This window comes from Pelophylax lessonae (assembly GCF_965119305.1).
Source record: "Pelophylax lessonae genome assembly, chromosome: 4".
NCBI classification, from domain to species: domain Eukaryota; kingdom Metazoa; phylum Chordata; class Amphibia; order Anura; family Ranidae; genus Pelophylax; species Pelophylax lessonae.
This window is the reverse complement of record NC_138771.1, coordinates 642,990,633-643,062,721: the sequence shown is the minus strand read 5'-3', so window position 1 is coordinate 643,062,721 and position 72,089 is coordinate 642,990,633. Positions and strand designations below refer to the sequence as shown.

The following is a 72,089-nucleotide window of genomic DNA, read 5'->3' as shown; positions in this document are numbered from 1 at the left end:
GTCGCACCAGGAGACTTGAGAGACCAGCTGGCACATCCACAGGCTGGCCAGAGACCCAAACAAAGCCTTGATCAGCTTTGATTTTGTTTGGGATGTAGTAACCCGGAAGCAACTTAATGACATCACTTCCGGTTTACTTGGTAGCCAATGGTGCCAGTTTTCAAAAATGGAAAAAAAAAAGTGCAGAGGAGGGGTTTGGGGTTTTATAGACCCCAGACCCCTCCATAAAGAGTATCTGTCCCTGCCTATTTCTGTCACAAGGGATGTTTATGTTCCTTGTGAGAGCAATTAAAGTGATCAAAAAATGTAAAGAGACAGTGTAAAGAAAATAAAATTAAGTCAATTAGAAAAAAAAAATACGAACGCACCCCATCCCTCCGTGCTCACATGCAGAAGCGAGTGCATGTGTAAGTTGCGCCCGCAAATGTAAACAGTGTTTAAACCACACATGTGAGGTATCACCACAATATTTAGAGCGAGATAAATAATTCTAGTGCAAGACCGCCTCTGTAACTTGAAACAGCTAACCATTAAAAATGTTTAAAGCGTCGCCTATGGAGATTTTTAAGTACCATAGTTTGTCACCATTCCACCAGTGTGCTTAATTTTAAAGCATGAAATGTTAAGTATTTATTTACTCGTGTTAAACATCATCTTTCAAAATTATACAAAAAAAAACTGGGCTAACTTTACTATTTTTTTTTTTATTCATTAAAGTGTATTTTTTTTTTTGCTTTTGAAAGACTGCTGCTCAAATATAGTGCAAAATAAAATATTGCACCTACCGCCATTTTATTCTCTAGGGTCTCTGCTAAAAAAATATATCTTATGTTTGGGAATTCTAAGTAATTTTCTAGCAATAAATACTAATTTTAATATATATGTCAAGGCTTACCTTGGTTGGAGCCTTTGGCGCAGAGATGTATACCCTTGCAGATATCCACAGTCCAAGGTGACCAGGTAAGGAAGCCACCTGGGCTGTGAATCTGTGCACAGGGGCTCGGCAGGAAAAGTACTCCAATTAGCAGTACCAGGAGGAATAAAATGAGAAGGATAGTTCAGGAATAATCATAGTCAATGGATGCCACAGATAAACATGGAGCGGAGGTAAGGTCAGAAACCAGAGTCTGTCTGGAAAACAAGTTCAGGAGACAAGAACACAAGAACTAAATCTGTCAACCAGGAACAATGAACTGATCCTGCTCTCAGGGAAAGGCAGTGTTTTATACCTTGCTTAAACGAGCAATTATCTTCAGGTGGACAATGAGAAACAGGAGCATACTAAGGCTTCCTGGTGACGCGATAGTGAAATGCATTGTGGTTTGAACATCTCCCAGACTTCCTGTTAACCAGTGACGTCACTTCCCCTGCGCCATGGAACGCACGTCGGCCACGACCATGGGATGATTAGGAGTAAGTGTATGGTATCACCTTTAGCAGAAGGGAGGCAGCATCCTATTTTGGCGATTCTTATCTGTGCCAAGGGGGCACTTTAACATGTAAGCACACATCCTTTTATTTACTTTTATTTTAATAATGTTTCCTTCTTTGGCATTGTTGGAGAGATATCCATTATTCACCCTCTAGGAGCCAGTCTAAGTTGTTACCAGCATTTACCAAAGGAAAGAGTGAAGGGAGATCACCCATATACGGTGTTTCTGGATAAACTTGTGGAGCAATATAGGTCCTAGTGACCTTGCTGGGTTCTAATGAGCATACTATTTATTACAGCTCACGAGGTGGATCTTTTTTCTAATCTTTTCTTCAAACACGGTGTTGGACACAGTATATGTAATTTGTTTGGATTTTCATCTGGCTCACTTTCTTGTATTTCACATAATTGTGATTAGAGTTGAGCGGACACCTGGATGTCCGTGTTTGGCGGGTTCGGCCGAACTTTAAAAAAAAGTCCGGGTCCGTGTCCCAGACTTTTGCCAAACTTTTCCCGGACACCGAACCCCGTTGAAGTCAATGGGGACCCGAACTTTCAGGCACTAAAATGGCTATAAAACACCAATGGAAAGGGCTAGAGTGCTGCAAATGGCAGCAAAACGTTGTTAAGAGCATGGCAAGTGCTCTGCAAACAAATGTGGATAGGGAAATAACTTAAAACAACAAAAAAAAACAGAAAAATAAAACAATGTTCTTCATCTCTGAAGGACGAGGCCCATATGGAGTAGGAGGGAGGTTGAGGTGGTGGGGGATGTGGCGGTGTCATAGGCGTGCGCACAGGGTGTGCCGGATGTACCTGGGCACACCCTAATCACCTAGGGCACATAGCATTATCGCTCTGTTTGCCAGTGAGGAGATGGGAAAGATCTCCCTCGGACCTGCTCTGCTCTATTTCACAATGCTAACCCTGCCTTCTGAGGTGCTGGCGGTGCCCTGGTTGCGTTGGCGACCTCTTCCTCCTCCTCCTCTGCCTTGTGCTTCCACTGTGGCCCCGCTGTCAGGTAGGAATGCCAGCAGCATGGCGTCTACCAGTGTGCGCTTGTACTCGCGCATCTTGCGATCGCGCTCCAGTGAGTGAATTAAGGACGGTACGTTGTCCTTGTAACGGGGATCCAGCAGCGTGGCCACCCAGTAATCAGCACAAGTTAGAATGTGGGCAACTCGGTGGTCGTTGTGGAGACACTGCAGCATGTAATCGCTCATGTGTGCCAGGCTGCCCAGAGGCAACGAAAGGCTGTCCTCTGTGGGAGGTGTATCGTCCGTGTCCTCTGTATCCCCCCAGCCACGCACCAGTGATGGCCATGAGCTGGCCTGGGTGCCACCCTGCTGTGAACATGCTTCCATCTCCTCCTCCAGCTCCTCCTCCTCATCCTCCTCATCCTCCAGAACTGTGCCCCTGCTGGACAATTGTGTCCCTGGCGTTTGTGTGTGCAGGAACCCACCCTCGGAGCCCCATGCGAATGACTGCCCTGAAAGCCTTGGAAATGTTACCTCTTCATCCTCCTCCTCCTCCTCCTAATCCTGTGCCACATCCTCTTCCATCATCGCCCGAATTGTTTTTTCAAGGAGGCATAGAAGTGGGATAGTTAAGCTGAGAACGGCGTCATCGGCACTGGCCATGTTGGTGGAGTACTCAAAACAGCGCAACAAGGCACACAGGTCTCGCATGGAGGCCCAGTTATTGGTGGTGAAGTGGTGCTGTTCTGCAGAGCGACTCACGCGTGCGTGCTGCAGCTGAAACTCCACTATGGCCTGCTGCTGCTCGCACAGTCTTTCCAGCATGTGCAAGGTGGAGTTCCACCTTGTGGGCACGTCACATATGAGGCGGTGAGCGGGAAGGCCGACGTTACGCTGCAGCGCTGACAGGCAAGCAGCAGCAGGGTGAGAACTCCGAAAGTGCGCACAGACGGCCCGCACTTTCTGCAGCAGCTCTGACATATCGGGGTAGTTTTTAAGGAACCTCTGCACCACCAAATTCAACACATGCGCCAGGCAAGGGATGTGCGTCAAATCGGCTAGGCCCAGAGCTGCCTTTGAGATTTCACCCGTTATCGCACACCACCAGGCTGGGCTTGAGGCTCGCTGGCAGCAACCACTCATTTGTCTGCTGTTCCATGCTCCTCCACAACTTCTGCGCGGTGTGTGGTTTGTCCCCCAAACAGGAAAGTTTTAAAACTGCCTGCTGTCGTTTACCCCTGGCCGTGCTGAAGTTGGTGGTGAAGGTGTTACGCTGTCCGGATGAGGAGGCGGTAGAGGATGAGGAAGCGGAGTAGGAGGAGTTAGGAACAGGAGGCAAACTGAAGCGCCCTGCAATCCTCGGTGGTGGAAGGACATGCGCCAAATTGCTATCTGCCTCAGGCCCATCCGCCACTGCATTTACCCAGTGTGCCGTTAGGGAGATATAACGCCCCTGACCGTGCTTACTGGTCCATGTATCGGTAGTTTGGTGGACCTTGCCAGAGATGGCGTTGCGCAGTGCACACCTGATTTTTTCCCCCACTTGGTTGTGCAGGGAAGGGATTGCTTGCCTGGAAAAGTAGTGGCGGCTGGGCACGACGTACTGTGGGACAGCCACCGACATAAGGTTTTTTAAAACTGTGCGTCTCCACCAGACGGAATGACAGCATTTCAAAGGCCAAGAATTTTGAAATGCTGGCATTCAGGGCCAGGGATCGCGGGTGGGTAGGGGGGTACTTCCTCTTCCTCTCAAGTGTTTGGGAGATGGAAAGCTGAACGCTTCCACGGGACATTGTGGAGATGGTTGGTGACCCAGGTGGTGGTGTTGCTGACAGATCCTCTGTTTGCGGGGTGGCAGGTGCCGGTATCACTACAGATGTGGCTGGAGTGGCTAAGACTGCAGCAGAAGAGGAAGCAGGATGAGCCAGAGACGTTTCTTGGTTTTGAAGGTGTCTACTCCACTGCAGCTCGTGCTTTGCACTTAGATGCCTGATCATGCAGGTTGTGCTCAGGTTGAGAAGGTTTATGCCTCGCTTCAGGCTCTGATTGCACAGGGTGCAAACCACTCGTGTCCTGTCATCAGCACGTTTTCTAAAGAACTTCCACGCTAGAGGACTCCTTTGAGCTGACTTTGGTGCGCTCGTTCCCTTGCTGCGTTGGGCAGTAGCAGGCGTAGTGTCTAGGGCACGGGCGCTCCGCTTCTGCACCCTGCTCCCTCTTCTGCTGTGCTGGTGGCTCTGTGCGACCACCGCCTCTTCCTCCAAACTACTCAGGTCACCTGCATGACGTTCATTCCATGTGCGGTCGAGGACCTCATCGTCCTCCACATCATCTTCCACCCAGTCTTCACCCCTGCCCTCCTTGTTGGTCTCCACAATGCTGAACGCCGCAGCAGTTGGCACCTGCGTTTCGTCATCATCGGAGACATGCTGCAATGGTCCTTGCATGTACTCATCTTGATAAATGAGTGGTTGGGCATCGCTGCACTCAATCTCTTCCACTTCTGGGGCAGGGCTAGGTGGATGGCCCTGGGAAACCCTGCTGACAGAGTCCTCAAAAAGAAGAAGAGACTGCTGTATGGCTTGGGGCTCAGACTGCTTGCCTGATTTGCAAGGGGGTGAGGTGAAAGACAATTGGACATTGGCTGCAGGTGCCAACTCTGACCTTTCTGCAGTAGACTGGGTGGGAGACAATGTGAAGGAACTGGAGGCACTGTCAGCAGCAAATCAATCTACTATCGCCTCTCTGTGTTCTGGCCTCATCACTTCTAGAGGCGTATGATGCCCTACCAAATACTGATGCAGGTTCTGTCGCCTACTAACACTGCACAGATCGACCACGTCCTCTCCTTGCAACAGGAGCTCTACCAGCAGCACCACGACCCAGGCCACGGCCCCTATTTGACTGTCTCCTCATATTTCTGTAATTTATGATCTTGACCTAGAAAGGTGTTTATTGAATAGCGGAACAAAACAACAACAGTATCGCATGGGTGTATCTGACAGTCAAATATGCAAACTATGCCGCAATTTAATGTTTTTTACCCCAAAAGGGTGTATATTGAATAGCGGAATAAGAAAAAGGATAAAAAAACGGTGTATCTCACACGTACAAATACAGACTAGGCCCCGATTAAAATTTTTTTGTACCCTAAAGGGAGGATGAGGAAGAGGAGTAGGAGGAGTTGGGAACAGGAGGCAAACTGAAGCGCCCTGCAATCCTTGGCGGTGGAAGGAGATGCGCCAAACAAATTTAAAAGGTGTATATCACACGTACCGATACAGACTATGCCGTAATTAAATTTTCTTACACTCCAAAAGGGTGTATATTGAATAGCGGAATAGGAAAAATGTTATAATACGGTGTATCTCACACGTACAAACACAGACTAGGCCCCCGATTACAATTTTTTGTACCCTAAAGGCAGGATGAGGAAGAGGAGTAGGAGGAGTTGGGAACAGGAGGCAAACTGAAGCGCCCTGCAATCCTCGGCGGTAGAAGGAGATGCGCCAAACAAATTTAAAAAGGTGTATCTCACATGTACCGATACAGACTATCCCGCAATCAAATTTTTTACACTCAAACAGGGTGTATATTGAATAGCGGAATAGGACAAATTTTACAAAACGGTGTATCTCACACGTACAAACACCAACTAGGCCCCGATTACAATTTTTTGTACCCTAAAGGCAGGATGAGGAAGAGGAGTAGGAGGAGTTGGGAACAGGAGGCAAACTGAAGCGCCCTGCAATCCTGGGCGGTAGAAGTAGATGCGCCAAACAAATTTAAAAAGGTGTATCTCACATGTACCGATACAGACTATCCCGCAATTGAATTTTTTACACTCAAACAGGGTGTATATTTAATAGCGGAATAGGAGAAATTTTACAAAACGGTGTATCTCACACGTACAAACACAATCTAGGCCCCGATTACAATTTTTTGTACCCTAAAGGCAGGATGAGGAGTAGGAGGAGTTCGGAACTGACAGGAGGAAGACTGAAGCACCCTCAAATCCTCGGCAGTATGAGATGCGCCCCAAAAATTGGAAAGGTATATCTCACACGTACCGACACAGACTATCCCGCAATTTAGTTGTTTATACCCAAAGGTTTTGATTAAATAGCGGAATAGAAAATATGATCAAAAAAAGTGTATGTATCTCACACGTACAGAAGCACACTAGGCCCCAATTACTATTGTTTGCACCCCTAAAAGGCTGAATGAGGAGTAGGAGGAGTATGGAACAGGCAGCACCCTCAAATCTTCAGAAGTATGAGATGAACCCCAAAAACTTGGAAAGGTGGATCTCAAACGTACTAACACAAACTATCCCGCAATTTAATTGATCCCCAAAGGTTTTTATTGAATAGCGGAATAGGAAATATGATCAAAAAAAGTGTATGTATCTCACACGTACAGAAGCACACTAGGCCCCAATTACTATTGTTTGTACCCCTAAAAGGCTGAATGAGGAGTAGGAGGAGTATGGAACAGGCAGCACCCTCAAATCTTCAGAAGTATGAGATGAACCCCAAAAACTTGGAAAGGTGGATCTCACACGTACCAACACAAACTATCCCGCAATTTAATTGATCCCCAAAGGTTTTTATTGAATAGCGGAATAGGAAATATGATCAAAAAAATTGTATGTATCTCACACGTACAATCCACACTAGGCCCCAATTACTATTGTTTGTACCCCTAAAAGGCTGAATGAGGAGTAGGAGGAGTATGGAACAGGCAGCACCCTCAAATCTTCAGAAGTATGAGATGAACCCCAAAAACTTGGAAAGGTGGATCTCACACGTACCAACACAAACTATCCCGCAATTTAATTGATCCCCAAAGGTTTTTATTGAATAGCAGAATAGGAAATATGATCAAAAAAAGTGTATGTATGGGGGCGTGGCTTGCGCGCATTGCTGAATGGCTGCTTGAGCCGATAGCTCTCTGGGACCGGCCGGGAATTCGTTAAAAAACGGGGATTTATCGATCGCCACAGCGCTACCACTTACCTCCTCTGATACCCCGAAGCCCTGGGACAATGTCCACCAGAAAGAGGAAAGAAAATCGGGGCCCCACGAAGCTCACGGCCTTCTTCTCCAGGCCGCCCTCACAGGCAGGAAGGATCCAAGATGGCGCCGCCGCGCCAGCAGGCCGCAACGATCCGGCGGCGTACACAGATCTCCCTGATGCTGACCCCACTTCATCGGCAGATGGACCCCCACCTCCTTCCCCTCCGGATTCCGCCACAGCGACGCCGATCTCGGGGAGTCCTGCCAAAACGAGGATGCGGATGGATGATCATGGCAGCTCAGGATCCACAGTGAGTAACAGCCTTTACTCCATTCACTCCCTGTCATCCCTGCAGTCCTCCATATCAGCTTTCCCTACTACAGGGCAACCTGTCATGGACACTACCCTAAAGAGCATGCTTATCTCTTTTCAATCCTCAATGATGACTAACCTATCCTCTATCATGGATAGATTTACACTGGAAATGAAGAGTGTGGGGAGCAGGGTGCACTACATGGAACAGAGAATGGAGGACTGTACAGATACTATTAACGATCTTGTGGACGCATATACTGAACAGAAAGATGACAATATATGGATCAAAAACAAGCTGGCAGATCTAGAAGATCGCTCTCGCCGCAATAATGTTAAAATACGGGGCGTTCCTGAAGATATTCCTCCAGCAGAGTTGCAGCAATATGCTACCACCCTGTTCTCCTCTCTAGTGCCTGCATTAACCCCTATTGAGCTCACTATTGACAGGATACATAGACTGCCTAAACCCAAGTTTCTGGAAGCCTCAGTTCCCAGGGATGTCCTCTTAAGAGTTCATTTCTATCCTGCAAAAGAGCAAATCCTGCAAGCGTCCCGAGCACTGGGCACTCTCCCAGCCCCCTACTCGCAAATACAATTGTTCGCTGATTTATCCCAGCACACGCTGCAACAACGCAGGCAGCTTAAAACACTTACCAAGGCCCTGGCGAACCACAAAGTTACATATAAATGGCGCCACCCAGCTACCCTTCTGGTCACGTACAATGGGATACCTCACACTATTTCCACGATGGAAGGAGGGATGAAATTGCTCCATTCCTGGGGTATTATCCCCGACCCTCCGAGGGGCCCTCCGGATTTCCCACATCGTACCCCGCCTCCATCCCAGGGGCATCATCATAGCAGCTCCAGGCAAAGGTTCACACCGTGACTCTACTGAGTTCCCCATACTGAGCAACACATGGCCCGGCCGGCCCACTTTTGAATGATTTCTGTGCACCTTTGTTTCCACCAGAGGTGGATTTACCCCCTGTTTATATCAGCAAGCCTGACCCAGGATACCACTTGCTGATTCTCACCTGTTACCAGTTTGTCATTTTTGAACGCAAGCTCACATTTTTTCCACTTGTTCTGTTGTTTTCTCTCCCTACATGTTTTATTGCAGAGTAGAGACATCTTCCACCCTCATCTGAACATATCGGAAGTTCCTGCTGGTCGTTACATCTGAGACATTTTCTATCGTCACCAGATAACCCAGAGATACCGAACCTCTGTGAAACCCGCCAGTGTCTGCTTTTTTCATGGATGATCATGGCAGCTCAGGATCCACAGTGAGTAACAGCCTTTACTCCATTCACTCCCTGTCATCCCTGCAGTCCTCCATATCAGCTTTCCCTACTACAGGGCAACCTGTCATGGACACTACCCTAAAGAGCATGCTTATCTCTTTTCAATCCTCAATGATGACTAACCTATCCTCTATCATGGATAGATTTACACTGGAAATGAAGAGTGTGGTGAGCAGGGTGCACTACATGGAACAGAGAATGGAGGACTGTACAGATACTATTAACGATCTTGTGGACGCATATACTGAACAGAAAGATGACAATATATGGATCAAAAACAAGCTGGCAGATCTAGAAGATCGCTCTCGCCGCAATAATGTTAAAATACGGGGCGTTCCTGAAGATATTCCTCCAGCAGAGTTGCAGCAATATGCTACCACCCTGTTCTCCTCTCTAGTGCCTGCATTAACCCCTATTGAGCTCACTATTGACAGGATACATAGACTGCCTAAACCCAAGTTTCTGGAAGCCTCAGTTCCCAGGGATGTCCTCTTAAGAGTTCATTTCTATCCTGCAAAAGAGCAAATCCTGCAAGCGTCCCGAGCACTGGGCACTCTCCCAGCCCCCTACTCGCAAATACAATTGTTCGCTGATTTATCCCAGCACACGCTGCAACAACGCAGGCAGCTTAAAACACTTACCAAGGCCCTGGCGAACCACAAAGTTACATATAAATGGCGCCACCCAGCTACCCTTCTGGTCACGTACAATGGGATACCTCACACTATTTCCACGATGGAAGGAGGGATGAAACTGCTCCATTCCTGGGGTATTATCCCCGACCCTCCGAGGGGCCCTCCGGATTTCCCACATCGTACCCCGCCTCCATCCCAGGGGCATCATCATAGCAGCTCCAGGCAAAGGTTCACACCGTGACTCTACTGAGTTCCCCATACTGAGCAACACATGGCCCGGCCGGCCCACTTTTGAATGATTTCTGTGCACCTTTGTTTCCACCAGAGGTGGATTTACCCCCTGTTTATATCAGCAAGCCTGACCCAGGATACCACTTGCTGATTCTCACCTGTTACCAGTTTGTCATTTTTGAACGCAAGCTCACATTTTTTCCACTTGTTCTGTTGTTTTCTCTCCCTACATGTTTTATTGCAGAGTAGAGACATCTTCCACCCTCATCTGAACATATCGGAAGTTCCTGCTGGTCGTTACATCTGAGACATTTTCTATCGTCACCAGATAACCCAGAGATACCGAACCTCTGTGAAACCCGCCAGTGTCTGCTTTTTTCCTGGACCGCAAAAAGTTCACATCCAAATAGATTGCCGCCTCTACATGAGCATTGGACCTTCAGGTACTGTCAATTCTTTGGAGATCACCCTCTCCACATAACGTGCTCACTGGTGCCTTTCTCACACTGAAGTCTTATTGCAACCTCATCACTTACCATGTCCATTAACATAGTATCACTGAATGTGCGTGGTCTGAACCACCCTGCCAAAAGGTCATCTCTATGGGCTACGGCCTCATCTCTGAAGGGGGACATACTTTGTATTCAAGAAACCCATTTTGCACAGGATGCTACACCGAAGTGCACCCATAAAAATTATCCATACATGTACCTAGCATCTTGCAAGAGGAAGCGGAAGGGTGTTCTTATTGCGGTCAAAGACTCCATAGACTTTCACCACCATGCCGATATACTTGACCCCAAGGGGAGATACATCATACTTCAGTGCACGATCTTGGGTAAACGTTTTACCATCGTGAACTTATATGCCCCGAATCAACACCAACTTTCGTTCTTTAGATCAGTAGTGGCCAAAGCTAAGGCCCTTGATTTTGGGAATCTCCTTATATGTGGTGATTTTAATCTCACTCCTGACAGCAACATGGACTCAACGGCCAAACCTAAACGTCCTAATGCTTCTCTGTCGAAATATCTTTGGTCTCAGGAAATGTATGACGTGTGGAGGTGCTGTCATGCGTCGGAGAGGGACTTTTCGTTCCTGTCCCCGCGTCACGGCACATACTCACGTATAGATTTGTGTATAACAGACAGAAAAATGTTGGAATATGTGTCCTCGGTGGAACTTCACACTGCTACCTGGTCTGACCACTCACCTTTGACTACCACGCTGACCCTAGGTCAGCATGCCCAATCTCCATTTGTTTGGAGGCTGCATAATCATCTACTAAAAAACCCCACCTACTTGTCAGAAGTGCAGCAACACTTGCAGAATTACCTATCGGATAATTTACTGGATGACTCAGACCCGCTGGTAGTGTGGAATGCCCACAAGGCAGTTTTGAGGGGGGTGCTTATGCAAATAGGTGCTAGAGAGAGGAGAAGGAGGTCGCAGCGTATGGACGAGTTGACAAAACAACTCTCTTCCCTTGATTCCCAAAACCAGCAAAACCCCTCAGGGTACCTCACCAATAAAATCTTCTCACTTAGACAGGAAATAAGAACCATGCTTTTAGAAAAATATAGCGACTCCCTTAAGAAATGGAAAACGACTTCTTACTCCACTGGGCAAAAGGCTTCTAAAGCCATGGCCCTTCGGATTAAGGGACAGAGGATTAAAGCTAGAATACCATTCGTTTACCATCCCCACTCTAAAGAAAAGCTTCTTAAGCCCAATCTTATCGCTAACGCATTTAGCGCGCACTATGAAACCCTCTACAATATCCAGGCTGATCCGGGTAGTCACCAACCTTGTCCGGCAGATATTGCCGCCTTTCTTGGTACTATAGATCTTCCCACAGTTCCCCCCGACAAACTGGTGGTCCTTAATCAGCCATTCACTGAGCTGGAAATTGGTACAGCAATTTCATCCCTTCCCAACCTGAAATCCCCTGGCCCGGACGGGTACACGGCGGAATATTACAAACAATTCTCTCATCTACTCACGCCACTTTTGACTAAAGTATTCAACTCTGCTGCTACCTCCTCCTCCTTCCCAAAGGAAATGCTTAGCGCCATGATAGTGACTTTACCTAAACCTGGGAAAGAACCCACTCAGACACAAAATTTTAGGCCAATCTCACTCCTGAACATTGATGCAAAATTGTACGCTAAAATTATTGCTACCAGGTTACTTCATATCCTCCCGACAATTATTCACAAAGACCAATCAGGTTTTACTAAAGGTCGCCAAGCTTCTGAAGCAACAAGGAGGGTTATCAATGCCATTCACCACGCTCGGAACAACGGAACGCCTTCTCTGCTCCTGTCTTTGGATGCAGAGAAGGCGTTCGACAGGGTCCACTGGGGCTTTTTATCAGCGGTCCTGCGCAAATTTGGATTTCATGGCTTCCTGTATGGTGCCATAATGGCCTTATACTCGAATCCTTCGGCAATGGTCCGCACTCCGGATGCGATCTCCACCCCTTTTACAATCACCAACGGCACTAGGCAAGGGTGCCCGCTATCGCCCCTAATATTTAATATGGTTATGGAACCCTTAGCTGAACACATTCGATCAAACTCTCGTATATCGGGGATTGATGTAGCGGGTGTTCAACATAAAATAAGTCTATTTGCAGACGATGTTATCCTCATGATCGCTAATCCTACTGGTTCCCTGCCTGAAATCCAAAAGATCCTGCAATGGTTTGGGGAAGTATCCTTGTATAAGGTCAACGAAACCAAGTCGCATATTCTTAATGTTGGTGTGGATGCTTCTACTAGTGCACTGTTGCAACTTCAGTTCCCTTACTTGTGGGCAGAACACACTATCACATACCTCGGTATTAAACTAACAGCGAACCCGAAAACACTCTTCCTACATAACTACATCCCTACTCGTGACCGACTTCAAGCTGACCTTAAACATTTGCAATCTCATTGTTTCTCGTGGCTAGGGAGGCTAGCAGCGTGTAAGATGATGTACCTTCCACAACTCCTTTACATTTTCAGGACCGTGACGATCCCAGTCCCAAAAAAGTTTTTTCGCTCAGTTCAATCACTTATCTCCTCTTATATTTGGCAGAGTAGGAGACCTAGATGCGCTCATGTTAGACTCGTTAAACATCGATCTCAGGGGGGGGCTGGAATGGTGGATATTTACGACTACTATTTAGCCTCTATCCTGACTCAGCTCCATGAATGGTTTGATCCCTCATCTCATACTTTATGGCGGACTATGGAGGCCTCTTACTGTAGCAGATCGGACCTCCCGGCGTGGCTGATGGCTACGTCCTTGGGGACAAAAATTCCTTCCCATTTTCCTCCCCCTATGGTGGCTTCGGCTACCGCTTGGAAAATATTGGTATCCCAAAACGAAGTAGGCCTAGATACTGTAGACCTTCCAATACCTATATCGGCCCTCCATTCATTAATACCGGATTCCTGTTTCAAATCTTGGCAATCCCGAGGCATAAACAGTATCAATGATCTCTATGACAACGGTATAGCTCTCCCTTTCCCTATCCTGCAAGCTAAATATCACCTCCCCGATGCTGACTTCTTCCTACACCTTAGAACACGCCATTTCTTGTCTTCTATTCCACAATGGCCATTGAAAATCCAGACTCAGGCTTGGAACTTTCTTTCCTCTGTCTCACCCCCCAGGGTCAAGGGCATCACTACTTTCTACAATATTCTACAGCAAAAATCGGTTTTCTCCAGGTCACTCCCCCATGTTCAATGGGAGAGGGACTTGGGGATGGAATTCACGGACAAACAATGGACAGAGGCACTGAGATTAATATATTCATCGACTTGTAACTCCAACCTGTGGGAACTGACTCTGAAACTCTCGCTTCGTTGGTATCTCACACCAGACAGGCTTCATAAATTTGACGTGAATAATGACGGTAAATGTTGGCGAGCATGTGGAGGAGTAGGTACTCTCTTCCACATCTTCTGGCAATGTCCCCATATACAACCATTTTGGCAGGCCACCTTCTCATTAATCTCAGACGTGACTAACACTCGTATCAACCCAGACCCGGGTATGGCCCTCCTATCCATAGGAGGTGAGCACCTTCACTATGATCTGCGACATACTGTGACCCACTGCTTACTTGCGGCAAGACAACTAATAGCTCGATCTTGGAGACAGGCAGAGACGCCACCAATCAAGGGAGTGATTGACACGGTTTCTACCAATTTCTCCTACGAGAGATCTCTATCACTGAAAAATCAATCCACTGCCCGTATGACTAAGCTCTGGCAACCTTGGATTTCTTGGCTTAATAGATCATAAACCCGCCCCGAATCTACTGAAGAATTTCGAGTCTAGCAGGCCGGGCCCTGGCGGCCCAGGCTTGGACACAGTATGGATCCCAATGGGGGTGTCCTTTCCTGGGTCGTAGGGGTTTCGGAAGTGTTTGATCTAACAAAGGGGTATACTTTTACTGTGATATGCTTTTGACGACATATAGTGGCAGCTAGGATGATTTTTACTTTGTGTGTTATCTGGTTCCCTTGGAAGAAGTCCTATGACTACAGGTCTCATGAATATAGTTACGTTTCTACTCATTGTTATTAATTCAACTAATGCTATGTTTGCATCTGTTATGTGATACAGTATTACTTGCATTCCTTGTTTACCTTGGGAATTGTATTCCACTGTTGTCAATGTTTCTGTGATGAAAATTTAATAAAAAGATTTATATAAAAAAAGTGTATGTATCTCACACGTACAGAAGCACACTAGGCCCCAATTACTATTGTTTGTACCCCTAAAAGGCTGAATGAGGAGTAGGAGGAGTATGGAACAGGCAGCACCCTCAAATCTTCAGAAGTATGAGATGAACCCCAAAAACTTGGAAAGGTGGATCTCAAACGTACCAACACAAACTATCCCGCAATTTAATTGATCCCCAAAGGTTTTTATTGAATAGCGGAATAGGAAATATGATCAAAAAAAGTGTATGTATCTCACACGTACAGAAGCACACTAGGCCCCAATTACTATTGTTTGTAACCCTAAAAGGCTGAATGAGGAGTAGGAGGAGTATGGAACAGGCAGCACCCTCAAATCTTCAGAAGTATGAGATGAACCCCAAAAACTTGGAAAGGTGGATCTCACACGTACCAACACAAACTATCCCGCAATTTAATAGATCCCCAAAGGTTTTTATTGAATAGCGGAATAGGAAATATGATCAAAAAAAGTGTATGTATCTCACACGTACAAAACCACACTAGGCCCCAATTACTATTGTTTGTACCCCTAAAAGGCTGAATGAGGAGTAGGAGGAGTATGGAACAGGCAGCACCCTCAAATCTTCAGAAGTATGAGATGAACCCCAAAAACTTGGAAAGGTGGATCTCACACGTACCAACACAAACTATCCCGCAATTTAATTGATCCCCAAAGGTTTTTATTGAATAGCGGAATAGGAAATATGATCAAAAAAAGTGTATGTATCTCACACGTACAGAAGCACACTAGGCCCCATTTACTATTGTTTGTACCCCTAAAAGGCTGAATGAGGAGTAGGAGGAGTATGGAACAGGCAGCACCCTCAAATCTTCAGAAGTATGAGATGAACCCCAAAAACTTGGAAAGGTGGATCTCACACGTACCAACACAAACTATCCCGCAATTTAATTGATCCCCAAAGGTTTTTATTGAATAGCGGAATAGGAAATATGATCAAAAAAAGTGTATGTATCTCACACATACAGAAGCACACTAGGCCCCAATTACTATTGTTTGTACCCCTAAAAGGCTGAATGAGGAGTAGGAGGAGTATGGAACAGGCAGCACCCTCAAATCTTCAGAAGTATGAGATGAACCCCAAAAACTTGGAAAGGTGGATCTCACACGTACCAACACAAACTATCCCGCAATTTAATAGATCCCCAAAGGTTTTTATTGAATAGCGGAATAGGAAATATGATCAAAAAAATTGTATGTATCTCACATGTACAGAAGCACACTAGGCCCCATTTACTATTGTTTGTACCCCTAAAAGGCTGAATGAGGAGTAGGAGGAGTATGGAACAGGCAGCACCCTCAAATCTTCAGAAGTATGAGATGAACCCCAAAAACTTGGAAAGGTGGATCTCACACGTACCAACACAAACTATCCCGCAATTTAATAGATCCCCAAAGGTTTTTTATTGAATAGCAGAATAGGAAATATGATCAAAAAAAAGTGTATGTATCTCACACGTACAAAACCACACTAGGCCCCAATTACTATTGTTTGTACCCCTAAAAGGCTGAATGAGGAGTAGGAGGAGTATGGAACAGGCAGCACCCTCAAATCTTCAGAAGTATGAGATGAACCCCAAAAACTTGGAAAGGTGGATCTCAAACGTACCAACACAAACTATCCCGCAATTTAATTGATCCCCAAAGGTTTTTATTGAATAGCGGAATAGGAAATATGATCAAAAAAAGTGTATGTATCTCACACGTACAGAAGCACACTAGGCCCCAATTACTATTGTTTGTACCCCTAAAAGGCTGAATGAGGAGTAGGAGGAGTATGGAACAGGCAGCACCCTCAAATCTTCAGAAGTATGAGATGAACCCCAAAAACTTGGAAAGGTGGATCTCACACGTACCAACACAAACTATCCCGCAATTTAATTGATCCCCAAAGGTTTTTATTGAATAGCGGAATAGGAAATATGATCAAAAAAAGTGTATGTATCTCACACGTACAGAAGCACACTAGGCCCCAATTACTATTGTTTGTACCCCTAAAAGGCTGAATGAGGAGTAGGAGGAGTATGGAACAGGCAGCACCCTCAAATCTTCAGAAGTATGAGATGAACCCCAAAAACTTGGAAAGGTGGATCTCACACGTACCAACACAAACTATCCCGCAATTTAATTGATCCCCAAAGGTTTTTATTGAATAGCGGAATAGGAAATATGATAAAAAAAGTGTATGTATCTCACACGTACAGAAGCACACTAGGCCCCAATTACTATTGTTTGTACCCCTAAAAGGCTGAATGAGGAGTAGGAGGAGTATGGAACAGGCAGCACCCTCAAATCTTCAGAAGTATGAGATGAACCCCAAAAACTTGGAAAGGTGGATCTCAAACGTACCAACACAAACTATCCCGCAATTTAATTGATCCCCAAAGGTTTTTATTGAATAGCGGAATAGGAAATATGATCAAAAAAAGTGTATGTATCTCACACGTACAGAAGCACACTAGGCCCCAATTACTATTGTTTGTACCCCTAAAAGGCTGAATGAGGAGTAGGAGGAGTATGAAACAGGCAGCACCCTCAAATCTTCAGAAGTATCAGATGAACCCCAAAAATCCCAAATATCATTCAGCTCTGCTGCAGGCCACAATTTAATTTTTTTAACCCAAGGCTGTATATTGAATAGTGGAATAGAAAAAAAGTGTATGATTTCTGAAACCACTCAATATTAGCACATGTGAACTGAACACAGCAGTGTATGATCAGTCACTCAGCACAGCACAGCTGAAGGAAAGATGCTGCACACAGTGCCTGATAGAATAATACTTTTCTCCCTCCTCCTCAGTGGGCAAAAAAGATTGTGTTTACTGCACCCCAAAAAGATTTTGTTCACTGCACCCCAAAAAGATTGTGTTCACTGCACCCCAAAAAGATTGTGTTCACTGCAACCCAAAAAGATTGTGTTTACTGCAGCCCAAAAAGATTGTGTTCACTGCAGCCCACACACAGCAAAATGGATGTGGACCACTGACACCTGCCTATCTCCTATCCCACACCACACAGCAATATAGATTGTAGTTTGTAGAACACACTGACCCTAAAAATCAGCAGACTCTCTCCCTAAAAGGATTGATAAGATCGTAGATCGGTCACTGCAAACCCCACCCCACACAGCAATATCGATTGTAGTTTGTAGTACACACTGACCCTAAAAATCAGCAGACTCTCTCCCTAAAATGCCTACAACTCACTCTGCCTAACACACCCCGACCTGCCCCTTAATTCTATCCGGACACAAATGTTTTTTTTTTCCTGTCTGTCCCTAATCAGCAGCCAGCACCCCAAAAAGATTGTGTTCACTGTACCTCAAAAAGATTGTGTTCACTGCACCCCAAAAAGATTGTGTTTACTGCAGCCCAAAAAGATTGTGTTCACTGTACCCCAAAAAGATTGTGTTCACTGCAGCCCACACACAGCAAAATGGATGTGGACCACTGACACCTGCCTATCTCCTATCCCACACCACACAGCAATATCGATTGTAGTTTGTAGAACACACTGACCCTAAAAATCAGCAGACTCTCTCCCTAAAAGGATTGATAAGATCGTAGATCGGTCACTGCAAACCCCACCCCACACAGCAATATTGATTGTAGTTTGTAGAACACACTGACCCTAAAAATCAGCAGACTCTGTCCCTAAAAGGATTGCTAAGATCGTAGATCGGTCACTGCAAACCCCACCCCACACAGCAATATCGATTGTAGTTTGTAGAACACACTGACCCTAAAAATCAGCAGACTCTCTCCCTAAAATGCCTACAACTCGCCCTGCCTAACACACTCCGACCTGTCCCTCAATTCTGTCCGGACACAAATGTTTTTTTTTTCCTGTCTGTCCCTAATCAGCAACCAGCACGTTGATGTGTGCTCTCTCCCTGAACTAAACAGCAGAATGACGCCGCAGCGGCGCTGCCTCGAACTTATAAAGACTTGGTCACATGCTTCAGACGGCCAATCACAGCTACTAATACATTTGTAGGCATGGCTGGGATGGCTTAGGCACACCAGTTAAACGCTTGTTGATTGGCTGTTGAAAGCCCACCATGAAAAGCGCGCCAAAGCATGCAAAACCCGGAAATAAAACGACCGAACACGGATTTTTACCCGAATATACAGTAAAGTTTTCGGGTCCGTGTTCGGGTAACAAAAATCCAATTATTCGGTACGAACACGAATAATACAGTCCGTGTTCGCTCAACCCTAATGGTGATATTAATTATTAAGCACTTAATTATTTTGGATTACTTTACTGTATCAGTCATATTTACTTGATTATATATCAATTGCACATTTATATTTATGGTAACTTTATTTTACCCTAACAGTGTTGAAGGATCACTGACCATTACAGACGGATTTATTAAACCTATTTTCACATAATATTTATTGATTATATATTTTTTTCAATTATTGGATTTATTCATAGGAATTGAGATATGCCCATACAGTATATGTTTTTTAGGTTGATATCATTGAACCAGCGCCTACCTTTTTTTTTTTTAAATCATTTTGTCTATATTTGTATCATTTACACATTTAAAGGGGCAGCAGGTCATTGTCATTTTGTAGCTACGTAAAGGACCAGGCGTCCCCACACAGTTCTAAAACATAAATTGAATACCTAAATAAATGTATTACAAATGTTATTTTCTAATGGAATTAAAGCTCAGAAAATTGTTGATCAATTTTCCAACAACATTTTTCAAATCTTTATTCCTCAGGCTGTATATAATTGGATTCAGCAGTGGGGTCAATACAGTGTACAGTAATGAGAAGAATTTAGTCATATTCCATGACTGACCCCTACTGGGTACCATATAAACACTCATGAGGGTAACATAATAAAGAGAAACAACAATGAGGTGGGAGCTGCATGTGGAGAAAACCTTTTGCCTCCCAGTAATAGAAGGGATTTCAAAAATGGTAAATATGATATAAGTGTAGGATATAATGATAATAAAGAATGGTATTACACCTACAATAATACCCAAGTACAACATTTCCATTTGAACGATTAAAGTATCACCACAGGCAAGTCCCAATATTGGATCAAGATCACAGAAGAAGTGGTCAATGACATAGGGACCACAAAATTGCAATTTGGATATGGTTATGGTGTGAATTAACACAACCAAAAAGCTTAAAACCCAACAGGTAACAACCATAATCCAGGATAACTGGTGGTTCATTATCAAATTATAATGCAATGGTTTACAGATGGCCAAATATCTGTCATAAGACATTACTGTTAGAAGAAAACACTCCAAGACTTCCATGACAGCAAAGAAAAAAAACTGGGTGATGCAATCAGAAAGGGATACCATGGTCTCTTTCACCAAAACCACGTGGAGCATGTTAGGAAGAATATCAGTTATTAGTAAGATATCTGATACAGCTAACTGAGAAAGGAAGAAGTACATGGGAGAATGGAGGATTTTGCTGTAGGACACCAGTGTGATGATCAGGATGTTTGCACAGATTGTCATTAAATAATTCATCAGAAAAATAAAAAATACCACAATGTTAATTTTTTGGGTAAATTGAAATCCTAAAATGTGGATCATGATAATTCCAGTCATATTTTTCATATGCATAACCTGAACACAGAACATTGCAAATGTGTGCTATAGGTTGTTCTCTTGGTGAAAATTTCTTCAATTCCTGCTGGGGGGTGGAAGAAAAGAGGACATAGAAGCAAAATCAAATGAAGCTCCAATTTTAATTTATGTAGTTTTCAATCTGCTTATTTATTATTAAATAATGAAGCACTAGAAAAAATTAGCAAGATGTGCAATCAACCCAATCACATTTAAAAAAATGTTCCAATTTACCACATTTTTAATAAACACATATGATACATTTTAATCATAACATACCAAAGTGCATGTGCATAAAAAATATGCAAGTGTGTAAATCCACAAAAATGTGCTGCTTAAAAGCAAAAAGTATTCTTCATGATATGGCATCAAATGCAATAAAAAGGTAATAATGGATCTCTGAATAATTAGGTTATTTATTGGTGTATAACACACACTTTTTCCTCCTAAAAATGGAGGACAAAACAGCAGTGCGTTTTATACGCCGATATATAAAAAAAAAAAAAGGCCAGGCAGCACTGAGCGTCAGAGGGGGGCGGGCTGGGCCGAGCAGAAGGAAGGATGAGCGGTTGCTGTCATAGGAAGTCCCTCCTCCTATGATAGACAGCACAGTGGCCCAATGGCGGGACGTGTGAAGTCAATCATAGGCACCGGGACTTCAGATGACAGCGGCCACTTGTCCTCCCTTCTCCTCGGCCCGGCCCACCCCCCTCTGCCTCTCAGCGCTGCCTGGCCTTTTTTTTTTTTTTTTTTTAAATATATCGCCGCTCTGTGCAATGGCTCTGGCAAGGCTGCCTTGGTGGACACTGTGCTGGCGAGGCTGCATTGGTGGTCACTGCGCTGGCCATGCTGCATTCAAGGGAACTGGTAAGGCTGCATTTGATTAAATAAAAAAAGTTCTGACTTCAATGCTGTTTATTTCAAATTTAAGCTTTTTTCCTAAAATTTCCCTCCTAAATTTGAGGTGCGTGTTATACGCCGGTGCGTGTTATACGCTGATAAATATGGTAATATATATTTGATAGAGAAGTTCAAAAATTTCCCCTCTACAAAAAAGTATTCAGGTAACAGAGGGTGACAAACCCTAAATACAATTATAACAAAATGAACAGAAAACACATAAGGCACCTATCACATGAGCACATACAATAGCATATTTTATTATTCTAAATATATATGTAACACAATAACCCCAATATAAAACAAGCCCCCCCCCCTCAACACCACCTAACTCAATAAAAGAAAATTCTCCAATCCCTCCATTGGCTGCCACTCATCCAACAAATTAAATTCAAGATACTATACCATAACGCACAAAGCCATCCATAACTTGGCATCCAGCTATATCCAATAGTCTTTTAAACATAGCCATACTCTCCGCAGTTACTAGCATTTGTGGTAGAGAGTTCCACAGTCTTGTAGCCCTTACTGTAAAGAACCCCCCTGCGTAGCCTGAGGTTAAAAAGCTTCTCCTCTAAATGCATTGTATGGCCTCGTGTCCTCATGCATTCCTTGCCACTGAATCGTTTTTTTTTCTATGCTCAGATCACCGTTGAGGTATTTGTAAATCGCTATCATGTCCCCTCTCACGCGTCTCTTCTCCAGGGAGAATAAATCAAGCGCTTCTAAACGCTCTTCATAATTAAGGTTCTCCAATCCCCTAATAAGTTTATTTGCCCTTCTCTGGACTCTCTCTAGCTCCAACACATTCCTTCTGAGGTCTGGAGAGTGGAGACCAGAACTGGACAGAATACTCCAGATGCGGTCAGGCCAGTGTTTTATAAAGTGGTATCTCTTGTATAAAGTGGTATCTCTTGTATTTCCTGACCCTCCCTCTTAAATCATAAGCTCTAATAAACAGAGCCCTCTGATTCCTCCTGTATTAAAGTGATTTGTAGTTGTACTGTCCATCCTCAAGTTGTAAAGCGCTGCCTAAATTGCCAGCGCTATTTAAATCCTGAATAATAATCATAATAATAATTATAATAATAATGATAATATTGTTGGTTTAAAAAATCCAGAGAGTGCTAAACATGTAGCTGTAAATCAAAACTCTAGACTTAAATGGGTATATTTGCCTACACTTGTAAGCACATCCTATGCATAAGTTGTAAATGACACAAATCTAATAAATTATGTATTGAAGCCTACAGTTGCTTTTCTTCTTTGTATTTTTGTATTGGGATTTGTGTTAGTGATAACACTTTACCTTTTTGCCATTATCTGATGTTTTGTTATTTCAAAATCCAATGGTATATATTTACCTACATTGATATGCTTTTTCGTATTTCATACTGTTGTATTCTTATCACTGTGAGCATTTATATTTGTGCTTTTTTTCTGCTCACATGCATTGTTTTGTTTTATTTGCATAAAACCCAATAAAAATTATAAAAAAAAAAAAGAAGTGGAGAATCAGGTGGATTGACGTTGCATCAGATGCATTAACTTGTAATAGTAGCTTTTACCCCAGAGTGCTGCTTAATTTTTCCTCTTTTTAGTTTGTACATATAATGTAGTTAAATGAATAAAACAAAAATATATTTTGTATACAAACTGTATGTAATAGTTGCTGTTTTTTCATTTTTTTTTTTTTTTTAATAACAGTACCACATGCACAATGCAAGATACTTTTATATGACTAAAGTAAAAAGGTACCATGTTATCAAGTATCTGACAAAAGATATTTGTTTTTATTGGGTTGTATAAAAGTTGTACAGGAATAACTGTACAAAATGGTATGTAAAGAAAAAGTGAACAAGTAAAAATTAGAAGTGTTTGGCATATTCTGTACATACACAATACACCAATAGAGGAGATAATAAACAATAAGGAAATCTGTAATTTTAAACCATATAGGGAAATAATATTGCACAAAATGGAATGCCAGAGATCTGGAAATAGGACCGATAGGGTTTGGGATATATAAAAAAAATACTTATTTTGTTGATTTTTTTTTTATATCCCAAACCCTATCGATCCTATTTCCAGATCTTTGGCATTCCATTTTTGTCCTATATTATTTCCCTATATGGTTTAAAAATACAGATTGCCTTATTGTTTATTATCTCCTCTATTGGTGTATTGTGTATGTACAGAATATGCCAAACACTTCCAATTTTTACTTGTTCTTTACACACCACTTTTTACAGTTATTCCTGTATAACCTTTATACAACCCAATAAAAATTATTGACGTATTGGCGCAGTCACGGTCCTACGTCCCGACGCATTTCGTCAGCTCGTAATCTGACATCATCAGGGTCACGTCAGATTACGAGATGTAGGACCGTGACTGCGCCAATACGTCATTTCCGGCTCCCGGTGGAACGCAGATGGAACGCGGAAGGTGTTCCTTACCCGGAGACCATGATTTTTACCCTTTCATGCCCTGATACTGCTTCATATATGTAAGTGCATCCATCTTCAATAAATTGATTTATCCTTACGTACTTCACTATTGAGACCCTTCTTTCCTTATGGGTGCGTTGTGTGGGAGCCCATCCCCAGGTATATTGTTATTGGAGGAGGAGTGTTTTGAAGTCGGTGCCCATCCTGTTGCCTGGTGTCTGATATATATACACCTGCTTTATTGACCCCCTATAACTGAAGGGGTCCACGTCATCTGGTAAGCTTGCATACACTCTGGGTGTCCTTGCTTTCTGGTGGAGGTGTTTATTGCTACCAAGTGTTTTTCACCATCTTTATCCAGATATTTATTGTCACTTTATAAACTTTTATTTATGGACATTTTGGATTGATTATACAGTATATTCACAATTCTTTGGAATAATTTTGTCTCACCTATATTATATAATTATATTTTCTGCATGTATATATATATATATTTATCTGCCACACAACAATTTATTTTTGCACACATATTGATGTTTGCACTAGTGTTTTAGTGGAGAGCAATCTTTTATTTAGCAATAATTATAATTTTTTTCAAGAAAATGGCACTGCCATGGGCAGTTAGTAGGGTGATCTTGATCAGTTAGGTATGTTTTATCTGAGGTTTATTACCTAAAACAGTTTTTGTCAGGTGGAAGTTGCAGTATGGGAGACATTTCTAAAGGTTGCATGATGATGTTGACCTTGTTGCATAATGCTTTGGCTTGTGTGGGAGTGCGTCTGTCCAGCACAGGCACTGCAGCAAAATCTGGTCTTGGGTTTGGTGTTGGGGGGTAGAGGAGGAGAGGGGAGATGTATGAGTCTTGAGGATAAGGGGGATAAGGAAGAGAAAAAAAAAGTAAAAAGGGGGGGGGGGGGTGGAAGTGGCTAGAAACAGAAAAGCAGGACTTCTTGAAAAGCGGTTTTAGTTGAATCCTGGATGGAGCAACTTATTTTTATATTTTTTGAATCTCTGGTATAACAAAGGATTTCCAATGTCTCATAATATTAAGCTTTGCAGAAAGAAGTATATGGGTGATAACCATTCTGGTCCTGAGAGGGAAGCTGTCTATGGTCTCATTTGTTTAACCACTTGCCGACCAACCAGTTATACTGTGGCAGGTTGGCTCTGTTACGCAAACCAACGTATCTGTATGTCGCTTCGTGTAGCAGATGGTGGGGGCATGCACATGGGCTGATTGGTTAGAGGGGGAGCTAATCAGCGGGTCTGGCAGATGTGATGTCCGCCGGGCACCCATGATTGCTCCCCATGGAGACAGAGTGGTGGCCTGCCGATGTAAACACGGCAGATCGCTGTTCTGCAAGTGATGAACACAGTGATCCTGTGTTCCTCCTATTTAGGAACACAGGTCTCTGTGTTAATCCAGTGATTACAACCCCCACACCATTAGAAAGAACCCCCTAGGCACACATTTAACCCTTTGATCGCTCCTGGTATTAACCCCTTCCCTGCCAGTGTCATTAGTACAGAAACAGTGCATATTTTTAGCACCTATTACTGTAGTAATGTCACTGGTCCCCCCCAAAAGAGTGAAAAATGTCAGTTAGGGGTCCAATCTGTCCATTGTAATGTCAAAGTCCCGCTAAAAATCACTGATCGCCGCCATTACTAGTGAAAAATACCGTATTTTCCGGCGTATAAGACGACTGGGCGTATAAGACAACCCCCCCCCCAATACTTATACTTAGGTTACCTTGGAGATATTATACTCGGCGTATAAGATGACCCCCCATTTTGGGGGGATTTTTTTGAGGTTCAAAAGTAGTCTTATACGCCAGAAAATACAGTAACTAAATAAATAAATAAAAATGACATAAATATATCCCCTTGTTTGTAAACGCAATAACTTTTTTGCAAACATATCAAAATACACCTTTATGGGATTTTTTTTACCAAAAATATGTAGCAGAATACATATTGGCCTAAAGTGATGAAAAAAATTGATTTTTATTTTTTTTTTTATTGGGAATGTTTTAAAGCAAAAAGTAAAAAATATATAATTTTTTTTTTGGAAATTGTCGCTTTTTTTGTTTATAGCACAAAAAAAAAACCACAGAGAGGATCAAATACCACCAAAAGAAAGCTCTATCTGTGGGAAAATAAAGGACATCAATTGTATTTGGGCACAGTGTCACACGATTGCACAATTGTCAGTTAAATTAGCGCAGTGCCGTATCGCAAAAAGAAAAAATGGCCTGGTCATCAAGGAGGTAACACCGTCCAGTCCTTAAGTGGTTAAGAAGATTTGCACACGGCTGTGGAATATATATATATATACTGTATTTTCTGGCGTATAAGACTACTTTTGAACCTCAAAAAAATCCCCCAAAAATTTTAAAGGACTTTTGCTTTACACATTTATATGTTTATTATGTTTATTCACTCATTATTATTGTCTTTTGTGATTTAATAGACGTTGTTCACAGTATTGAATATTCAGCAGTGCTGCACCATATGTTTATATATTGTCTATGGTAAGGGGGAGGATTAAAGACCTTATTCCAATAGGATCTAATAGATTCACAATGCCACATAATATAGATTAGGGAGGCTATAGAACCACAATTTCTCCAACACTGAGCTTGGCAGAAGAAATTTTAGATAATTTGTTACCAGAAGATATTTGCAATTCAAGCTCAAAGCATATCTAAACCCAAAAAACTAAAATGTAATATACTGTGGCTTATCAATTCTTAGATGTGCTGGCTGTTAAGCTTTTATTTTTACAGACTTTTTTCTTCATTTTTACCTGATTATCCTGTAGGTAACACACTCCCTTTTTTTTCACTTTATCTATAGGGGCAGCAATGATTGTCCCCCATGCTGAACTTCAAACATACCTGCCTTTGTTCAACTCTATTACAACGTACATGGGGGTTCGTAGTTTACAGAAGAAAGATAGCATTGTTTTCTACTACCAGTGCAGCTTAGAGAAAGTTACAAGGAAACTGAGTTTCTGGAAAGATTAACAGTGTTTTTCTCCACTTGCTTCAAATGATCTTAAAATGAAAAAAAGAAAAGGAATGCAGCTGCTAGATCTGAGGGCTGGAAAACTGTAATATATAACATTTTTTTCTTGGGTTTAGTTATGAAAGGCTCAATAGGTTCTTTAAACGCTTGCATTGTAAATATTTCAAACTTACCTTCACAAGGTACTTCCTTTTTTAAAATTTAAAATATTTAGAGTACATCCACACAGAAAGTCTCTGCATTAAATGAATAATCTTATGATTATGCAGAATGCATTGTTTTTATACATCAGTAGCATCGATTATAGAACAACTTTTGGGAATATGAGGTGTTTAGGGATATTTCCATGGGATCAATTATTATTAAAAATATTTATTCCTCCTAAATCTCTTATCTTCCTTTTGAGAAGCTATTGTTGGGTTCATGTCTTAACCTCTCACAACACTTATAATCTGACAACGGCAGTTTTTTTTTTTTTTTTAATTAAAAGTTTTATTAGTTTTTCATAGAAAGAATAACAAACAAGCATTACAGGTTCAGTAAACAATTAACAGGTACATGGCCATACAATGATAAAGATTTTGTGTTCAAGGGAGCAAATATAAACCAAAACGGGAACACTTGGGCATCCATTGCCTGAAACTTGCATCATTAAACGTAATTAGGTGAGAGCCTGATCATGCCTGGTTCTGCGTCCCGAAGAGACGCACTTTAACACACCACGATAATAAACAACAGGTGTACAGTAGGCAGGTGGAAAGATACCCTCTGACAAAGGCAGTTGACATATTTTCTTGTGCTGAAGGTAATGGCACAGGGGTAGGTGGGAAAGGATCGACCTTTAGGGCCAGGTTATTCTGACCCTCCTTGCACCCTCACTATAACCCACCATTTCATGTCACACCTTACCCAACTTTACTTTTTCCTCCTACCACCCCCCCTTTTATCTTCTTCCCCTTTTCTTTGTCCTAGCTTCCCTCCAGTTCTTTCTTGATACTCTTACCCTCTGAAGAGGTGAAACATAAAAAAGAGAAAACATGTAGACACTCCTCTTTCTTTGCAGCAGAGTGGAAAAATATAATACATAAACCAAAGTAAATCTGATAAAAATATAATTGTGATTTCTGTAAATAGTTCTGTAAGTCAGGTCTACTGTTTAGTCTACAACTTGAGAACAAACTCAGAAGTAGTGAAACACTCCAAGACTCTAACCTTAATTGGAAAGTAGCTCATTGTAATCATTTGATCTCTATACAGCAGGTAAGTCAAAGATTGCTTAAGTATTTCCACAAACAAGCCAGAAAATCATTATTATTCACATGAATCTCCAAGTCAGCAAGGCTCCATCCAAACACAAATTGGAACATAAACATAAAAGTGAAGTCAGCGCCTTAAAATAAAATACTTAATCAGCAGCTTGCAAACAATGTGAATATACAAACATAAAAAAACATGTGAAAAAATAGGTTGCAGCGCTAAAACATAAAATTAGTGAACATATAGTGCATATGAACAAAAATAATGAACTCAGTCCATAAAACCACAAAAAAAGTCCATATGGATAATCAGTGTCAGTGTAAACAAGGTCAATCCTCCACCAGTGGTCCTTCACCCAAAAACAGAAATGCGCACTCACCAGACCATGTTGCTGTCTTATTAGGACAGCTAATGCGTTTTTGTATCTTATACAGCAGGTCTTGAGCCAGAAAGCAAATCAGAAGAGATGATGACACCGGAAAAAATTCCTTCAAGTACTCCAACCAGCAGGAAGTTATATCAATAGATATGCAAGAGAGAAAATGCTTTCCATAGTGTAGTATTTATTAAAAACAACTAAAAACAAGAAAAAGCCAAATACAAAGGTCCAATCTTCAGAACATCACTTACATGAAAACCTACCAGAACCCACAATAGCACTGGTGGCTAGGACCTCTGGCATGTAATACTGCTCTACGGCCGTTTCCTCCTTTATGGACTGAGTTCATTATTTTTGATCATATGCACTATATGTTCACTAATTTTATGTTTTGGCGCTGCAACCTATTTTTTCACAAATTGGAACATACAGAGAAAAAAAAGAGTGCTTTCAATAGTGATGTACCAAAAACAATAAAATACCATTTAGAACCATTTATTAAAAGACTAAATGTGCAGCACATTGCTGTAAAGGTTGTGGTTGTGCTGTCAGCCACTCTGTATGTTCCAAATGTACTGGAAATCACACTGTAGGTTCCAACTGTTTTGGAAGGACCCAGCTTGACTTGAAATTGGGGCCCCTGAGTTTCTACATACTGTACCTGCTGTATCTATGAACAACAGTTCACAGCTTTGATACTAAAGTGTTCCCCCTTATTAAAAGGGAACTTCAGCATTTAACCTGCCACTGGTCTCCTATGATGCCTGAAACCTCCCACCCTCAATATTTTTTTATTTGAAAAAAACCCTATGCACAACTTTTTCCTAACGTATTCTAGCTGGTCTTGTGACTTTTCGGCAGCTTTTGTTTCTTTCTCTGCCAGTGCCGGGGGATGGGCATTCTTCCAGAAAAGAGAGGCACTCACATAATGAGAAGTGAATGCTATTACTTGAGGAGTACTGTGAGACCACCCTACATGATTATGCCTCCTCATTCAGCCCAAAGAGGATTGTCAAGACTGGACCGAGGAGGGAGCTGGAGACAGCGCTGGAGCATAGGAGATGGCAAAAAAAATAAATAAATAAATAAAATAATAGGTATTACAAATAAAAACAGTAACTCGAGTTAAACTGGAAATCAAAGGGGATGTCTGTATGCACATTGATATTGTAATGGCTACTGAAACATCCTGACTAGGGATGAGCTTCGAGTTTGAGTCAAAGCTAACTTCGACTCGAACATTGGTCGTTCGATCCTTCATCGAATGACGAACAAATATGCTTCTTCGTGGGATTTTCGAGATCCCATAATGCACTGTGCGCACACCGCACGTGCAGCACATTATGTGATTGGCCAAAGCATGCACCCTGACCTCATGCTTTGGCCAATCAAATGATCTCTGCCATGATTGGACTAAAGACAGGCTGTCTTTAGACAATCATGCCTCAGGGGCCAAGTACATGCCCCACACTACATAAAGGCTGCCCGCGCAGCCGCAGCATGTAGTGTGATTGTGAGGTCGAGGAAACAGGTAGAAGAACACATTTGAGGCAGGGCGAGAATAGCATTTTTTGGAGTTTGTCAGACAGTGCAGTGAGACATTCCTAGCAGTGTAGGGAGGGACAGGAACGTGTTTAAGGCAGGGAGGGAATCATTTCTTTGCAGTTTGTCAGACAGTGCAGTGCCAGGGAGACATTCCTAGCAGGGAGGGAGAGAGATTTGTGCTTTTTACAAGTTCAGAGATCAGATAGTGAGTGGTATATTCAGTAATGCATACCATAGACCATATACCATACATAGATCTCTATATATAGGGCTATCAATGACATCATATCAGGTAATTGTGTATACTATATACCTATTACATCTTTCCCTAAATACTGTATAGGGCTATTGATTACATCATATCAGTTAGAGTATTGTTAATTGGTCACTTGCATACATCCTATAACCACCACATATTTCCCTATATATAGGGCTATTGATTACATCACATCAGTTAGAATATTGTTAACCGATCACTTGCGTACATCCTATAACCACCACATCTTTCCCTATATATAGGGCTATTGATTACATCATATCAAGTGATAGTTAGAGTATTTTAATCGCTCACTTACGTATACCCTATTTCCATCACATCTCTATCTATATATAGGGCTATCAAATACATCATATCAGGTCATTGAGTATCTATTGGTCAGTTGCGTATACCCTATATTGATCTCTATTAACATCATGTCTGAAAGGCCGACAAGTGGAGGCAGATGCTCACAGGCCACGAAAATAGTGCAAGCAGCCTCTGTGTCCATTGTGAAAAGTGATGGTCACAGTCGACATAGTGCATCCTCTGCAGGCGGGGCACGCCCGTACTTTATTTGCGGTGCTGCCCGTGTTATTCAGCCACAACATGTGGAAGAGTTGGTGGAGTGGATCAATAAGCCGTCCTCCTCGTCCTCTGACACCCACACTCATAGTAGTTTGCCTACCACCGCAGCTGCCAAAGCAGCCCGTTCCATAGGCTCCTTCTCCACAGCTACTACTTCTGTTGCCCCACCATCATGCACGGAAGAGTCACCTAAGCTATTCGATCATAGTGTCAGTGACATGCTTCTGGAGGATGCGCAGCAATTTGAAAGCCGTGATGTTGGTTCCCAGGTTGATTATGGGCATAAAGTGAGCCTAGAGAGAGGGGGTGAAAATGACGGACAAGAAACCAGCAATCATGTTGCCACAGCTGAAGTATATTGCCAAGTTTTCTCCAGTGAAAAGGTGGGAGGGGACGATGAGGTCACTGACTGTACTTTGGTGCCTGATAGGATAGAGGAGGAGGAGGAGGAGGAGGGGGGGAGAATGAGGAGGACGCACAACTCCAATGAGGCAGGATATGCTCCAGGGGCCACCATAGCAGTAGCCAATCTTTTGTGTCACAGCACAGAGCTTCACAGGTGCAAGGTGCTGCAAACTCCCCATGGACTCACAAAAGATCATTAGCGTGGGCTTTTTTCAGCACATGTGCAGTAGACCGCAGCGTTGCTGTTTGCAACATCTGTCTACAGCGGCTCAAGCGTGGCCAGAACACCAGACGCTTGGGCATCACATGCTTGACAAAGCATATGACGACCTGCCATGCAGTCCATTGGCAACAGCACCTGAAAGAGGCACCAGATCAAAAAAAGCATACATCACCTTGCTCCTCATCTGTTATCTCTAACCCTACTATACCTCATGCCTTCTCAAATACCAGCATTGGGAGGGATGATGGTATAGCAATGAGTGCCACAGAGACTTGCACCCAATCTGCTAGCAGTACACCACCACTTGATTTGAGCAGCAGGCAAATTTCACTACCCCAGTTTTTGAACCGTAGAAAGAAATACTGTCCCAGCCATCCACATACACAGTGTCTTAATGCCAGCTTGGGCAAATTGCTAGCTTTACAGTTACTGCCGTTTCATCTGGTAGACTCTGCTCCCTGTCACAAATTTGTGGAATGTGCTGCACCACAGAGGCAGGTCCCAAAAAGGCATTTATTTTCATGTAAGGCCATTCCCGCTCTCTACCCTCATCATCGCACTGGAGGCTACCCATGAGGCTGGAGGTTGCTGACTACATTGATGACCTGGATATCTTGAGACTGGTCACACAATGCTGCAGCGGCTGCACATGCAGCAGAGGGCCATCAATGAGTACCTGTGTGAGTATGGCACAAGGACAGGGTCAGGGGAGCTTGGCTTTTTTTTTCGCCACAATTATACAAAAAATTGGGCTAAGTTTACTGTTTTTTTTAAATTCATTAATGTGTATTATTTTTCCTTTTGAAAGACTGCTGCGCAAACACAGTGTGAGATAAAATATTGCAGTTACTGCCATTTTATTCTCTAGGGTCTCTGCTAAAAAAATATCATGTTTGGGGGTTCTAAGTAATTTTCTAGTAAAAAATACTGATTTTAACTTGTAAGCAACATATGTCAGAAAAAGTCTAAGTCTTTAAGTGGTATACAATACAAATAATTAATTCGACCTGAAATGGGATTCTTGGTTTCTTTATAAATTTCCAAACGGTAATTAGATTACAAATCCTGATTCTGAAACATTGTGATTAGATTTTTTTTCTTTTTTGAAAAATAAAAAATAAAAGAAGAAAGTGCTATGATATACCCAATCTGCACATTTTATGGTTTCAACTTCTCTTTTTTACTCTATTTTGTACATTCATTTTTGTAAATTGAGAAGTAACATATATATATATATATATATATATATATATATATATATTTTTTTTTTTTTTTTTATGTTTTATACTACAAACCCGATTCCAAAAAATTTGGGACACTGTACAAATTGTGAATAAAAACAGAACGCAATGATGTGGAAGTTTCAAATTTCAATATTTTATTCAGAATACAACATAGATGACATATCAAATGTTTAAACTGAGAAAATGTATCATTTTAAGGGAAAAATAAGTTGATTTTAAATTTCATGGCATCAACACATCTCAAAAAAGTTGGGACAAGGCCATGTTTACCACTGTGTGGCATTCCCTCTTCTTTTTATAACAGTCTGAAAACGTCTGGGGACTGAGGAGACAAGTTGTTCAAGTTTAGGAATAGGAATGTTGTCCCATTCTTGTCTAATACAGGCTTCTAGTTGCTCAACTGTCTTAGGTCTTCTTTGTCACATCTTCCTCTTTATGATACGCCAAATGTTTTCTATGAGTGAAATATCTGGACTGCAGGCTATCCATTTCAGTACCCAGATCCTTCTTCTTTGCAGCCATGATGTTGTAATTGATGCAGTATGTGGTCTGGCATTGTCATGTTGGAAAATGCAAGGTCTTCCCTGAAAGAGACGACGTCTGGATGGGAGCATATGTTGTTCTAGAACTTGGATATACCTTTCAGCATTGATGGTGCCTTTCCAGATGTGTAAGCTGCCCATGCCACACGCACTCATGCAACCCCATACCATCAGAGATGCAGGCTTCTGAACTGAGCGCTGATAACAACTTGGGTTTTCCTTGTCCTCTTTAGTCCGGATGACATGGAGTCCCAGTTTTCCAAAAAGAACTTCAAATTTTGATTCGTCTGACCACAGAACAGTTTTCCACTTTGCCACAGTCCATTTTAAATGAGCCTTGGCCCAGAGAAAACGCCTGCGCTTATGAATCATGTTTAGATTTGGCTTCTTTTTTGGCCTATAGAGTTTTAGCCGACAACGGCGAATGGCACGGTGGATTGTGTTCACTGACAATGTTTTCTGGAAGTATTCCTGAGCCTATGTTGTGATTTCCATTACAGTAGCATTCCTGTATGTGATGCAGTGCCGCCTAAGGGCCCGAAGATCACCGCTATCCAGTATGGTTTTCTGGCCTTGATCCTTACGCACAGAGATTGTTCCAGATTCTCTGAATCTTTGGATGATATTATGCACTGTAGATGATGATAACTTCAAACTGTTTTCAATTATTCTCTGAGAGACTCCTTTCTGATATTGCTCCACTATTTTTCACCGCAGCATTGGGGAAATTGATGATCCTCTGCCCATCTGAGAGGCTCTTTTTATATCCAATCATGTTGCCAATTGACCTAATAAATTGCAAATTGGTCCTCCAGCTGTTCCTTATAGGTACATTTAACTTTTCCGGCCTCTTATTGCTACCTGTTCCAACTTTTTTGGAATGTGTAGCTCTCATGAAATCCAAAATGAGCCAATATTTGGCATGCCATTTCAAAATGTCTCACTTTCAACATTTGATATGTTATCTATATTATATTGTGAATAAAATATAAGTTTATGAGATTTGTAATATTAGTCCATTCTTTTTTTACTCACATTTTGTACAGTGTCCCAACTTTTTTGGAATTGGGTTTGTACTTGATGTATATATTTAGTAGTACTTTGGAGTTTTATGCATATCTATTGATACATATTATTTGCTTTAACTGTTACCTCTCATGTTTGTATTTAAACTTTTATCAATAAAAGTTTGAAAATTAAAAAAAATATATATATATTTATTTTTTATTAATTGTTTAATACACGTACTTATATAACACCATCAATTTAAGCAGCATTTTACACATATAATATACACATATAATATTTGTACATTCACATCAGTCCCTGCTCTCAAGAAACTTACAAATCTAAGGTCTCTAACTCACATTCATACATACTTTTGCACAAACATTCCCAGAAATTGGTACATTTCATTTTCTGGGGGGAAATGTAGGGGGTTTTCTAACATAAAACCTAACTAAATGTATTACAAATTGTATTTCTATTGAAATGTAAGTTTTGAAAATTGTTGATCAATTTTCCAACAGCATTTTTCAAGTCTTTATTCCTCAGGCTGTATATAATTGGATTCAGCAGTGGGGTCAATACAGTGTACAGTAATGAGAAGAATTTAGTCATATTCCATGATTGACCCCTACTGGGTACCATATAAACACTCATGAGGGTAATATAATACATAAAAACGACAATGAGGTGGGAGCTGCATGTGGAAAAAACTTTTTGTCTACTAGTAATAGAAGGAATTTCAAAAATGGTAAATATGATATAAGTGTAGGATATAATGATAATAAAGAATGGTATTACATCTACAATAATACCCAAGTACAAAATTTCCAATTGAACAATTGAAGTGTCACCACAGGCAAGTCCCAATATTGGATCAACATCACAGAAGAAGTGGTCAATGACATAGGGACCACAAAATTGCAGTTTGGATATGGTTATTGTGTCAATTAACACAACCACAAAGCTTAAAACCCAACAGGTAACTACCATAATCCAGGATAACTGGTGGCTCATTATTAAATTATAATGCAATGGTTTACAGATGGCCAAATATCTGTCATAAGACATCACTGTTAGAAGAAAACACTCCAAGACTTCCATGACAGCAAAGAAATAAAACTGGGTGAGGCAATCAGAAAGGGATACCATGGTCTCCTTCACCAAAACCACGTGGAGCATGTTAGGAAGAATATCAGTTATTAGTAAGATATCTGATACAGCTAACTGAGAAAGGAAGAAGTACATGGGAGAATGGAGGGTTTTGCTGTAGGACACCAGTGTGATGATCAGGAGGTTTCCACATATTGTCAAAAAATAATTCATCAGAAAAATAAAAAATACCACAATGTTAATGTTTTTGGAAAATTGAAATCCTAAAATGTGGATCATGATAATTCCAGTCATATTTTTCTCATGCATAACCTGAACACAGAACATTGCAAATGTGTGATATAGGTTGTCCTGCTGGTGAAAATTACTTTGATTCCTACTATAGGGGAGGGGGGGGGGAGAGAGAAAAGAAAAGAAAAGAAAAGAAAAGAAAAGAAAAGAAAAGAAAAGAAAAGAAAAGAAAAGGAGGACTCGGAAAAGTTTGCAAAATGTGCAAACAACACAATTACATGTAAAAAAAATTACCACATTTTTGCTAAACACATATTATACATTTTAATCAGAACAAACCAAAGTGCATGTGCAAACAAACTTTGCAAGTGTTTAAATCCACAAAAATGTGCTAATTAGAATCTAAAATCCATCTTCATTATATTGTGAAATCAAATGTAATAAAAAGGTAGAAAAATGTAATGGACCTCTGAATAATTAATATATATTTGATAGAGAATTTCACAAATTTCCCTCTACAAATTTTTTTTCAGGTAACAGAGGGTGGCAAATGCAAAATATAATTATAACAAAATTAACAGTAAAAGCTTAGGGCACCTATAACACTCCCACACAAAATAGCATATTTTATTATTCTAAATATATACAGTATGTGATACACTAACCCCAATATCAAACTGACTCCCCCACACTGCCACCATTACCATCACCACCATCACCACCACCATCATCACCACCCAACTCAATAAAAGATAAAAAATCAATGTTATTGCTTTAAAATATCCAGAGAGTGCTAAACGTAACTGTAAATCAAAACTCTAGACTTAAATGGGTATATTTGTCTACACTTGAATGCACATCCTATTCAAAAGTTATAAATTATTTAAATCTAAAAAATTATGTATTGAAGCCTACAGTTGCTTTTTGTCTTTGTGTTTTTTGTATTGGGATTTGTGTCTGGTTTGTTATCTGGTTAAATAGAATGTATACAAGTAATTCAACACTACTGACCATTTACCTACTCACTCTCAACTACAGGTGCTGGCTTACCCAGTACTCCATCATCAATCTAAAACATTAACCATTAGGAGGATAGATGGAGTAAAAGATGTTGGTAAAAGTTTATTAATGCATCTGATGTTAAGGCAAACCATCAGAACATCTAATCGCATGTCTTTCACTTATAAAAGAGCTTATTCTTAGAGTACCTTATGAACAGAGATGGGCTCGGGCGTGTTCGAGTTCATATGTGCCTGTTCCCACCAGGAAGCCGACACTGCACTCCGCTAATCACAAACAGTGAGACATTTCCCGATCTGCAGCTGCAAAAAAACTTAAAACAATAATACAAATACTCAAACAAAACAACTTGGAATATACTCAAACAGCTTATACTGATATTACAAATATCTCATCAGCCTATAGGAAAACATTTTATGGAATCAACAATTCTGGTAATTATTAAACCATCCCAATCTGTTGTTGTTAGAGAAATGGCAGAGGAGTCACCTGTAAACTGTAAATCCATTTAGCTTTTTGTTTCAAAATCTTATTGTCCAAATCACCCCCTCTAGGATTTTTGTGGATAGTTTTGAGAACAGAGAACAAGATTACTCAAGGGTCATAGCTATGATGAAGTCCTACATGTTTGCAGATAGATGTATACAGAAGCCCTGCATCAATGTAATACAGGTGATCCTGTATTCTCCTTGCAAACATTCTTTTTGTTTTACCAACGTAAAATGACCCGCATATACAGCTGGCTATATATACCACTCCCTCTGTTTGGCAATCAGCAAAGAATCTAGGTTTTAACGTGCCTTCTCTTGGGAGGGGGAGGGTATTACCCTCCCTTACCCACAGGCATTGGTCGCATTTTCGTTAAGTACCTGTTTCTCCCAATAGCTCCCTCAACTAGTTATTCAGAAGGTAATTAGTGGCTATGAACCAAACATTCCCTAACAGTCCCTAGGTATGGACATCCATTTTGAAAGTCTATTTGCCATATGTTTTATAGATTTGAGGCTCCGTTGGTGTTATACATCATAGGGGGCACAACCCCAGTCCCTTGTCTACTCCAAGTCTGGTTGGTACCTTCACCCGCCCTATTGTTTTAGGCACGGTCCAATTTACATCAAACCCACCCCCAGCCAGTGTTTCATACACTGTCAGTTGGATTCATGGCTGCTGTATTGGGCTGTTAGCTGCATTCTGTCCAGGCTCAAAAAAATCAAAAAATGAAAGGTTCTCTATGGTGTGAAGTGGTGAGCACATTTTGGATTATCTTCACAAATGAATGTTGTTTTTTTATGATATGATACATATGTATTGTATGGCTCATGTTTTGCATGGTTTATTTTTATTAAGTTTGTAGAAACAATTTAGTCAATATTGATGGTCCCTGACAAAGCAATTGATGAACAGTATGTTTCTCGAAAGGCGTTGGACCACCTAAATATGTTTCCCAACAAATTAAGCAATCATAGATTGTTTTGGAGCTGATGTAACCTTTCCTTTTTTCTTTATATTTAAATTTTAAAAGTGTTAACTTTGTATAATTAATATATATATTCTTTTTTTATCAAAATGAACTTTCGTTGAAGTGCTCTTTAATATGTAAAAAAGGGGGAAATAACCGCACTAACTAAGTACTCAAGCTGCAGCTTCAGATGAGACAGCACCAACACAAGAAATAAAAGAGAAAATCCGCGCTAATGTAACTTGATGAATATAGCAATCTCATAAAGATAAATTAATCCTTGAAGAGGAAATCCACAAATGGCAACAAGTGCCAGATAAGCACCCAAAGTGGATTGGATAGACAAAAAATCTACTAAAAATTAAGCATTACAAAATTAACTGTACATAAACAAAAAATGGTGAGTTAATATTTGACTAAAAACAAAACCATGAAAGTTCATGAAAGGTCATATAAATAGTCCTAGTCCTAGAGTCCCAGAAATTAAGTTCCAAGATCGGTAGAGTGAAGAAAAGATCCAATCTGGCTAATTACCAGGGTGTTGCACACAAGTGACATGCATATCTCCTTACCATATAAATATGCAAATCAAGCATACAGTAAGTGTCCTCGCAGCGCCACTCAAAGGATGACAGCAACAAGCCTCCAAGCCACAGCCAGTGAGATGGTGATAGCAAGACCGGATGGAGGATGGAGCTCAGTGAGTCATATAAAAGAAAGGACTGGATAGTGTAATACCGTCAACTATTTATTGGTTAAATAATAAAAACACACTTACAAAATCCAAGAAAGAAATTTGCATGTAAACAAGCCGGCCGGCTCTCATGTAGCCCGTTCCTCGGGGCAGCGTAGTGACGTCAGCACGCCGTACCCTACGCGCTCGTCTCCAAAGACTTCAGTGTGAGTGCGTAGGATACGGTCTTACTGACGTCACTACGCTGCCCCGAGGAATGGGCTACATGAGAGCCGGCCGGCTTGTTTACATGCAAATTTCTTTCTTGGATTTTGTAAGTGTGTTTTTATTATTTAACCAATAAATAGTTGACGGTATTACACTATCCAGTCCTTTCTTTTATATGACTCTTTAATATGTGACAACTCCACATCCTCTAAAGTACAATTGTCAGAGGAGGGATATGGGAAGGTCTCTTGTGTTTTCCCCCTATCCTTTCCCTGCTTTTATTGTTCTATAGTAAATGTATGGATGCGGATGTGGGTAGTTGTCCCTAGAACTGATATATCTCTATAATTATATTCATTAATAAACTCATTTTTTAAAATGAATCACATTAGGAGAGAAGAATCAGGTGTTTAGCCGGTTCATCAGATGCATTACTAGACTTGTAACAGTAGCTTTTACCTCAGAGTGCTGCTTCCTTTTTCCTCTTTATAGTTTGTACATATAATGTAGTTAGATGAATAAAACAAAAATATGTTTTGTATACATACTGTATGTAATAGTTGCCCAATACTTTTTCTCCTGATTTATTTTTTATTTTTTAAATAGTATCAAATGCACAATGCAAAATACTTTTATATGACTAAAAAGGTCATAGTCAAGTGTCTGACAAAATATATTTGTTTTTCAATATTTTTATTGGATTGTATAAAGGTTGTACAGGAATAACTATGAAAATTGGTGTGTAAAGAACAAGGGAACAAGTAAATTGGAAGTGTTTGGCATATAATGTACAGTCACAATACACAAAAAGAGGAGATATTAAACAAGAAGGTTTTTTCACAATTTCAAACTATATAGGGAAAAAATAATGCACAAAAATGGAGTGCCAGAAATCTGGAAATAGGACGAAAGGGTTTGGGATAATGAGTCTGTCCCTGCCAGCTACCTAATTTTTGACAGGAGAGGTATGAGATGCTTGTGGAGAATACATGGCATCATCAGGCATTGTAAATTTAATGGGAAATCCAGGAGTTCCAAGTGAGGATACATTTTGGTAAACAGTTTTTTTTTCCATCGGATTAGGTGAAGATTCACCCCAGGTTTTTAACCACTTGGCTACAGGACACTTAAACCACCCTCCTGCCCAGACCAGTTTTCAGCTTTCAGCGCTATCACACTTTGAATGACAATTGCGTGGTCATGCAACACTGTAACCAAATGAAATTTGTATACATTTTTTTTTCAAACAAATAGAGCATTCTTTTGGTGGTATTTAATCACTACTGGGGTTTTTCTTTTCTGCTGAACAAACAAAAAACGGCCAGAAATTTTGAAAAAAAAACTGTTATTATAGTTTTTATAAAATTTTGCAAACAGGTAATTTGTCTCCTTCATTGATGTGCGCTGATGAGGCGACACTGATGGGCACTGATAGGCTGCACTGTTGGGCACTGATAGGCTGCAATGTTGGGCACTGATAGGCTGCACTGTTGGGCACTGATAGGGGAAACTGATGGGCACTAATAAGGCGGCACTGATGGACACTGATAACGCAGGACTGATAAAGCAGCACAGATAAGGTGGCACTGATGGGTGGCACCGATGGGCAGCACTGAAGGGCACTAACAGGCAGCACTCATGGGCACTGATGGGCACTAATATAAATGCTATAAACAGAAAAGCAGGACTTCTTGACAAGCTGTTTTAGTTGAATCCTGGATGGGGAAACATATTCTTTATAGTAAACATGCACTCAAATCATGATTAATCTCTTTGACAATTTTGTGAATCTCTGGTATAACAGAGGATTTCTAATGTCTCGTAATGTTAAGTTTAGCAGAAAGAAGTATATGGGTAATAACCATTCTGGTCATGGGAGGGAAGGTGTCTATGGTAAGCTGGAGGACTGAAGATCTGATTCCAATATATAATGCCATATTAAAAGGGTTAGGGAGCCTATAGAACCACAATTTCTCCAACACTGAGCTGAGTTGGTGGAAGACATTTTAGATAATTTGTTGCCAGAAGATATTTGCAGTACAAGCTCAAAGCATATCTATACCCAAAAAACAAAATGTAATATACTGTGGCTTATCAATTCTTAGATGTGGTGGCTGTATTCGCTTTCTTTTTTCAGACTTTTTCTTTATTTTCACCTGATAATCCTGCAAGTAACACACTCCCTTTTTTTCATATCAGGCGGCAATGATTGTCACCCATGCTGAACTTCAAACATGCTTGCCTTTGTTCAACTCTATTACAATGTACATGGGACATTGGGAATTAGTAGTTTACAGAAGGAAGATAACATTGTTTTCCTCTACCAGTGCAGCTTAGAGAACGTTACAAGGAAACTGCATTTCTGGAAAGATTAACAGTTATTTTCTCCACCTGCTTAAAATGTTCTTAGCCTGAAAAAAGAAAATGAATGCAGCTGCCAGATCTGAGTGCTTATAAACTGTAATATAAAACATTTTTGTTCTTGGGTTTAGTTATGAAAGGCTCAGTAGGTTCTTTAACCGCTTGCATTGTAAATATTTCAAACTTACCTTCACAAAGCACTTCCTTTTTAAAATTGAAACTATTTAGATTACAATCTAGTAAGTCTTTGCATTAGCTTAATAATATTATGATTATGCAGACTACATTGCTTTTATACATCAGTAGCAGCTTTTGGGAATACTGTATGAGGTGTTTAGGGATATTTCCATGGGATCAATTATTATTAAATATATTTATTCCTCCTAAATCTCTTATCTTCCTTTGAGAAGCTATTGTTGGGTTCATGTCTTAACCTCTCATGACACTTAGAATCTGACAATGGCAGTTGACCTATTTTCTTGTGCTGAAAGTAATGGCACAGGGGTAGGTGGGGAAGGATCAACCTCTAGGACCAGGTTGTTCTGACCCTCCATGCACCCTCACTATACCCCACCATTTTGTGTAACCCCTTACCCAACTTTACCTTTTCCTCCAACCCCCCCCCCCCCCTTTTTATCTTCTTCCCATTTTCTTTGCCCTAGCTTCCCTCCAGTTCTTTCTTGATACTATTACCGTTTGAAGAGGAGAAACATAAAAAGAGAAAACATGTAGACACTCCTCTTTCTTTGCAGCAGAGAGGAAAAATATAATACATAAACCAAAGTAAATCTGATAAAATATAATTGTGATTTCCATAAATAAATCCGTAATTCAGGTGTACAGTATAGTCCACAACTCGAAAACAAACTCAGAAGTAGTGAAACACTCCAAGCCTCTAACCTTCATAGGAAAGTAGCTCATTGTAAGCATTTGATCTCTATACAGCAGGTAAGTCAAAGATTTTTTTAGTATTCCCACAAACAAGCCAGAAAATGGAGTAGCCTCATCATTATTATTCACATTAATCTCCAAGTCAGCAAGGCTCCATCCAAACATGAATTGGAACATACAGAGAAAAAAAGTGCTTTCAATAGTGATGTACCAAAAAAAAACAATAAAATACCATTTAGAACCATTTATTAAAAGACTCAACATGCAGCGCATTGCTCTAAAGGTTGTGGTTGTGCTGTCAGCCACTCTGTATGTTCCACATGTACTGGAAATCATATTGTAGGTTCCAACTGTTTTGGAAGGACCCAGCTTGACTTGATATTGGGGCCCCTGCGTTTCTACATACCTCCTGTATCTATGAACAACAGTTCACAGCTTTGAAACTTAAGTGTTCCCCCTTATTAAAAGGGAACTTCAGCATTTAACCTGCCACTGGTCTCCTATGATGCGTGGAACCTCCCACCCCCAATATTTTTTATTTGAAAAAACCCTATGCACAACTTTTTCCTAACGTATTCTAGCTGGTCTCGTGACATTTTGGCAGCTTTTGTTTCTTTCTCTGCCAGTCCTGGGGGATGGGCATTCTTCCAGAAAAGAGAGGCACTCACATAATGAGAAGTGAGTGCTATTCCTTGAGGAGTACTGTGAGACCACCCTACATGATTATGCCTCCTCATTCAGCCCAAACAGGATTGTCAAGACTTGACCGAGGAGGGAGCTGGAGACAGCGCTGGAGAATAGGAGATGCCAAATAAAAATGAAAAAAGAAATAAATAAATAATAGGTATTACAAATAAAAACAAAACAGTAACTGGAGTTAAACTGGAAATCAAAGGGGATGTCTGTATGCACATTGATTTTTTAATGGCTACTGAAACATCCTGAGTAAGATTGTGTGGTTGAGGAGACAAGCAGAAGAACGCATTTGAGGCAGGGAAAGAATAGCATTTTTTGGAGTTTGTCAGACAGTGCAGTGAGACATTCCTAGCAGTGCAGGGAGGGACAGGAATGTGTTTAAGGCAGGGAGTGAATTGTTTTTTTTTTTGCAGTTTGTCAGACAGTGCAGAGCCAGTGAGACATTCCTTGCAGGGAGGGAGAGAGATTTGTGCTTTTTACAATTTCAGAGCTCAGATAGTGAGCGGTATATTCAGTAGTGCATACCATAGACCATATACCATACATAGATCTCTATACATAGGGCTATCAATGACATCATATCAGGTAATTGCGTATACTATATACCTATTACATCTTTCCCTATATATAGGGCTATTGATTACATCATATCAGTTAAAGTATTGTTAATCGGTCACTTGCATCCATCCTATAACCACCACATCTTTCCCTATATATAGGGCTATTGATTACATCATATCAGTTAGAGTATTGTTAATCGGTAACTTGCGTACATCCTATAACCACCACATATTTTCCTATATATAGGGCTATTGATTACATCATATAAGTTAGAGTATTGTTAACTGGTACTTGCGTACATCCTTAAACCACAACATTTTTTCCTATATATAGGGCTATTGATTACATCTTATCAGTTAGAATATTGTTAATTGGTCACTTGCGTACATCCTATAACCACCACATCTTTTCCTATACATAGGGCTATTGATTACATCATAGTAGTTAGAGTATTGTTAACCGGTCACGGATTGCACCTAAATGGGGAGGGTGCAGCCGTACTGGGTGAGAGGATGGCCATAAAGTTAGAGGGGCTTGTAAACTAGGTGATGGGGGGGAGGGTACAGATGTAGAATTAGCCAGTGGGGAGCAAGATTCAGAGGGCACAAATGGGGACATTAGCAGTAGTTATTCAGAGCTCCTAAAGCCAAGGTGGGTGTGGGGAAAAATCACAAGAGCAGCCTAAAAACAACATCAAACGAGGATATATGCAACCGGTCAGAATTACGAGGTTTGTATACCAATGCCAGAAGCCTGGCCAACAAGATGGGAGAGCTGGAGCTGCTGATGTTTGAGGAGGACTTAGACTTTGTGGGGAAAACAGAGACTTGGTTTGACAGCTCTCATGATTGGATGGCGACCATTCAGGGGCATTCCCTTTATCGAAGGGATAGAGAAGGTAAAAAAGGGGGAGGGGTATGTCTGTATATTAAGAACAGTGTACAGGTAAATATGAGGGATGATATTAATAACGGAGCTATGGACGAGGCGGAATCCCTATGGGTAGAACTTAAAAGGGAAGGCAGTATAGGGAAGGAAATGTTGGGCGTATGCTATAAGCCCCCCAACCAGAGGGAGGAAGGGGAGGCGGACCTCCTTTTACAGATAGGATTGGCAGCAAGGATGGGAAATGTCATTATAATGGGGGACTTTAATTATCCAAATATAGACTGGGCAGAAGGAAACGCGCATTCAGCCAAGGCTCTGCAGTTCCTAAATGTTTTGCAGGACGATTTCATGAGTCAGATGGTGAATGCACTGACAAGAAACAATGCGGTACTTGACCTACTGATTACCAACAATACAGACCTGCTCACAGATATAGAGATAGGAAACAGTGACCATAGGTCAATTAGTTTCAATATTAATCATAGTAATAGGAAACAAAAGGGTAATATAAGGACACTGAATTTTAAAAGAGCCAATTTCCGAAAACTGCAACTGAAAGCAAGCTACTCACTAGGGGGGAAAACCTCTTGGTGAGTCTAGGATGGAAAAGGACCTGGGGGTACTGGTAGGCAACAGGCTTGGCAGTGGCATGCGATGCCAAGCCACTGCAAGCAAAGCCAACAGAATACTAGCATGTGTAAAAAAAGGGATTCACTCCAGAAATAAAGAGATTATTCTCCCACTGTACAAGACTCTGGTCCGGCCACATCTGGAGTATGCTGTCCAGTTCTGGGCACCGGTCCTCAGGAAAGATGTGCTGGAACTGGAGAGAGTTTAGAGAAGGGCAACAAAAATAATTAGGGGAATGGAGAACATCAGCTATGAGGGAAGACTACAAGCACAGAACTTATTCTCTCTGGAGAAGAGACGATTCAGGGGGGATATGATATCAACGTACAAATACGGTACTGGTGACCCTAGCATAAGGAACACACTTTTCAGAGAAAGGGAATACAATAAGACAAGTGGCCACTCACTAAAACTAGAGGAAAACGGTTTAACCTTAAAATACGTAAGGGGTTCTTCACTGTCAGTGCAGTAAGGATGTGGAATTCTCTTCCACAAGATTCGTCGTATCAGCAGGGAGCATCGATAGTTTCAAAAAACTATTAGATGGGCACCTTAAAGACCACAACATATAGGGGTATACAATGTACGGTTAACAGCAAACACAAACACATCATAGGTTGAACTGGATGGACTGATGTCTTTTTTCAACCTCACAAACCATGTAACTTGCGTACATCCTATAACCACCACATCTTTCCCTATATATAGGGCTATTGATTACATCATATCAAGTGATAGTTAGAGTATTTTAATCGCTCACTTACGTATACCCTATTTCCTTCACATCTCTATCTATATATAGGGCTATCGAATACATCATATCAGGTCATTGAGTATCTATTGGTCAGTTGCGTATACCCAATATTGATCTCTATCAACATCATGTCTGAAAGGCCGACAAGGAGAGGCATATGCTCACAGGCCACGGAAAGAGGGCAAGCAGCCTCTGTGCCCATTGTGAAAAGTGGTGGTCACAGTCAACATAGTGCATCCTCTGCAGGCGGGGCACGCCTGTACTTTATTTCCGGTGCTGCCTGTGGTATTCAGCCACAACATGTGGAAGAGTTGGTGGAGTGGATCAATAAGCCGTCCTCATCCTCCTCTTCCTCTGACACCCACACTCACAGTAGTTTGCCTTCCACCGCAGCTGCCAAAGCGGCCTGTTCCACAGGCTCCTTCTCCAGCAGGCAAATTTCGCTACCCCAGTTTTTGAACGGTATAAAGAAATACTGTCCCAGCCATCCACATGCTCAGCATCTTAATACTAGCTTGGGCAAATTGCTAGCATTACAAATACTGCATTTTCATCTGGTAGACTCTGCTCCCTTTTGCAAATTTGTGGAATGTGCTGCACCACAGTGGCAGGTCCCAAAAAGGCATTTATTTTCACGTAAGGCCATTCCGGCTCTCTACCGTCATGTGGAAGGTAGTGTTTTGGCCTCGTTGGACAAAGAGGTCAGCAGGAAGGTGAACATTACTGCTGACTCTTGGTCCAGCAGACATGGACAGGGATGTTACATTTCTTTCACGGATCACTGGGTAACTCTACTGGCAGCTGGGAAGGATGCAGGAAAAGGTTCAGTGTTGCAGCTTGTTTTGCCACCACACCTCCAAAAAGCTGGTGCTGGTCCTTCCACATCGGGCTACTCCACCACCTCTTCCTCCATGTCCTCTTCTGCTAAAGTGTCCTCTGAAGCAGCAGTGCTCCCTAAGCGTTCAAGGGGCTACGCAAGCAGTCATGCTAAAAGATGCCATGCTGTGCTTCAGTTGGTCTGTCTAGGGGATAGGAGTCACACCGGTGCAGAGATTCTGTCAGCTCTGCAGGGGCAGGCTCAGAGATGGTTGACGCCATGACAGCTTGAGCCAGGAATGGTTGTATGCGACAATGGCACCAACCTTCTCTCCGCCATCCGACAGGGACACTTGACACATGTTCCATGCTTGGCACATGTTCTGAATCTGGTGATGCAGCATTTTTTGAGCAGATACCCAGGCTTCCAAGATCTCCTGAGGCAGGCCAAAAACGTCTGTGGCCATTTCCGCAATGCATTCAATGGCAGTGCTTGCTTATCTGACATTCAAAGGGAATTCAACCTGCCCACCAACCGCCTCATTTCTGACATGCCCACCAGGTGGAACTTAACGTTGGCAATGCTGCAGCAGCTGCACATGCAGCAGAGGGCCATCAATGAGCACCTATGTGAGTATGGCATAAGGACAGGGTTAGGGGAGCTTGGCTTTTTTTCGCCATGCCAGTGGCTTTTGATAAAGGATGCATGAATCGTCCTGTCACCATTTGAGGAGGCCACAAGGATTGTGAGCCGGGATGATGCATGCATCAGTGACACTATCACTTTAGTCTACCTGCTGGAGCACACGCTGCATGGAATCGTGGACAGGGCACTTGAGGCAGAACAGCAGGAGGAAGAGGAGCACTTCCTTTCCTCACAAGGCCCCATTTATGTAGATATCATTCCTGAAGGGCCACAAAACACAAAGGAGGAAGAGGAGGAGGATTTCGGCAGCATGGATGTTGAGGATAGCATACAGCAGTCTTCAAGGGATGGTTTTGTTTCCCCAGAAACCACAGGAGTTGTACGTGGTTGAGGAGAGGTTGCTCCTCCTGACAATGTCATCCTTAGTGACCCAGAGGACTCAGAAGCTCATGCCTCCTCCAACTTACATTGCATGGGCTCCCTGATTGTGCAAAGCCTGCAAAAGGACACGAGGATTCGTGTTCTCAAGGAGAGGGATAATTACTAGTTGGCAACCCTTCTTGATCCACGTTACTAAGGTAAAGTTGCAGAGCCCATCCTGCCTTCACAGAGGGAGCAGAGGATAAAACATCTTGAAGTGGCCTTGAAAAAAAAAAATTGTGTACCACCTTTCCAGACACTGGGAGGCCAACATCCTCTGGACGTGTTTCTGAGGCGTGTGACTGATGCCTTTAAACAATTCTTTAATCCTCAGCAGCACCCAGGGCTGTTATGTTTAAGCAACCATCGGCAGCATCTTGTAAGATCCTGGTACCTGCGGTACCCTTCCAGCCTATTATTTGTACATTACGTTCCACCATATAGATAGGTGGAACGCATCTAGTACCTGTCCCTTTAAATTCCATGACCTCATCAGTGAGTGCCGCTCTGAGCGGCTATTTCAACCGCCGGCATTCACTCACATGTGTTCGTGCAAACCGCTTGCTACAGCATTACCTAACGCTGCCGAATCCTCCAGCTATTCCCTAATACCTGGATTGACCGAAGACTTGCTACAACATCTTGTATCTCGCTACAAGATCATTACCTCACCGCCGGAACCCTCTCCTTACAAACCTACCAGTGATAAGTACCCCACAGGGGAATACCTTCCTAATCTACTTTCACTACTACTCTGCTTACTAAAGACTATTGCTACTCTAAGAACTATACTTTCACATATAAACATATCACTCCAGGAACATCTTTAATGAGTGTCTGTGTCTGTGTATGTGCTTGCTGAGACAGGCTGATGCACAATGATGAGTCTTGAGAGTTGGATATGGTAGTTCAACACATCTCTACATGACTACTGAGTGTAACTTCCGCAGCTGCAAATCCACACCACACAAATAAACGCCGGAGCGTTACAGATTGCACGAACCTGAAAAATGGATTCAGCGGAAATAGCTACACATGTGATACAACTATCACAAAAGGTAGATTCATTAATTCTTTCACTTACTGAAGTGAAAAATGAAAACCAGACCTTGAGACAGCAGATAGCCCGTGTTTCACAGCTCACTGCTGCCCAACCCCGTGAGCCCAAAATAAACCCTCCACAAGTGTTTACGGGTGATCGGAAAAAATTCAGTGAATTTAAAAACGCATGTCAATTGCTTTTTAATCTAAAACCTCGTACTTACACTACAGACCAATTAAAAGTCTGCACCACTATATCATATATGTCAGGTGATCCACGGGCTTGGGCAGACTCTCTTATTGAGAAAAATGACCCTCTTCTCAACTCCTATCCTACGTTTTTAGCAGAGCTCTCTAGCCTATATGAAGACTCTAATAGGCAGAGTACTGCTGACAGCCAATTGAGGGCTTTAAAACAAGGAAGGAGACCTGTTGAAGATTTCGTAGCAGAGTTCAAGAGATGGACCCTTGATTCAGAGTGGAATGATGCATCTCTGCGAACCCAGTTCAGGCTTGGGTTATCTGAAGCCATAAAAGACGAGCTCGCCCGAGCGGATTTACCTGGCACCTTGGATGCCTTGATACAACTTAGTATCAAAATAGATAGACGATTACGAGAGAGAAAGGCTGAGAAAATAGGAATCCCATTACCCAACCCTTCTCGGGAGTCGTCCTTTGATCCTACTCCTATGGAGGTAGGAACCATCCGCCCACAAATATCGTCTACTGAAAAGGCCAGGAGAAGAACAGAAAATCTCTGTATGTACTGCGCCTCCGCTGAACATTTGATAAGCGTTTGTCCCCTTGTCCACAAGAAAAAGGGTGAGTGTTCACAGGTCTTGCTGGGGGGATTAACGACTTCTTTTACTAATCCCTATCTCTTTATTCGTTTGATCTTGCAGTGGGACCAAATTAGGATCACCACCAAGGCCATGATCGACACAGGATCTTGTGGGAACTACATTGACACTAGTTTTGTTGCTTTAAATAAAATACCTATTATTTCAAAACCCAAACCTGTCTCTGTTAGTTTGATTAACGGTATTCCGTTATCTTCTGGTCCAATTGCCACTCAGACACAAGCACTCCTTGCTACTGCTAACGAGTCTCATGTTGAGACCACCACGTTTGATGTGTTACCCTCACCACATTTTCCCATTATTTTGGGACTTCCCTGGTTACATATACATCAACCAACTATTGATTGGAAGGCACGGTCCCTAACCTTCCCTTCTCACTATTGCGAGGTCACGTGTAACCTCCAATCTCAAAAGAAGATCCTGTCCATGGTGTCAGAGGAAATTACACCACCACCATGCTATCAGGATTTATCAGAAGTCTTCCTTGAGAAAAATGCTCAAGTGTTGCCTCCCCATAGGGACTACGATTGTTCTATTGACCTACTCCCTAATAGTAAGCTACCTTTCGGTCATGTTTATCCTCTTTCTAAGGATGAACTTTCTCATCTCAAGGAATACTTGGATGAGAACTTAGCGAAAGGGTTCATTAGACCCTCTACTTCTTCCACAGCTGCAGGACTTTTTTTTGTCCGCAATAAGGATTTAAGCCTTCAGCCTATTATTGACTATAGGCAATTAAATATTATTACGATAAAGGATCGCTATCCCTTACCTCTCATCCCGGAACTGATTGAACAAGTGCGTGGAGCCACTTACTTCTCAAAGTTAGACCTTAAAGGGGCTTACAATCTCATCCGCATCCGTAGTGGGGATGAGTGGAAGACGGCATTCAGAACTAGATACGGACTATTCGAATATCTAGTGATGCCGTTTGGGTTGTGTAATGCTCCCGCAGCATTTCAGCGGTTCATAAACGACATCTTCCGAGATCTACTCGATGTCTGTGTCGTAGTATATCTGGACGATATACTCATTTACTCTCAATCCTTGTCTGAACATAAAAGACATGTAAGACTTGTGTTGTCCAGATTGCTCGCACACAACTTGTACGTAAAACTGAAGAAATGCCTATTCCATAAGGAAGAGGTGTTATTCTTAGGATACATCATATCCAAGAACAGCATCAAGATGGATATGAGCAAGATATCCTGTATTCTGGATTGGCCTGTACCAACAACTCTTAAGGCCTTACAACGATTTCTTGGATTCTCAAACTTCTATAGGAAGTTCATCAAGAACTTCTCGTCTATTGTGAGACCACTCACACAACTTACAAGTGTTAAGCAAACATTTAAATGGTCTGAAGAAGCAAATAAAGCGTTCAGCTTGTTGAAATCAAGCTTCACTACCGCTCCCATACTACGCCATCCAGACCCATCCCTCCAATACATCCTGGAGGTAGATGCGTCAAATATGGCTGTAGGAGCAGTTTTTTCCCAACGACCTACGAATACTTCACCACTTCATCCAGTTGCCTTCTTCTCTAAATCACTAAGTAACCCAGAGGTGAACTACCCAGTGGGTGAAAAAGAGTTACTTGCCATGAAGTTGGCACTGGAGAATTGGCGACATCTACTTGAGGGCACCCGGTTGCCAATACTCATATATACAGACCATAAAAACCTCCAATATCTCCAGACCAACAAGACCCTTTCCCATCGACAGGTACGTTGGTCACTATTCTTCCTAAGATTCAATTTCTTAGTGACCTATACACCTGCAGACAAAAACAAGAAGGCAGATGCGTTATCACGGTTAACCGAAGATAACTGTGCCGAAATTCCTTCATTACCTATAATACCCCATGACCGTATTATTGGTGTTGTTTGTCCCTTAAAGGAAGAGATTCTGCACAGTCTAAGACTGGATTCACCACCACCTCAACTAAGTACTGATGCAGAAGGCTTCCGCTACTTTAACGACAAACTCTACATACCTCCCGGTATGCGTACCAAAATCTTGGAGTTATCCCATGACGTACCTATGGCAGGACATATGGGTATGACTAAGACATTTAATTTGCTCACTAGGCAATTTTGGTGGCCTGGGGTGAAGACGTCTGTACAAAAATTCATGTGACAAAAATTCATGTGACATCTGTGCAAGGTCCAAAATTGACACTACAAAACCTTCTGGTTTACTTTGCAGTCTACCAATACCCAAAGTTCCATGGGAAGTTGTGTCTTTAGACTTCATAGTGGAATTACCACCGTCCAAGGGATTCACTACCATCCTAGTGTCAGTGGACCATCTGACAAAAATGGCACATTTTATTCCCATTCACAGACTACCTTCATCTAAGGAAACAGCGGAATTGCTAGTAAAATATGTGTTCAAACTACATGGAATTCCAAAGACACTTTTATCTGACCGGGGCTCGCAGTTCATTTCTATGTTTTGGCAAGCTCTATGTCACATACTGCGCATTGAGCGAAAACTTACTTCCCCCTATCACCCGCAGACCAACGGACAAACTGAAAGAGTCAACCAGTGTATTGAACAATATTTGCGTTGCTACACCTCATACCTACAGGATGATTGGGTGGACCTCCTCCCTCTGGCAGAATTTGCTTATAACAATGCAACCCACAGTACTACTAAGCAAAGTCCATTCTACCTGAACTATGGGTTCCATCCCACAATTCTTCCACCACGCATCCTACCATCAAGTAACCCAGTAGCCTCTGACTATCTCACCCAAATAAAAGACTCTTTGGGGTTACTTAACACCACCATCTCACATGCTCATAGCCAACAAAAGAGGTACTATGACCTCCGCAGAAGACCTTCGCCTCAATATGCTATTGGGGATCTTGTTTGGCTATCTACGAGGAACTTGAGGTTGAAAATTCCTAGTAAAAAGCTTGGACCTCTATTCCTAGGACCTTTCCCAATTGAGAAGCTCATTGGGGAATCTGCATTTCGACTCACTTTACCGGCAGATCTTAAAATACACCCCATGTTCCATGTATCTCTATTGAAGCTACATACACCCAACCAAGGGATTAGACCTACCATCGCGCCTCCACCTCCAATACAAGTACAAGAAGAATTTGAGATTAAAGAAATTTTGGATTCTCGTATCCACAGAGGAAAGCTCCAATATTTCATAAGATGGAAAAATTATGGTCCCCAAGATGACACCTGGTGGGATGCTTCTGACGTCCACGCACCCAGGCTTATACGAAGGTTCCACTCCAAATACCCGGAGAGACCAGTGTTATAGGCCTTCCGGAGCCGGCCTTAGGGGGGGGTACTGTAAGATCCTGGTACCTGCGGTACCCTTCCAGCCTATTATTTGTACATTACGTTCCGCCATATAGATAGGTGGAACGCATCTAGTACCTGTCCCTTTAAATTCCATGACCTCATCAGTGAGTGCCGCTCTGAGCGGCTATTTCAACCGCTGGCATTCACTCACATGTGTTCGTGCAAACCGCTTGCTACAGCATTACCTAATGCTGCCGAATCCTCCAGCTATTCCCTAATACCTGGATTGACCGAAGACTTGCTACAACATCTTGTATCTCGCTACAAGATCATTACCTCACCGCCGGAACCCTCTCCTTACAAACCTACCATTGATAAGTACCCCACAGGGGAATACCTTCCTAATCTCCTTTCACTACTACTCTGCTTACTAAAGACTATTGCTACTCTAAGAACTATACTGTTACATCTAGCATCTGCACCGCTACTTAGATTGCAAGCTCTTGAGCCTATTACCATCTTGTCACTGCACTAGCCTAGCATCTCCTGTACACTTCATCTGCTCTTCACTACCACCTGCTACATGATTGCTATCCTAAGTGCTTACTATCACCATCTGTTACCTCTTACCATTGCTATCACTACCACGCCTGTCCCCTCAGTATCACCTCTATACTTTCACATATAAACATATCACTCCAGGAACATCTTTAATGAGTGTCTGTGTCTGTGTATGTGCTTGCTGAGACAGGCTGATGCACAATGATGAGTCTTGAGAGTTGGATATGGTAGTTCAACACATCTCTACATGACTACTGAGTGTAACTTCCGCAGCTGCAAATCCACACCACACAAATAAACGCCGGAGCGTTACACATCTCCATCATATGGTGCATGATCATCTAGGCGCAAGAGTGTAATGTTCTGGTACCTTTGGTACCCTAATTCCACTTTCCTTAAGTGTATGCGCCCCACCATTCTCTTTTGGAGGTATCTCAGCGTTTCTCTACATGACTACTGAGTGGAATATTTCTGCAGCTGCAAATCCACATTATTCAGAAAACGCAGGAGCGTTACAGATTGAACGAACCATAAAATGGATTCAGCAGAATTAACCACTCAGGTGACACAATTAAAACAACAAGTAACTGCGTTAATACACGCACTTACTGAATTAAAAGAAGACAATCAGGCTCTGACGCAGCAGGTAACCAGACTGACACAACTTACCGCTGCTCAGCACCCTGAACCCAAAATAAATCCTCCTTTAGTATTTACAGGCGATCGCAAAAAATTTTGTGAATTCAAAAACGCATGTGAATTACTTTTCTTGCTAAAACCCCGTACCTACCTTACTGATCATATCAAGGTTTGCACTATTATTTCTTACCTAACAGGCGATCCACGGGCCTGGGCAGACTCTCTCTTTGAGAAAAACAATCAGTTTCTCAACTCCTACGCTTCATTTCTAGCAGAACTTACTAGCCTATATGATGACCCCAATAGGCAAAGTACTGCCGATCTTCAATTGAGGTCCTTAAAACAAGGTAGGAGACCTGTGGAAGACTTTGTGGCAGAGTTCAAGAGATGGACCCTTGATTCAGAGTGGAATGATGCATCTCTGAGAACTCAATTTAGGCTTGGCCTATCAGAGGCCGTTAAAGACGAGCTCGCCCGAGCGGATTTGCCGAAAACCCTGGATGCATTGATACAACTCAGTATCACCATAGATAGAAGGCTATGAGAAAGAAAGGCTGAAAAAATGGGAATGCCATTATTCAGTTCTTCTCGGATTTCGGCCGTTGACCCTACTCCTATGGAGGTAGGAACCATACGCCCACCTCTATCAACTACGGAAAGAGCCAGGAGACGATCTAGTAATCTCTGCTTATACTGTGCATCCCCGGATCACATGATAAACGTCTGTCTCCTTGTCTACAAAAAAAAGGGTGAGTGTTCATATGTCCTCCTAGGGGGATTGACAACTTCAATTACTAACCCTTACCTTTTTGTTCGCTTGACATTGCAGTGGGACCAGACCAGGATTACTACTAAGGCCATGATTGACACAGGATCTTGTGGAAATTATATTGACATACGTTTTGCTGCTTTAAATAAAGTCCCTATTATTTCTAAACCTAAACCTGTCTCAGTGAGTCTTATTAACGGTGTTCCTTTATCTTCTGGCCCGATCACTGATCAGACACAAGCACTCCTAGTCACCACTAATGAGTCTCATATGGAGACCACCACCTTCGACCTAATACCTTCACCCCACTTTCCCATTGTTTTGGGACTTCCCTGGTTACACACACATCAACCAACCATAGATTGGAAGGAACGGACCCTGGCCTTCCTCTCTTGCTATTGCGAGGGTACGTGTAACCTCCCGTCTTATGGGAAGATCCTGTCTGTGGTGACAGATGAGATTGCACCACTATGCTATCAGGATCTGTCTAAAGTTTTTCTTGAGAAAAATGCTCAAGCACTGCCTCCCCATAGGGACTATGATTGTACTATTGATCTACTCCCAAATAGCAAATTGCCGTTCGGTCATGTTTATCCTCTTTCGCAGGATGAACTTTCCCATCTCAAAGAATATTTGGATGAGAATTTGACAAAAGGTTTTATTAGACCTTCCACTTCTTCCACAGCAGCAGGACTCTTTTTTGTCCGCAATAAGGAATCAAGTCTCAGGCCTATTATCGACTATAGGCAATTGAACGCTATTACAATAAAAGATCGCTATCCTCTACCGCTTATCCCTGAGCTCATTGAACAGGTGCGTGGAGCTACCTATTTTTCAAAATTGGACCTGAAAGGGGCATACAATCTAATCCGAATCCGTGATGGAGATGAGTGGAAGACGGCATTCAGAACCAGATACGGATTGTTCGGGCTATGTAACGCCCCCGCAGCCTTCCAACGATTTATAAATGATATCTTTAGAGACTTACTGGATGTCTGTGTTGTGGTATATCTGGACGATATACTTATTTATTCACGATCCTTGTCTGAACATATAAAACATGTAAGACTTGTGTTATCGAGATTGCTTGCACACAACCTATACGTGAAACTAAAAAAAATGCTTATTTCATAAAGAAGAAGTATTATTTCTAGGATTCATCATATCCAAAACAGGAATCAAGATGGATATGAGTAAGATATCCTGTATTCAGGATTGGCCTATACCAACCACCCGCAAAGCGCTACAGCGATTCCTTAGATTTTCAAACTTCTATAGGAAGTTCATCAAGAACTTCTCTGCCATTGTGAGACCCCTCACACAACTCACGAGCATTAAGAGACCATTCAAATGGTCAGATGAAGCAAATGAAGCTTTTCACCTGTTAAAGACAAGTTTTACTTCTGCTCCCATACTACGCCATCCAGACCCATCCCTCCAATACATTCTGGAAGTAGATGCGTCAAACATGGCAGTAGGAGCAATACTCTCCCAACGACCAACTAACACTTCACCACTCCATCCAGTCGCCTTCTTTTCTAAATCCTTAAGCAGTCCAGAGGTAAATTACCCAGTGGGTGAAAAGGAACTGCTTGCTATAAAACTGGCTCTGGAGAATTGGCGACATCTACTCGAAGGCACCCGATTACCAATACTCATATATACAGATCATAAAAATCTTCAATATCTTCAGACTAACAAAACCCTCTCCCACCGGCAGGTACGATGGTCACTATTCTTCCTAAGGTTTAACTTCCTAGTGACCTATACACCTGCAGATAAGAATAAAAAAGCGGATGCGCTATCACGACTAACTGAAGAAAATTACTTCGAAATCCCTTCCGTTCCTATAATACCTTACAAGCGTATTATTGGGGTTGTCCGTTCCTTAAAGGAAGAGGTTCTGCATAGTATAAGTTTGGATTCACCCCCACCACAACTAAGTACTGATGCAGAAGGCTTCCTCTACTACAACGACAAACTTTACATACCCCCTACCATGCGCACCAAGATCTTGGAATTGTCGCATGATGTGCCTATGGCAGGACATATGGGTATGACAAAGACTCTTAATTTGCTTACCAGGCAGTTCTGGTGGCCTGACATGAAGACATCTATACAGAAATTCGTCTCTTCATGCAATGTCTGTGCCAGGTCCAAAATTGACACTACTAGACCATCCGGTCTACTATGCAGTCTACCAATACCCCAGACTCCATGGGAAGTTGTGTCCTTGGACTTTATAGTAGAACTACCTCCTTCCAAAGGATTTAATACCATCTTGGTGTCAGTGGACCATCTGACAAAAATGGCACATTTCATTGCTATTCGCAGACTACCTTCGTCCAAACAAACAGCGGAACTACTGATGAAACATGTCTTTAAGTTACATGGTATCCCGAAAACTCTTTTGTCTGACCGTGGATCGCAATTTATCTCCAAGTTCTGGCAAGAACTATGTCACATACTACGAATTGAGCGGAAGCTCACTTCTCCCTACCATCCTCAGACCAACGGACAGACTGAAAGAGTCAACCAGTGCATCGAGCAATATTTACGTTGTTACACTTCATACCAACAGGATGATTGGGTGGATCTTCTCCCTCTGGCAGAATTTGCCTACAACAACACAACCCACAGTACGACCAAACCGAGTCCGTTCTACTTGAACTATGGGTTTCATCCCACTATTCTTCCACCACGCATCCTTCCTTCAAATAACCCAGTAGCCTCAGACTATCTTACCCAAATAAAGGACTCTCTGGGTTTACTTAATACTACCATCGCACACGCTCATAGTCAACAAAAGAAGTACTATGATCTTCGTAGAAGACCTTCTCCTCAGTATGCTATTGGGGACCTCGTTTGGCTCTCAACAAAAAACTTAAGATTAAGGATCCCTAGCAAAAAGCTTGGGCCTCTGTTCTTGGGACCTTTCCCAATCAGGAAACTTATTGGAAAAGCTGCAGTACAGCTCACATTACCAACAGACCTCAAAATACATCCCATCTTCCATGTGTCGCTACTGAAGCCCCATGTTCCTGACCAAGGAATAAGGCCTACTATCCCACCTCCACCTCCTGTAAAAGTTGAAGGTGGAGAAGAATATGAGATAAAAGAGATTCTGGATTCTCGTATCCACAGAAGAAGACTTCAATATCTAGTCCGATGGAAGAACTATGGGCCCCAAGACGACACCTGGCTAAATACCTCTGACATACATGCCCCTAGACTAATTCGCAATTTTCACGCGAAATTCCCGGAAAAACCAGCTCCAGAGGCCTTCAGGAGCCGGCCTTAAGGGGGGGGGGTACTGTAATGTTCTGGTACCTTTGGTACCCTAATTCCACTTTCCTTAAGTGTATGCGCCCCACCATTCTCTTTTGGAAAGGTGCGCATACACCTTTAAGACCGATGCTGTCATCATTGAGCGCCGCAGGAGCGGCTATTTCAACCGCCGGCGGTCTCACTAGCATTGTTCGTTCAACGCCGCATAACCTGCCTTGAAGCTCGCATGCTTGCAAGTATACCTCGCTGTCGGAACCTCGCTGCTGATCCCTGTATCCCGCTACCGGATCACCCGCTCTTACCGAACCTCTCCTCTGCTACTTGCTACTAGTGATAAGTACCCCACAGGGGAATCCTCCATAACCTTCATACTAAAGCTTACACTACCTAGCTCTGCATACTAAGGACTGTTACTACATCTGCACTATCTAGATTGCTAGCTCTTGAGCCTACTATCATCTGCTCTTGCACTGGGTTAGTCTCTCCTGTATGTCATCTGCTATCCTATCATCTACTACCATACATGATTGCTAACCTATCTGCATCCCACCTGTTACTATCTCATTCTCAAGAACATTCCTCTCAAGTGTCTGTCACCTATCGTCTCTACTCAAACCTGTCTCTTCAGCCTATCACCACTATACTACTATATACATAGATCACTCCAGGAACATCTTATTGAGTGTGTATATTTGTATGCTGAATTAGAGACTACCCACTATGATGAGTCTTGGGAGTTGGGATAGGTATCTCAGCGTTTCTCTACATGACTACTGAGTGGAATATTTCTGCAGCTGCAAATCCACATTATTCAGAAAACGCAGGAGCGTTACAAAGAGCAGACTAGGAGACTTTTCCAGCTGAGCATCCACTGGGTTACTTGGTCTTGAGTATGGACCACTGGCCAGAACTTTCTCAATATGCAATGGAGCTACTGGCCTGTCCTGCTTCCAGTGTGCTTTCCGAACGGACGTTCAGTGCTGCTGGAGGTTTTGTGACAGATAAAAGAGTGCGTCTGTCCACAGGCTCTGTTGACCAGCTGACTTTTATCAAAAAGAACCAGTCCTGGATCAACAAGAGCTATCAAGCCCTTTGATGCTGATGTAACATGTTGAATTTGCTAGGGGTCTGCCATCCCTTGAAGACTGCATATGCTGCCTTTTCTATTCCTCTACCTTCATTCTGCTAGCTTCCAACAATGTTTTTGGTTTAGGTCACTACCAACCCCCAAGGCCTATTTTTTCTGCACTTGCATGATAGGTGCATACAATTTAAATGTCGTATGTAATTTTTAAAAGCAGGCCCTGTCCCTGTGCCCTGCTAACTGTGAGGGGTTACGTTGTTCAGGCACCACCAACACCAAAGGCCCAATATTTTTGCACCTGTATGACAAGTACATGCAATTTCAGATTTGTATGAAATTCTTACCAGCAGGTCCCATTCCTGCACCCAGCAAGAATAACTGCAAGGGCTTGGTTACTTTGTTCAGGCACCACCAACACCAAAGGCCAAATTTTTGGCATCTGTATGACAAGTACATGCAATTTCAAATTTGTATGGAATTCTTACCAGCAGGTCCCGTTCCTGCGCCCAGCAAGAGTAACTGTGAGGGCTTGGTTAGGGTGTTCAGGCACCACCAACACCAAAGGCCCAATTATTGGCAATTGTATGACAAGTACATGCAATTTCAAATTTGTATGGAATTTTTACCAGCAGGTCCCATTCCTGCACGCAGCAAGAGTAACTGTGAGGGGTTGGTTATGGTGTTCAGGCACCACCAACAGCAAAGGCCCAATTTTTGGCACCTGTATAGTACATTCAATTTCAAATTTGTATGGAATTCTTACCAGCAGGTCCCATTCCTGCACGCAGCAAGAGTAACTGTGAGGTGTTGGTTACGGTGTTCAGGCACCAACAACACCAAAGGCCCAGTTTTTGCACCTGTATAGTACATTCAATTTTTGGCACCTGTATGACAAGTACATATGATTTCAAATTTGTATGGAATTCTTACCAACAGGTCCCATTCCTGCACCCAGCAAGAGTAACTGCGAGGGGTTGCTGTGTTCAGGCACCATCAACAACCAAGGCCCAATTTCAGTTTCATTTCCTAGCGATACTAACCTTCCAGGTCCCCATCACTCCAGCCAGTTTGCCTAGCCGCCACCCAATCTTGGCCAGGTCAGATGACAGCACGGCGCCCCCACTAGATCACTGATAAGAACACATACAACTCTTGATCTTTGCCAATTTCAAATTGGTATGGAATTTTTACCTGCAGTGTATGTTCCTGCGCCCAGCAAGAGTAACTGCGAGGGGTTGTGGTGTTCAGGCTCCCCCAACACCCAAGGCCCAAATTTTCTGCACCTCTATGACAACTGACAAGTACATGTGATTTCAAATTTGTATGGAATTCTTACCAGCAGGTCTCATTCCTGCGCCCAGCAAGAGTAACTGCAAGGGGTTGTGGTGTTCAGGCTCCACCAACACCCATGGCCCAATTTTTCTGCACCTCTATGACAACTGACAAGTACATGCGATTTCAAATTTGTATGGAATTCTTACCAGCAGGTCCCATTCCTGTGCCCAGCAATAGTAACTGCGAGTAGATGTGGTGTTCAGTCACCACCAACAACCAAGGCTCAGTTTTTCTGCACCTGTATGACAAGTACATGCAATTTCAAATTTGTATGGATTTTTTAGCAGCAGGGCCTGTTCCTGCGCCCATCAAGAGTAACTGCGAGGAGTTATTGTGTTCAGGCACCACCAACAACCAAGCCCCAATTTTTCTGCACCTGTATGACAAGTTCATGCGATTTGAAATTTTATATGTATATTTGTATATGACATTTTTTGCTTTAGAAATGTCAGTATTGCTGCAGCAGGCTACATACATCATAGAGATGCACTACTTTACAGGCACATTCAGGGGACCCCCCAGGAACGATATTTGAAGGAATTTTTCATTTATACAGTTTCACTTTAAGCTTTATTAAAATCAGTAAATCACTGCTTCTTTAAAAACAATCATTTTTTAAAAATGTTTTTTTCATTGCTACATTTTCCCCAGGTCAGTACCCGGACTCCATACACTTTTTTGGGGCAATAACTTGTATTTAAGCCTTCAAAGTGAGGCCATTTGTTTTTCGAGGTTCATGTCCCATAGACTTCAATGGGGTTCGTTTGTTCGAACAACATTTTCCTCTGTTCACGGTGTTCTGGTGTTCGACTCATCACTATTCCCAACAGTCAGTCAGAGCGGAGGAAACTGTCTTCCCTCCCCAGTCAGGATCTGTGCATCTGGGAGACAGTACCAGAGAAAGGTTGTCCTAACTGCCAGATGAGGGTAAGGAAGAAGGAGCAGCTAACTCCCCTTCCCAGCAGCAGACGGTGCCCCAAAATGATGACACCAACCTAGCAGAAGAGCCAACAGGGCAGAGTGCTGCTGGCCTCTGCCCCAACTAACAAAAGATGGAGTTCCAGCAGTAGTGGATGGGACTGCGGTCTTCACCCCTATATCCCAGGGATGCTGGGCAGTTGGCCCAGGTCCCCAACATTATGAGGGAGTGAGCCCAGCCACCCTGTCTTCTTTCTAGTGGCTGAAAGGACTCCAGGGAGAAGGGCCAGTCCACGCTTCTCCCCCGCAGCAGGTATGTTCTACAAGAGAGGCAGAGATTGGCTGGGTGAGTAATGCTCTATACGGGACAATTTGCTTGGCGTACTGTTTAGGTACAGACATTGGGGGCCTGGAACTACAGGCTACCTTCAAAGTCAACCCATTTGTGGCCCCCTTCTGTGTTTGTCTCATTCAGAAAGGGGAGAGATGTGACGGGAGTCACTTTGGTTGGGAGGCCCTTGGAACACAGCTTACCTCTAGAGAGGTTTGAAAATACCTCTCTCAGTCCCCTCTTACGTGTAAGTCACCCTGTGCCTATTAAGGACACAGGGTGACCAAGAAGCCCAGTCTGGCCTGCCCAAACCAGACTTCCACAGACTGATCGGCTATGAGAGCTCCATGCGCCCTGCCAGGACAAACTTACAAACTATGTGGAACTTTGTCAAGGAAGCTGCCATGATGGATTGACTCTTTAGGGCTTTTTACCGGACTAACTCCGATTGGAGGTCTGGTACCTGGTTAGTCTACCTTTGGGGGGGAAGATATGTGACGGTACTAACCGTCACTGGGAGTGAAAGACAGATACCTAATGGACACTGAGAAATGGTTTGGATTGCTTCAAATGGGTTCTGTATTTACACTAATGATAATGTGTATTGAACTTCAATGTCAGAGACAGGCTCTCCCTATTGTCTGTGCATTGAGATGTGATGTGGATTCAGTTAAGCCTGTCTGTCCCATTTTTAAATGTTAATGAGCTCACATATTGTTTCTGTCCAGATGGCTAGATAATTAGTTCAGGTTAATTCTATTTCTGTATACAATTTCATCTGCATATGATAATGTAATCAGGCAACCCCTGACCTGTGTGTTGTAATCTGATCAGGAGGGGGATGTCCATGCTGTATAAAACTGTGTGACTGTTCAATAATGAGAAGGTCCAATACAAGCTACGTTGTCGGCTAGCTTTGTATGGGGGCAGCTTGAAAATCTGATATCTATGTTCACGACTGGGAAGAAGCCATATACTGATGGAAGTCCACAAGCACAGTGTGGGTTGTGGTTCCATTACAGTTATGAAACAAATTGCACATGTCTAATGCCAGTATTTAAATAGTTACATTGGATCAATGTAAGTATGTATGTGCCATACCTTTAAGATCCCCGTGGAAGATGGAAAAAGCTGTAATAGGCACTCCTGCTACAGTGATTGGCACTAGCTTTTGGTGGCTGTTTTGCTGCTCACTGAGAGCTTGCTCAGCATGGGCACCATTCCGGGAGCTTTTTGCATTTTCGCAATAAAGGCAAAGCATTCTCTGATTAAACAAGGTGCAGAGGCAGGGAAATGGCATCACAATCTCCATCTCTTTAAATGATAGAACACTTACTATTCAATGAGAAGCTCCCTGAATGGGGTCTGTACCCATGAATAACTTCCTAAATGGAACTGGTGCCAAGTGAACAACCTACTGTGTTCAATAAAGCCAGCCATAGATGGATCAAATCACAGCCAGTTCTGCAGGGACCAGCTGAGATTCAATCCATATATAGGCTGGTTAATTTACCCAAGTCAATCCATCAATCAACTTTAGTACAATCAACCTGCGTATTTTTTGCACGCAATCACTGCGGGTGGCCATAGCAGTCGGCAGTGATCATTGTGTTCTACTGGAAGGAAAGAATCCCCACTGGCAGAACACAGCAGCACTGCAGGAGGGATTCCCCCATCAACACTGACTGTGTTGATGAGGGAATTGTATGATTTTCTTTCCTTCCATCCATGGAGAAAGGAAATAATAAAATGTCTAATCTATGGCTTGCTTAACCACTTGCCGACCGCCTGCCACAGATGTACTGCGGCAGGCTGGCTCGGCTGCGCAAACTGATGTATAGGCACCCCGATTAGGCAGCCGGAAAACCGATCCACGGGGCTGGTGGCCGTGATTGCGGCCGGGCACCCGCGATCACTCCCGGTGGAGAGAGAACAACGGTCTGCTGGAATGAACACAGGGCCCCTGTGACCTTCCTATTTAGAATCACAAGCCTCTGTGTTGATTTCACAAGTCCCTCCCCCATACACTTAGAAAACACCCCTAGGCTCACATTTAACCCTCTGATCGCCCTTGGGTTAACCCCTTTCCTGCCAGTATCATTATTACAGTAACAGTGCATATTTTTAACACTGATTACTTTAGTAATGTTACTGGTCCCCCCAAAAGTGTCAAAAATGTCAGTTAGGGATACAATCTGTCCGCTGCAATGTCACAGTCCCGTTAAAAATTGCAGATCACCACCATTACTAGTAAAAAAAATAAAAATGACATAAATCTTTTCCCGAGTTTGTAGACGTGATAGCTTTTGCACAAACCAATCAAAATACACTTATTAGGATTTTCTTTACCAAAAATATGTAGCATAAAATATGTAGCATTGGCCTAAAATGATGAAAAAATTAGAGTTTTTATATTTTTTTTTATTGGGAATGTTATATAGCAGAATGTGAAAAGTATTGTTTTTTTTCCAGAGCTGTCGCACTATAGCACACAAAATAAAAATTGCACAGATGATCAAATACCACCAAAAGAAAGCTTTATTTGTGGGAAAAAAAGGACATCAATTATATTTGGGTACAGCATCGCACAACCGTGCAATTGTCCGTTAAAATAACGCAGTGCCGAATCGCAAAAAATGGCCTGGTCATTAAGGGAGCAAAACCTTTTGTGGCTGAAGTGGTTAAGCAGCAGGGTACCTCCTCAGCATGGGACCCAGAAGCTAGTGTAGGTCACTGTATTAGCAGTGTCTAGTACAGTGATTTCTAGCTTCTACAGGGATCATACACATACACACTTACATTGGTTCAACTTGGACCAATGCAACTATAAAAATTGCCATACCTAATCTTCAGCTTTAAATATACCTGGAATTTAGCTCTAACATTTTTCAACTTTGCCAAACACACAGAAGATCATTGAGTCATGTAAAACTTGTCATAGTTAAGAAAAATTTAACATTTAACTAATGTTTGCTAATGGAGATTGTAGGTTGAGTACACATTTTAATATTTATTGAAAAACATATGTAGGTTGTGGTTGATGATTTTAGCTACAGCTTTTTTCAAGTCTTGATTCCTCAGGCTGTATATAATTGGATTCATCAGTGGGATGCCTACAGTGTACACTAATGATATGAATTTAGTAGTATCCCCTGACTGTTCTTTACTAGGTAACAGATAAACACAAACCAAAGTACCATAAAAAATGGACACAACAGTCAGGTGGGAGCTGCATGTTGAGAAAACTTTCTGCCTCCCAGTAATAGATGAGATTTTCAAAATGGTGCTTATAATATAAAAATATGATACAATGGTGATAAAGAATGGGGTGACAACAACTATAACATTCACGCATGTTACTTCAAGCTGAACATTGGTGGTGTCATAGCAGGAAAGTTGTAGGATTGGGTCAAGATCGCAGAAAAAGTGATGAATAATATCTGGACCACAAAATTTTAATTGGGATATCATTAAAGTGTGAATGGTTATTGCTAAGAAACTTAAACTCAAACACGCGGTGACCATTAGCCAGCAGATCTGGAAGTTCATTTGCAAGTTATAATGCAACGGTTTACAGATGGCCACATATCTGTCATATGACATCGCTGTTAGAAGAAGACTCTCTGACATTTCTGAGAAAGCAAAGAAATAAAACTGGGTGTGGCAATCAGAAAATGAGAGTATGGTTTCCTCAAATAAAACAGAATGGAGCATATTAGGAAGAATGTCAGTAATTAGTAAGATGTCTAATACAGATAGTTGGGTGAGGAAGAAGTACATGGGAGAATGGAGGGCTTTGCTGTAGGACACCAGTGTGATGATCAGGAGATTTCCGCATATTGTCACACAATAAATTATAAGGAAAAGAAAAAAAATCAAAAATCTTATACTGTGCGGGATCTGGAGTCCTAAGAGGTGGATCATAGTAATACTGGACACATTCTTCTTTTCCATAACCTGAAGGCAGAACAATGGAAAAATAAAAACATAAATAAACAAATAAATAAAACACATACAAAAAAAATAAAAAAAATAAAAACATAAAACCATTAAGCCCCGTTCACACTGGGGCGACGCTACTTCCCGGGGCGACCTGTGAAGTCGCGGTGCGCTGCTCGCACTGCGACCTCGGAGTGGCCGGCATGGACTTCATATCATTGAAGTCTATGCAGGTCGCTCCGGGTCGCCCCAAAGAAGCTCCGGACCCTTTTTCTAAGTCGGAGCGACTTGTGTCGCTCCTATTAGAACGGGTCCACATTTTCTCTGTGGAAGGTCGCCCCAGTGTGAACGGGCTCTTAAAGTCACTACTCAGGTTATCTTACATACTGATTATTGTTTTCTTTTAACCATGTTTTTATTAAGGATTTTACAATAAAGTACAGGTTGCAAACATGAAGATATAACATCTTCTATCATCCGTTACTTGAGAAAAGGCAAGAAATACAAACGTTTCGTAGAGTACATTGAATACAGATATAACATGAAGAGACAAGAGTCAAAACTGTGTTATGAAGAAACATATTTGGATCCAAAACAAGCGAGCGATGATGGCTGTGTTGCAAATCTGATCGAACACCCCTTTTTGGAAGCAAACTGTGTCCGAGTTCCGATATATGAGCCATCGCCTTCAAGTTTGAATCTTTTTTTCTTCTGTGAATTTTGGTATTAGTTTTTGGATTGTTGCGTAAGACAATGCATCTAAGGTGAGTGTGACTTCTTACATCTTATTCCCTATGCATATGTAAGGATATGCTAGGGCAGATCATGTAATCTTGATGAATCAGCTTGATGGGAGGCTTAAAGACTTTGGGTTTGAAGATGTTAGTAGTGGTGAAGTATATGATAAAGGGATATAAAGGGAGGGAGGTAATATATTGTAAGTTAGGTGGTTGGGCGTCGTAGAGGAGGTTCTCCGTCTCTCTTTTGTGTTAATATGAGAGCCATCTGACTGTGGGGGATTTTATCCAGTACATTATTATCCTGACTGTATGGCAGACATGGGAGTCACACATGTGCAAGTCACAAGCAAGTCTCAAGTCTTAATTTTCAAGTCTCAAGCAAGTCCCAAGTTACTGTGACGAAAAGCAAGCAAGTCAAGTTGAGTCCCTGCTAGAAGTCAAGCAAGTCAAGTCAAGTCATTTATTTTGGTCAAGTCACAAATCAAGTCAAAATACTGATCTACCCCAATTTTCACCTTTCAATCAGTTAAAAGTCAGTGGTCAGGAAAGGTTTTGTTTTATTTTCAACATTAACAAAACTGCTTAGTGCTTTTTTCTTGGCATAATAAAGAAACACTTTGAATGCCCAAACAGCTCAAAATCCTTCATCCGGTCATGTTTCAACACCACAGTCACTAAAAACATGTTAAGTATTTCCATTGTTAAACAGCCAGTGTCCTAAATATCAGAACATGCTGAGGTGTTTTAAGTGACTGTGGTGTCAGAAACATAACTGGCACATTAATTTTGCTTTAACACATCTTGAGAAAATGCAAATATTTAATAACTTAAAAAGTAAAGTCATTTTGAGTCAAAAGTCTCAAGTCAAAGTCAAGTCTCAAGTCGTGAATACCAAGTTAAAGTCAAGTCTCAAGTCATGAATACCAAGTCAAAGTCAAGTCGAGTCTTTTATTAATTTTAGTCAAACGAGTCTCAAGTCCTCAAACTGGTGTGACTTAAGTCTGACTTAAGTCAAGTCATGTGACTCAAGTCCCCCACCTCTGCTGTATGGTGTCCTAGCACGTCAACCAGCATGTCCAGGTCTTTATAAATTTGGTGGAGTTATCTCTGGCAATAGCAATCAATTGTTCAATTTCAGCCGCTTGGTGCACATAAGGAGTCTAATCTGAGATTGTTGGAGGAGAAGGTGTGCCCTATTTTAGTGGGACGCAATGTACGTTCACCAGGTGTATTGTCAGGGATTTATGGTAAAGAGTATGGGGAATTGAAGAGGGATGTAACAAGTATTGTGCAAATGTAAAGTCTAAAGTGTACGTGGTGATTTTAGTAATAGTCTCATGTATTTCCTTCCAAAAGGGCTTTATTTTCGGACAGGACCACCAAATGTGTAATAGAGATCCCTGTTATAATAGCCATACTGGTTATTCTGATTTATTATAAATTAGATGGTGCGAAGAAATATCAGATGTTCAAAGTGTGGAAACCCAAGGCAATCAATCAGATATCACTTGTGAGTGACAAATACGAAAACCATAGATCTCTAAAGATTATCTCTAGGTTATTTATTTATTTATTTTTTATTGAAAAACAATCAATAAAATTAAATAATAGAATTTGATCTAGAATAGATAAAGTGGGGGAAAAAAATCACAATTTCTTGTAAAATTTGGCAAAACAAATGTGCAATACGTTTTAAAATTCCGTGTGATAGTAATTATTTTAAAACAGACCTGATACAATAAAATGCCCCATATCTGCCTACTTTTCCAATTTCTTTAAGACTACCTTCAGTAAAATACTTACCAGTCACCTAAGACCCTAAAGCCAAGGACAAGAGACCATAAATTTGAAAGGAATCCAAGCAATCCCTCAGCCATTTGTGATTCCTCAGCCATGGCTTTAGGCAGAAAGTAGTAGAGTCCGTTAGAACTAAAGGCAAACAGTTTCTTTAAGTCCATTTTAACTGCACATTTACCTCTCAAGAATTTCTATTAACCTTTTGTTTTGAGATTTTACTTAGATCATGTTTGCCATTCTGATAGTTGCATAATGCAACAAACATACATACAATTATTAGGGGATATGTATTTGTTATCCATTGTACTGATTATGTGGAATATTATGACTTTTATATGTTAATATATTCATAGAGTTGAATTATCTGTAACTCTGGGAATAACAAGTACTCTTTGATGTGGCCATGGGACTTATTATTGATACATAGGGAAAATATTCTTCTCCTTTCAGAAAACTGTTAATTACTGTTCATTGGGACTAAGTCAAATCATTAGAGCTCTGAAGGAAAAATATACATTGATATTGTCAGTTCTAAATTTATAGACAATATTTCAGTGTTAGCACTTTGTTAAATTAATATTTTTATGATACACTATGATGACTTTTGATCAGGGTACTATCACTTATTGTTTCGAGTTATGTGTGTATGTTTTCACTAACTTGTTTAACCACTTAAGGACCGAGCCCATTTCTGACACATGTTGTTCACAAGTTAACATCAGTATTTTCTTGCTAGAAAACTACTTAGAACCCCCAAACATTATATATATATATATATATTTAGCAAATACTCTGGAGAAAAAAATGGTGGCCATTGCAATATTTTTTTGTCACATGGTATTTGCGCAGCGGTCTTTCAAACGCCATTTTTTTGGAAAAATTACATTTCACTGCATTAAAAAAAAAAAAAACATAAAGTTAGCCTATTTCTTTGAATATTGTGAAAGATGATGTCATGCAGAGTAAATAGATACCCAACATGTTATGGTTTAAAATTGCACACACCCGTGGAATGGCGACAAACTACGGTCAATAAAAATCTCCATAGGCGACGCTTTAAACATTTTTAACAGTTACCAGTTTAGAGTTAGAGAGTAGCTCTTTTTTTTAGTTATTGCGGCAATACCTTACATGTGTGGTTTGAACAGCGATTTCATTTGCGGGCGTGACTTTTGTATACATTTTCTTTTGTGCGTAAGCTCACGGCGAACGGGCGATTATTTATTTAATTTTTTTACTATTTATTTTATTTATTTTTTTAATTTCAGCACAGGTTTTTTAAAAAAAAATATATGATCACTTATATTGCTGTTACAAGCAATGAAAGCATCCCTGGTGACAGCAATAGGCAGTGACAGGTACTCTTTATGGAGGGATTGAGGGTCTAAAAGACCGTAGACCCCTCCACTACACTTCCATGTATTCAAAATGCCGAAAACTGCATTTTTGAATATTGACAGTTTTTAAATTTGGCGCCTTTAGCAGCCGAGTAACTCGGACATGAGGTCATGGACACTGCCTCTGGGTTACGTCATCAGAGACCTGATCGAAGCTGCATCCGGCTTTGATTGGGACACCAACCAGCTGGCAGACACGCCGGCTGGTTGCTCGGGTCTCCCGGTGGGACGGGAGAGTCGGGCAAAGCCGCGGAAGGCGGCGGCAGGGGGGGCTCCTAAGCCGCATCGACCATTACCACCTGAAAGTCGACCGCCGGATCTAAAAATTGGTACTAGGATGATGCCTCTAGCTGCAGGCATCACCCCGGTGCAATCACTTCTTGAGCCGACGTAGACCTTTGTTAAAGTGCAACTGTGCCCAGGTGGATACTAAAACAAGCAGCTCCAATAATAATGACATTTCGGCTGACAAGGTATGGCAAATCAATGGCCCGAAATGTCATTATTATTGGAGCTACAGGGAGAAGTTTTTCACCTATGAACAACATTTTGATTTATTCATTATTGAGATGAGCAGCCACTGCACCCAATGTTGGATTCTTTGTTTGGGATTGCTCACATCGGTGGCACTGTTTGATTTATATGCATCATGTTTTTTGGACCACCATTGTTCTATTTTTTCACCATTCATATATATATATATATATATATATATATATATTTTTTTTTTTTTTTTTTCTGCATTTGCACATGGACTTTATATGAACTTTTATTGATTATCCTCACTTGAACATTACTATTCAGATATATTCTATGTACTTGATTTTTTTTTGCACAGTTCTCTGGATTAATGATCATCATCGTATGAATTATTTATTATAGTGCTAGATTTGCTTGATATAATTTTTTTCTTGAGTGTGTTGTTACACAGCTAATTTTGGAATAGTGCCGATTTACTCACAGATTTTTTACTTTATTTAGTATGTGGTGACACCACAGAAATTGGCAGCTTATTCTCACAATTTATCTCATATCTTATCTGATCACATTTAGCCATATTATTATTCTCATTAACTTCACTGGTAGCGCATTGGCCTTGTACTTTTTATTTATCAGAAGAACAAATATGTTTTTATCACAAATTATGTGAGCAGACTGCAGTTCCTCTTTAAGGAATACTTTGGATGCACTATATTCAGTTGTGATACTTAGCAAAGAATAAAAGTAATTTACATTCCTCATTCCATCACAAATCACAAAATGAGGGGGTTTTAGGTTAGTCGGTTTTAGGTTAGTCGGGGGTGCCATGCAAATAATTCTTATTATAGACCCACAGCATAGTGTCCAATGACACCATTTCTATCAACACTCCTATGACCCTACAATATGGACACTGGGGACTAATTCAATCTTTTGCCAGAGAGTGAAAAAGTGTGCAGTAGAGAAAGTTCCTGGATCTTTAATATATTGTTCCTCATCTCCTTATGTGCAGTAAATGAGGAACTGGAAATGTCCACTTTGTTACAATAGTTAATTGTTAATGAACTCACATATTGTTTCTGTCCAGATGGTTAGATAATTAGTTCAGGTTAATTCTATTTTTGTATACAGTTTAATCTGCATATGATAATGTAATCAGGCAACCCCTGACCTGATGGGGTAATCTCATCACGAGGGGGATGTCCATGCTGTATATAAACCGTGTTCACTGTGCAATAAAGGAGAAGGTTCCAGAACAAGCTAAGTTGTCGGCTAGCTTTGTATGGGGGCGGCTGGAATATTTTATATCTATGTTCAAGACTGGAGGAAGCCGTATACTGATGGAAGCCCACAAACACAGTGTGGGTTGCAATCAAGTTACACCAACCTTCCAGCCTACACTGTGCAACACAGGCTTAATCTAGCAACTTTAACTAAACCACTCAGGAATCTCTGCACCCCCTACTGCTGGGATTACCCTGCTACCCTGATAATAGCCAAAGATGAACATAACTTCCTGGTCACTACTCTGGCAGAAAGTATATGTCTACTTGAGGAGGGCAACATTTTGACTCAGGAAGAGGAACAGGATCACAATTCAGCTGAATCTCTCTCAAAATTCCCTGATTGAAAAAAAAAGCCAATTACATAAACCCTGTAATGCCCTTTTCTTCAAATTATGTTTTAGCATGCTCCTGTTGATCTGGCCGGTGACCAATAACTCTTTATAGTAATCACAAAAGTTAACAGGATTATACTTCCGCTCAAAGTTCGGAAAGAAACCGCATGTTTTTAATATTGTGCTTAAACCCGCACATTTCTGTTTGTTCATTTTCTTATCTTTGTTGTTAAGACTGGTGTTCTCTTAATAGTACCAGCTGATTGTTTCAAGCTCTGTCTAAGAGAGATATACAACATTCAATTTTTATTTCCATTTGCCTGCATTTTGAAAAAACTTCCAGTGCGTAGGAGTCTACTAAATCAACAAGAAGTACAACTTGAGATATTCCACACCCACACAAAATGTCTTTAAGAGAACACCTCTGAACGTTAACAGACTGAATAGTCCACCAAAGAGATATACACTATGGAAAGAGGCCCACACCCAAAACTGCGATACACTCCGTGTTCA

The 72,089-nt window shown here is 41.7% G+C and overlaps 2 protein-coding genes across 2 annotated transcripts; both read right to left on the bottom strand.

Moving 5' to 3' along the window:
* Positions 1 to 14,347: 14,347 nt before the first annotated feature.
* On the bottom strand, positions 14,348 to 65,619 carry LOC309552937 (olfactory receptor 1G1-like; the record flags this gene model as incomplete). The annotated part of the gene is made up of 3 exons (XM_082253843.1): positions 14,348 to 14,598; positions 19,685 to 20,136; positions 65,384 to 65,619. 3 exons carry the CDS (start codon positions 65,617 to 65,619, stop codon positions 14,348 to 14,350), a joined length of 939 nt encoding a protein of 312 aa, XP_082109969.1.
* Positions 34,573 to 35,544, bottom strand: LOC309554741 (olfactory receptor 1G1-like; the record flags this gene model as incomplete). The annotated part of the gene is made up of 1 exon (XM_082256444.1): positions 34,573 to 35,544. The coding sequence occupies one exon, from the start codon at positions 35,542 to 35,544 to the stop codon at positions 34,573 to 34,575; it is 972 nt and encodes a 323-aa protein (XP_082112570.1).
* Positions 65,620 to 72,089: the final 6,470 nt, after the last annotated feature.